Source organism: Panicum virgatum, chromosome 1N, assembly GCF_016808335.1.
Source record: "Panicum virgatum strain AP13 chromosome 1N, P.virgatum_v5, whole genome shotgun sequence".
NCBI classification, from domain to species: domain Eukaryota; kingdom Viridiplantae; phylum Streptophyta; class Magnoliopsida; order Poales; family Poaceae; genus Panicum; species Panicum virgatum.
The window spans coordinates 43,431,497-43,502,777 of NC_053145.1; the positions used below are offsets into that span (position 1 = coordinate 43,431,497).

General features: G+C 46.3%; 4 protein-coding genes and 1 pseudogene across 8 annotated transcripts; 4 read left to right on the forward strand and 1 right to left on the reverse strand.

Annotated features, from left to right (window-relative positions):
- The first annotated feature begins 6,118 nt into the window (after positions 1-6,118).
- LOC120655959 (replication protein A 70 kDa DNA-binding subunit B-like) lies at positions 6,119-15,870 on the forward strand. Of its 4 annotated transcripts, none has more exons than XM_039933948.1 (16): positions 6,119-6,297; positions 6,382-6,447; positions 6,574-6,658; positions 12,294-12,354; positions 12,518-12,667; positions 12,767-13,037; positions 13,129-13,231; positions 13,338-13,468; positions 13,572-13,653; positions 13,752-13,884; positions 13,990-14,144; positions 14,237-14,728; positions 14,831-14,897; positions 14,992-15,086; positions 15,186-15,272; positions 15,570-15,870. In XM_039933948.1, exons 5-15 carry the CDS (start codon positions 12,524-12,526, stop codon positions 15,259-15,261), a joined length of 1,749 nt encoding a protein of 582 aa, XP_039789882.1. In that variant the 5' UTR covers positions 6,119-6,297; positions 6,382-6,447; positions 6,574-6,658; positions 12,294-12,354; positions 12,518-12,523; the 3' UTR covers positions 15,262-15,272; positions 15,570-15,870. The 4 variants fall into 4 exon arrangements, with proteins under 4 accessions (XP_039789882.1, XP_039789884.1, XP_039789881.1 ...); XM_039933950.1 differs by having other exon boundaries at positions 12,535-12,667; XM_039933947.1 differs by lacking the exon at positions 12,294-12,354.
- A 13,269-nt stretch (positions 15,871-29,139) lies between these two features.
- On the forward strand, positions 29,140-31,259 carry LOC120655960. The gene is made up of 3 exons (XM_039933951.1): positions 29,140-29,279; positions 30,289-30,461; positions 30,822-31,259. Exons 2-3 carry the CDS (start codon positions 30,309-30,311, stop codon positions 30,987-30,989), a joined length of 321 nt encoding a protein of 106 aa, XP_039789885.1. The 5' UTR covers positions 29,140-29,279; positions 30,289-30,308; the 3' UTR covers positions 30,990-31,259.
- A 10,408-nt stretch (positions 31,260-41,667) lies between these two features.
- On the forward strand, positions 41,668-46,668 carry LOC120653546 (annotated as a pseudogene).
- Positions 46,669-48,495: 1,827 nt separating this feature from the next.
- Positions 48,496-50,141, forward strand: LOC120655963 (protein GL2-INTERACTING REPRESSOR 1-like). The gene is made up of 2 exons (XM_039933954.1): positions 48,496-49,342; positions 49,442-50,141. The coding sequence occupies exon 2, from the start codon at positions 49,463-49,465 to the stop codon at positions 49,901-49,903; it is 441 nt and encodes a 146-aa protein (XP_039789888.1). The 5' UTR covers positions 48,496-49,342; positions 49,442-49,462; the 3' UTR covers positions 49,904-50,141.
- Positions 50,142-51,729: 1,588 nt separating this feature from the next.
- LOC120655961 (serine/arginine-rich splicing factor 6-like) lies at positions 51,730-55,682 on the reverse strand. 2 transcript variants are annotated; one of them, XM_039933952.1, is made up of 3 exons: positions 55,497-55,676; positions 55,337-55,413; positions 51,730-54,465 (listed from the first exon to the last, which is right to left on the reverse strand). In XM_039933952.1, the coding sequence occupies exons 2-3, from the start codon at positions 55,391-55,393 to the stop codon at positions 52,519-52,521; spliced, it is 2,004 nt and encodes a 667-aa protein (XP_039789886.1). In that variant the 5' UTR covers positions 55,394-55,413; positions 55,497-55,676; the 3' UTR covers positions 51,730-52,518. The 2 variants fall into 2 exon arrangements, with proteins under 2 accessions (XP_039789886.1, XP_039789887.1); XM_039933953.1 differs by lacking the exon at positions 55,337-55,413 and having other exon boundaries at positions 51,784-54,465; positions 55,497-55,682.
- Between the last annotated feature and the right edge of the window lie 15,599 nt (positions 55,683-71,281).

The following is a 71,281-nucleotide window of genomic DNA, read 5'->3' on the forward strand; positions in this document are numbered from 1 at the left end:
GATATAATTCATAGCCGTTTGGTATGTTGCCCCTGCGTTCTTCAAACCAAAGGTCATGACAATCTACTCGAACAAACCAACATGCCCTGGACATCTGAATGCAGTTTTATGAATATCTTCCGCAGCCATGAATATCTGATTGTATCCAGCATTCCCATCCATGAAACTGATCACTTTATGTCCTGCATTGCTTGATGAACTTTGCTTCTATTAACTTTGTGATCTCAACCTTTATATCTGGTAAAATCTTAGGATTGCACTGTCTTGACCCTTGCTGATGTCGCCGATATCTAGGTTTGATAGACAAATGGTGTTCAACAATAGACCGATCCAAACCTGGCATTTCATAATACTCCCAAGCAAAACAATCTTTGTATTCTTTTATCAGCTTTACCAACTCTTGTTTATACTCAGGATCCAACTTAGCACTGATAAACGTCGGCCTTGGCCTATCTCCATCTCCAATATCTACGTCTTCCAATGCATCGGCCAACGTGAACCCATGCCCCAACTTCCCTTCATCTTCTAGGAACTCATCCATTAGGAACGGTTGGGAGAACCGACTGCTTGGATCGGTAGAAGCATGAAGGTTACATTAACAGATGTGGCCGATGATTCTGATTGCTGTCCTCCATCGGCCTTTGGCTTGGCATGCCAAACTTCAGACCTAACTCCCCTCCTAGGAGCCTCTCTTCTTTCTTCTTCTTCTAGGGCTTCTGTCCGATGCAGTCTCTGAACTAGTCTCTTCTGTGACCTGGTCAATCCTCCTGGACACCATCGAGGCCGATCAATGTTGTCATGAATAGGCACTCTTTTTGGATCTTTGCGGTGTGGGTACTCATCAGGAATATAAGCAGCAGCAGCTTGCTCAACTCGCTCATCAGCAGAAATCCTTCCTCCTACAGGATCACGCAGCATGGTCCTGCCCCCAGTCGATCATGCATTGAAACCCTAACCCCAGCTGATCATGTACAGAGACACGCCTATCATTGCTCCTCTCTGTAATGATCAACCCTCGAGGTCTCTGGTCGAATCGTGGCTTCTTGTTCGATCGGTCTTCACGATAGAAGCCGTTGCACTCTGGACAATTATCCACTGTCGGCAAAGTCAACCCTTCTTCCCAACAGTACACAAAGAAAGGACACTTCCAATGCCCTTCACGTCGACGCGCAGACTCTTCCCGGTACTGTCTTCTTTCTTGGTCACACTTGAATTTGTTCAACAGCATCTGAGATGTGACCTTCTTCTTAGGCACCGCTGGTTCTTCTTTCTGTCGCGGCTCTTTGCCTTTAGCTTCATCGGCCGTAATCTGTTCTTTGGGATCAACAGCACCAGACTCCTTGGCCGATTGTGATGTGAGCATCTTGGTTTGTAAAGCATTACCCTTCTTTCCAACATCTACCATGCTTGCTGGAAACAGATGCCCATCAATATTCATCGGCTTTTTGGGCGTTTCAAACTTGAGCCTGCCCTGCTCTATAACCGATTGTATTTGCTAACGGAATACCTTGCACTCATTAGTATCATGTGATGTCGCATTGTGCTATTTGTAGTACTTGATATTCATCAACTCTTGATCTGTCGGGATCTTATGATACGACTTCAGCTTAATCTGACACTCTGACAGCAACAGGTCGAAGATCTTGTCAGCCTTGATAATGTCGAACCCATACTTCTCGGGCTCTTTGTTACCAAAAGGACATGAGATTGGCTTTTTATTGTTCTGAACCCATTCAGCTGATCCCACCATCTGAATTAGAAGAATCTGAGCAGTCAACAAAGTTAACCTTATTCTGGAAGTTGCTCCTCTTCTATTCATATGGTCTTGCCTCCCCTGTCATCCTGTTAGCCATCTGACTGATGCTATAGAACTCCTGAGAAGCATACTTCTCCTTGATGTGTGGCAGGAGTCCTTGGAGGGCAACATCTGCTAGCTGTTGATCAGACAGAACCAGACTAAAGCACCGGTTCTTGACATCCCTAAACCTCTGGATGAAGGCATCGACTAATTCATCGTTTCTTTGTCTCAGGTTGGTCAAATCAGTCAGCTTCATCTCCTCTACACCAGAATAGAAGAACTGGTGGAACTGCTTCTCTAGATCGGCCCCAGCATATGATGGAATTGGCTGGCAATGTAGTGAACCATGTGAAGGCCGATCCAGACAAAGACATGGAAAACAAACACACTTTTAATGTGTCTTGCTGAGCTGCCTCTCCACACTGCACAATGAATCTGTTGATATGTTCCACTGTGGAGACTTCCCCCTGTCCAGAAAATTTGGTGAAATCTGGAAGCTTGTACTTGTGGGGCAATGGTAGTTGATCATAAGCAGATGGATATGGAGTTCTGTACATCAGATTTAGCTGCTTTAGCTTCAAACCAAATTGATCTCTCATCACCTCAACAATCTTAAATGTCCAGTCGACCTGTTGGCCTGCCAGATGATGCTGCTTGTGGTGCTGGTGGAGCCAACGGCAAGGTTGCCGATGCAGGCTGGACGTTAGGTGAAGTCATCGGCTTAGCAGTCGATGTAGCTTGTATAGCTTGCTGAGGAGGTTGATTAGATGGTGATTGGTACAACACCATCTCATTGCTTGGACTGCTCTGTGTTGCCCCCTTACCAAGCTGACGGTGTGCAAAGCTGGGTACATTAGGCATATCCACATGGCGCAACATGCCAGTCGCAAGATCTTGGAAAACACATGTACCTCCATTGGCATGTGGGATTCTGTTTGCCAGAACTTTTGTTGGAGACTTGGGTTGCAACATCATCGCCAGATACTGTTGCTGAGGTGTCAGCCATGGGGTCGACACGTGGCTTGGACTTGCTGGCACAGGCACTGATGTAGGTGTAACCGCTGGTTGTGACACTGGTATGGTGTCTTGAGGCTGAGTCGGCTGTAGAGCCGACGCATTTTCTTGCTAATTCATCGGCTGAGAAGCCGATGTACTTGGCTGCTTGGATGGAGATGGAATCATGAATTATGGAGGCATACCAAGTCTAGTAGTTGGATTCCAACCAACTGGGTATCCTGACATGAAGTTTCCCTGTGCACATGTGGCCATCGGTGTAGAGTTGGTATACACAGGAGGGAATTGAGGTGATGCTATAGTATTGATCAGCTGTGCACCTATGATACCCTCATCGGCCGGAGCTTGAGGATGGATCTATGATGTACCAGGAGCCGATCCAATAGGAGAGAAGACCATCTGACTTCCCTGATAGTAAGCTGGTCCCACAAAGCCAGGTGTCCCTCTATCTTGTAGTGTCTTGATCACAGCGTTGTGGACGTGGTTGGCTATGATTGGAGCATGATTTACAAAAGCATGTCCAATCGCCTGATTCATCTGATGAATCATCCTGTCCTCCTTCTGTGATTCTTCATGTGATACAAAAGTGGGAAAATCAAATTTTTTTTATTACCTCTCCACTTCTGTTGGTGCTGAAGGACAAAAGGCACTTTTGCTCAAAAGCTTCCATGATTGCTTGGAGTTCTACCTTGTGTTCTTCCTTCAACTTCTCTTTATCAATCGGGATATGATTATTTCCCGAGATCTCTACCTTCTCTGACTTCTTGATGTTCTGGGTCCCACCAAGCGTGCCAAAAGATGTGTTGACGCAAAATCAACACACTGGAATCTGAGAGCACCATTCGCCAAGTCTCAGAATGCAAACCAAGCGTGCCAGTCAAATTGACCTGTAAATTGATAAGGAAATAGCAAACCATCAAATTCAAGAGTGTATCGGCTGGATTCCTGAATCACTCTTACGCAGGGTATCGGCAAGCTATACCGATACAGAAGGCGACAAAAGATCGTATAAGATGAGCGTGTAATAAAAGTGATCTACTACGGATCGGCAATGAGCTGCCGATGCCGATGAGCAACTAGACGGCTAGATCTAAAAGACGACACGTGCGAGGTAACAATGTACAAACCCACGAATGTATGGATCTGGACAAAGCTAAGCTTATGATTCAATCTAATCGGCTCGACAGGATTTTTCGTGATAAACAAGGAGCTTACAGCCGATTAAACAAATCACTAAGCCGGGTAATTGGTGAATTAATCTAAATGAGAAAACAGTGATGCGCCCGAGATCAAAGCTTAGATAAATTCGATAAATTTATAGATCTGAACGAAGCGACAGCGATGCGCACGGAAGCTAAAGCTCAGATTTACTCGGTAAACAAAAACTTACCAGCAAACCAAGTTGCTCGAATGTGAGACGTCCTTGATCAGATTGAAAGATCTCGCAGAAAAAAAAAAGATGGTGAAGCCGCCGACGAAAAAGTAAATTGCAAGTAGAGTAAAGTTTGTTTATTGGATGTGTATCAATCTGCTACAATGACCGGGGGTTCATATTTATACCGCACACTAACACAATCCTGACCGATTACGGCAAAACATAATCTATTCTAAGGATTAAAAATGACTTCTAAAAATAAGATAACTCTTGCCAAACCGAAGCCAAAATATCTGGTCAACTTCCTCCCCTTCGGTCAGCAAGATCTTTGACCGTGGCACACGATCGCCCTTCCGAATCCACCAATCGTACAACACAGAACCCTTTTCCTTTGCAACACTCTTCCTTGACACGTGCCAAAATTTGGTGTCAACAGCACGCCACCATGCTAGCTACGCCACGGCCTTGGCAAGCCACGTGCCTGCACACGTGCGCTGCCCTCGTTGTCGTACCTTTGGCCCGAGCACCGCCCGACATCACCCATGCCGAGCTGGCCTAAAGGCCAAGCCTTGGCCTTGGCCTTGCCCTTGCCTGTGCCGCCATAGCTGTGCATTCATTAGACCACGCTACCTCGACCTTGCCACACCATGCCAAGGCCTTGTCGTGCGTGGTCGCCACCCGCCGACGCGGCATCGTCACAGGCGGACCGGTCGGACCATCTGTCAAGCACCTGGGCGCGCACACACACATTATCATACACACCAAACCTGCGTCCACATTTTCTACAGGTGAAAGTTCGTTCCCACGGCGTAAGAGTAGGCCATCCACGTCGTCTAAAAAAAATACACCATTCGATTCTGATCGGACGATCTCTACTACATCAAAGACTTACCTCGATACATGTTTGTGTTCACACGTAAGGCTGACCTCAGCACAACCCCCGCAGCCGTCGCCTTCTCGCGCCTTCCGGTGACGTGGCGCACACGTGGCCCGCCCCGATCGCGCCGCACGCGCCCGCCTGCCCGCCACATCAGGCTTGCCCGCCCGCCACATCAGGCTCTGGATGGTTCCGGCACATGCTGCTGAGGTCAGCCTCAGACCAGTGGCTTCTTCAACACGCTCATGTCAGTGTTCACACATGACGCGTCTGACCTTTACACTATTCAGCGTAGAAAAAATAGACTTCATCCTCTTCCCGGTAATTATTGCTGCTACTGTTGGCCGCCTACAACGGCTCCTTTCCCTAGCCTCCTCGAAACGGGCACAACCATTTCTAGAGCTCCTCTTTGTCTCTGCGCCTTCAGCTCGTCGCCATTGCCGCACAAGCTCATCCGCTCTTCCAAGGTTTCAAATCTTCCCGTCTATAAAAAAAATATACCATTCGATTCTGATCGGACGATCTCTACTACGGCTCCGTTTAGTTCCCAAAAATTTTCACCTCGAAAAACATGCCTTTCCCTTTGGACACATATATGGAGCACTAAATGTAATTAAACAATAAAACTAATTACACAATTTGGATGTACACGTCGAGACGAATCTTTTGAGCCTAATTAGTGTATGATTAGTCATAAATGCTACCGTAACCCACATGTGCAAATGATGTGGTTAAATGCCTCAAACGATTCGCCTCGCGATTTACAAGTGAGTACCGAAATTAATTTTTTAATTAGTATTCGAAACGCCCTCCCGATATCTGTTGACGTGGCACACAAAAAAATATTTCGGGAAGGGAACTAAACGCCCCCTACATCAAACACTTCTGCAATTTCTGTTTGTTCTCACACGTAAGGCCCGTGGCTTCTTCAACACGCTCATGTCAGTGTTCACACATGACGCGTCTGCCCTTTTCACTATTCAGCGTAGAAAAAAGAGTCTTCATCCTCCTCCCGGTAATTATTGCTGCTACTGTTGGCCACCTACGACGGCTCCTTTCCCTAGCCTCCTCGAACCCGGCACAACCATTTTCTTGAGCTCCGCTTCGTCTCTGCGCCTTCAGCTCGTCGCCATTGCCGCATAAGCTCATCTGCTCTTCCAAGGTTTCAAATCTTCCAACTACTAAAGCGCGTCTCCCTTCACTGGAAAGGTTGAGTAGTTCTTCCATCAGAAGGTGAGTATTACTGGAAGAGATCTCAAGACATTTGCGCCCTCTGATTTCTAAACATTTCTATTAAACTCATCTTTGGTTTTCAAGGAGTTTCTGTTCACCCGGCAACTGCATCTCAGACATTCGCTTTGCTCTCCCTCCCGGAAGTCACTGGTACGTGTTACATTCGACTTGCCGTAGGTTTCGACGCATTCCTTATCTCTGACCTGTGAAACTCATACATCTATCAACTCAGTAATTCTCAAACTTATTATAATGCTTCCTACCAAATGCTTACAGAGTTCTTCGCATGATATAAAAAGATCTTGCTCTATCTACAAAAAGTTATTTGCGAGAAACTGATTTGATCCTCTTTACTGCTGAGGTACTATTCTCTTTCCCGTTCACCTCTGTCTAGCTTAATCTTAGTATGCCGTATGGGTTGCACTATATTTTGCTACATTTGTACTTCCTATCAAACGAACTACTTCTTGGTATATGCCTTTTACGGCAAGCTCAAATTATAGTACTTAAAAGAACACTTACAAATAAGTCAAACCAATACTCTCTTATCCTAAAATTACACCTCCTGAACTGTACTCAGATGTGATACATTTAAAGTTGTTAGAATGCTTCACAATAGAGAGAATTATATAGACGAAGACTTACGTAGAGGCACACTTCAAATAAGTATTCTAGGAGCACATATTACCCATATTAATGTGCATTGAAGGTACCGTCAGAGGCGTCCTCCCTCTAATGGAAAACTAATATGTATTTAATGGGGCTGCCTTGCACCCTTCGAATTATCTCCGAATAATTATTATTTTACAAATCCAACATTAAAGAATGTGCTTACTTTTACCTTTACCTACGCGGCCTATCCTTCATATAATATCCCAATGAATACAGCATCTGCAAGCGGAGACTAAAATTGCTGGATTGTATCACTGAAATCTACCATTTTATTTGAGTTACTTATTCCTAAGATGAGTGATCCTCATGAACACTCTGGTACGTAATCATATGACCTGCTGCAGATTATATGCGTTTAATCACACTGAATTAACTAAACGTTGTGTGCATGACAGGATTTTTACAGTCGTCCAGCAATAAACGTTCCTGTTCGCAAATCCAATGTAATGTATCTACTGAAATTTCTTAAAAAGAAAGTACACAGAGTAGCTGTAAGTTAATATAAAAATATTAAGCTCCGAACTAAATGATTCACATTTGATTGATTCTAGGTGGCTCTTCCACATATAATCCTGTTGGTTCAGATCCATATGACAATCGTAACAAACGCCGAAAATATATGGCCCAAAAACGACTTGCTCATGAAGGTAATAACATTAACAAACCTTTTTAAGCTTACCTTTCAATTTAATTTCTAAGGAAAAATGGTTTATTTTCCCCTTCTATCTTCCGCCACCAAAAAAAAAACAGCTGCTCGAGTCGTGACCCAAGAATCAATACACTGCGGTCGGTTCCCACAAGAATATATAGATGCTCTAAAAGGTATAGTATAATTTAAGTATGAATAGGTATTTCTATTTTTTTTTTAAAAAAAACTACACTACTTACAACAACAAATCTTTCCTTTTCTAGCATCCTATAAAGACAGGTCATATTATGGTTCGCCAGATTATGAATGCGCACATTGCCATGCTGTGTTCTGGTTCCGTGAACGGGCTATGTTCAGCTCCAGATCTCATTCTAATAAAATTGAATATCATTTATGCTGCAAACAAGGAAAGATACAAATACCAGCTTTTAGACCTAGACCAGAGCCTCTTGCTTCTTTGACTACGCATAATGGAGGTGCTAGATCCAACAAATTCATGAAGAATATACGTCAATACAACTGTTTGTTTGCTTTCACATCTATGGGTGCAAATATTGACCGATCTGTAAATGATGGAAGGGGTCCTCCGATTTTCAAAATCAATGGACAAGTTCACCATCGTATTGGTTCTTTATTGCCTCCTGATGGTAGCGCTCCAAAATTTCTACAACTTTATATCTATGATACTTCTAATGAAGTTTCCAATCGTCTAAAAGCACTACATCCAGATGATGGGTCCTTAGAAACTCTTGATCCAGCTATTATTCAGAGTCTTACTACTATGTTAGACGATCATAATCCTTTTGCTAAAAAATTTAGAATGGCCCGTGATCGACTTGAGTCTAACAGTGAAGATGAATTTATCATAAGGATTATCGGTGCTCAAGAAGGAGATCCTGTTCAATATAACCTCCCTACAACCGATCATCTTGCCATGCTCATTGTTGGAGACTTTTCTTTAGATACATTCAAAACAGATATTATAATCCAAACCAGGTCAGGACAATTGAGACATATATCATCTCTACATCCTGCTTATATGCCTTTGCAATATCCTTTACTGTTTCCTTATGGTGAACGTGGTTTTCAAGTTGGAATTCTTTACAGTGATGCCACTGAACACAGGAAAAAGAAACGCCTTACTGTAACAATGCATGAATATTATCGATATCATTTCCATTACAGGCGCAACCAGCCAAACCCTTACCTAAATTACGGCCTCTTATCAAGCCAAGCTAAGATAGATGCTCGTGCTGCCATTGATGAGAATAGGTTATGGTTTATTCTTAGGAACCAATCTCGTCTACGCATTGAGAGTCTTCAAGGTATAGCAGATGCTGTTGGAAGAGGATGTGTAGATGGAAGTGAAATAGGCAAATTAACTGTCTTGCCTGCTTCCCATACCGGAGGCCGTCGCTATATGGTCCAGAACTACCATGATGGTATGGCAATTTGCAGAGTATTTGGGCCACCTGATTTTTTCGTCACCTTCACGTGCGATGTCAATTGGCCTGAGATTTCACTTGGAATTCTAGAACATGGACAGAAACCTTCAGATAGAGCAGACATAGTTGTACGTGTTTACAATATGAAACTTGAAGAAATGCTATCCGATATAAAGGATGGAAAAGCTTTTGGGCCTGTTGTTGCAGGTACAAAATCTGTAACCTAATACTCACCATTCTCAGTACATTATACTCAATAAACAATTTCTAATTGTTCTTATTTATGACAGTTTTACATACAGTTGAATTCCAGAAACGTGGCCTTCCTCATGCCCATATAATCTTATGGACTTTAGAGGATACAACAAATCCAAATCCATCTATGATTGACAAATTTATTAGTGCTGAAATTCCTGATCCTAAGGAAGACCCACTATTATATGTCCTTGTTGCTGAACACATGATGCATGGTCCTTGTGGAAAGGACAACCCTAAATGTCCTTGTATGAAAAACGGAAAATGTTCAAAGGGGTATCCAAAAAAATATCAAGAAGAAACCACTATTGACGAAAATGGGTTTGTTGTTTACAAACGGCCAAACAACGGCCGCTTTGTACAGAAAGGAAATGTTCGTCTTGACAATAGATGGGTAGTACCCTATAATCCATACCTTCTGAAAAAATTTCAAGCTCACATAAATGTTGAGTGGTGCAACAAGGGCATCTTTATCAAATATCTATTCAAATATGTTACAAAAGGCCCAGATTGCAGCAAAGCATATCTACAAAAAATTAGAAACGGAGAGGAAGTTCCTATTGACGAGGAAACTCAAACCAGAAATGAAGTTAAAGAGTATTTGGATTGCCGCTATATTTGTGAGCAAGAAGCATGCTGGCGTGTCTTTGGTTTTGACATCCATAGACACTATCCTTCTGTCGAAAGGCTTCCTGTACATCTACCAGATGAAAATAATATCTTATACGATGAAAATGCAAACATGTCTGAAATTGTAACCAATGATTTTTTTCGCCGTACAATGCTAACTGAATGGTTCGAATGTAACAAAAACAATCCTTCAGCTAGGGATTTGACATATTTGGAATTCCCAAGCAAGTGGTGTTGGATAAAGGATAAAAGAATATGGGAACCACGTCATTCTGGAAATAAAATAGGCCGTCTGTACTACGTACATCCATCCGTTGGAGAAAGGTACTATCTTAGAATGCTACTCATGACAGTTAAAGGCGCACAAAGCTATGAAGATGTTAGAACATATAACGGGCATACTTACCACACATTTAAAGAAGCTTGTAATGCACGGGGTCTCCTAGGTAATGACCAAGAATGGTACGAAGCATTTGATGAAGCAGCTGCTTGGGCTACTTCTCCTCAGTTAAGACAATTATTCGTTACGATGCTTCTTTTCTGTGAAGTTACTGATGAGTATGCCTTCTTCGAAAAAGTCTGGAGGGTTCTTGCTGATGATATCCAGTATCGCATACGCGAAACTATTGGAAATCCATGTTTTTTCATACCAGAAAAACAACTTAAAGACCTACTACTTGATGACTTATCTACTTTGTTTGAAAAAAACGGCGGTCGTATTAAAGATCATGATCTACCTTCCAAACAAAATAATTCTGCCACAATCTGCGGCAACCGTTTAATAGAGGAAGAGCTCTCCTATAATGGTCCAGAATTGCTACTTGAAGCAGAATCAGATATGTCAAGCCTGAATGATGAGCAATTAAACGCATTTTTCAGCATCACTGAATGTGTGCTCAATGATAAGCCTGGTTTTTTTTTCTTGTCTGGATATGGGGGAACCGGAAAAACTTACCTATGGAATGTTATAGTAAAGTACATAAGAGCTCATCAAAAGATTGTCCTAACTGTTGCTTCTTCCGGCGTTGCTTCCTTATTGCTGCCCGGGGGTCGTACAGCGCACTCGAGATTTAGAATACCCTGTGATTTAGATGAAGGAACTGTTTGTGACATCAAGAGGGGTTCAATGCTAGCCGAATTAATTGAGAAGACATCGCTTGTGATTTGGGATGAGGCTCTAATGACACATCGTATGGCCCTAGAAAGTCTAGATAGGTCATTTCGAGACCTTCTTTCTGCTCATTCAGAGGAGGCAAAAAATATACCATTTGGTGGGAAAGTGGTTGTTTTAGGTGGTGACCCGCGCCAAATACTTCCTGTTATAGAAGGTGGCAGTAGAGAACAAATAGTTAATGCAGCTATTATAAATTCTCCTTTATGGTCATCTGTGACTTTCCTGGAACTACACACTAATATGCGCCTAAAATCGCCAGACCTAGACAAAACAACACTCGAAGAGTTATCTTCTTTCAGTAAATGGATTCTTGATATAGGTGAAGGTAAAATTGAGGCTCATGCTAAAGAAGGTGAAGTTGAGAAAACATGGATTCGAATTCCAGAAGACCTACTCCTCAAGCCATGCGATGAACCGATAACCTCAATTATTAATTTTGTTTATGCTGACTTACCTACAAGATATCTTGATGCTTCCTATTTGAAAGGGCGCGCAATACTCACACCAACTAATGAGTTAGTCGATGAACTTAATAGGCATATTGTAAGCCTTCTACCAGGGAAGGAAAGGCAATATCTTAGTTGCGACAAAATTGTTAGAGCCCCAGGATCTCATGATTCATTTGATTTGTTATACCCAGTTGAATTTCTGAATTCCTTAAATGGAAATAATTTTCCAACCCATGAACTGACACTAAAAGAAGGTCTACCTATAATGCTTCTTCGAAATTTGAATCAATCTATAGGTCTCTGTAATGGAACTCGGCTTGTCGTAACAGGCTTGGGCAGTAAAGTAATCCAAGCTAACATACTCACAGGCACACATGCTGGTCACACAGTGCTAATACCAAGGATTAGTCTAATACTGAAGAATACAAAGTTACCTTTTGTTATGGAGAGGCGGCAGTTCCCTATAAAAATATGCTTTGCAATGACAATAAATAAGAGCCAAGGTCAAACACTGGACACTGTCGGTATCTATCTTAAAAAACCTGTGTTCAGTCACGGGCAACTATATGTAGCTGTTTCGAGAGTCACATCAAAGAACGGACTTAAGATACTTATTGAGGATGATGATGGCCACATCAGTGATACAACTAAAAATGTCGTCTATAATGAAGTCTTCACTTCAATCAGTTCCAAATGAACATTCTGACAGCTTGTATTGCCAGCTTAATAATCAGTTATTTGCTGCCGAAACAGAGGACAACATATTAAACAAAAGAAACAAAGGTGACGTTCTAAACAATTATTAATTTGCCAATTTCCCATTGTTTCCTTCTTACATTCTTAATTACATGTTACTAGCAGCAACAGCTTCTAGATCTTATTTTCCCCTTCAAGCACTACCATTACACTTGAATTTGCATCTAAACTTTCATTGTCTAATATGCAGGACAAAATGTCTTACAGCCCATTGGTTTCACTAACCCCAAAAGATCGGCTGAAAACAATTTTTGTCCGTGTCATACGCAAATGGGAATTTAGAGGCATAAATGATGATGGTCCCCTGCAGCATATAGACCTCATTCTAGCAGATACTCAGGTTATTCCTATGATCTTATTTGCTGATTTGCCACTTAATACTTCAAATAATTTATGTACCTGTGCCTACATTTTTTTTTGACTAAACAAACATCACCAGGGAAGCGCCATTTATGCTGAGATACCACCTACTGAAGCTGAAAAACATGGTCGTATCATACAACCTTGTCAAAATTATATCATGAGCAGGTTCAGAATATGCAATGCCAAAGACTATTACAAATCTGTTCAAGCTCCCTACATGCTTGAATTAACCTGCCATACACGTGTATCACACACTGAAGAGCCTGGTTCATTTCCCAATTATGTATACAACTTGACACCATTTTCTGAACTGCAACAATTCGTTGGTGACAGAAAGAAATTTCATGGTAAGTTGTAAATACGCCTTAAATGAAAGTAGTCTTGGATTTAATAAATCTTGAGCTATAGTGAATCATGTTAAATTGGTCTTTTTTATAGATGTACTCGGAATACTGATTGAGGCCGCTGAACCTGAATGGATATCTTTCTCCAATCAACCTAAACCAAACCTTCGTAGAAATATTTTGCTGCGAGATGCCACGTAAGTCTCTGCTACTCATATCTTTGTATAAACACCAACACAATTCTTTGCTGCATTCACAATTTCCATTCCATCTACTACACTTAGAAATATTTTTTTCTGACAGCGGTAATGAGGTACGAGTTTCTCTATGGGGCCAAAAAGCTTCCGCATTTAACATTGACAATTTAAACGACTCAAGTGGACCTTCACCAACCACAATTCTGTTAACTGGCTGCCTGGTGAAAACATTCCAAGGTATGCTTGTCATTCATGTTCACATTGCCTACTCTACAGAACTCAAAAGTCTTACCTCCAGCTGCATTTCAACAAATAAAAGTGTGGCTTATTTCTGCTTTAGGCCAACTTTATCTGAGCGGCCACTCTGCTTGTCACTGGTATATAAATCCTGAAATTCCTGAATCTGAGACTCTGCTCCAAAGGTGCGATTACATTAATGCCTGTTTAATAGATATTTATTTTGCCCGAAAACATGTGAATGCTCGTCAGTATTGGAATGACAATAGAAATAAATATGCAGTGTCGGGAGCCAAAATATTACAGTTCGAAAGACAGGAACGCCTCTGGAGGATCTTCCAGTTCCTCAGACTCAACAGAACAAAGAACACCTAACTCTTAGGGAGATGCAAGATATTGATCCTTATGAATTCCCAGTAAGTAGCAACATCTTTTTTGTTTTAAAAAACAATCATGCTATGCCGCTGGTGTTATATAAAAATAACCGCATTTGTACATTCTGTCACTTTGGTCTTATGCAGGAAAAAGGTTGTATGTGTACCGTTACTATAACTCGCTTGATAGACGCCTCAACATGGTGGTTCCCTTCATGCAATTTCTGCAACAAGTCATGTAAGCAAGAAGGTTGTGATTTCATCTGTTATGAATGTGGGACTACTAATAAATTTTCTTACAAGTAAGTAGCCACCCCTTTACATTATACCACCATTAAGTTCATCTAATAACGAAATCTTATATGGCTGTGCTTTTCTTATACTTTCAAAAAAGGTACAAGCTAAACTTTATAACCAGTGACGGTACAGAAGAAGCTGAAATGATATGTTTTGGTGAGATCGGCCGTCGGATTGTAGGAAAGCCAGTCGAAACAGTTATGCGCACCCCAAAAGGAAATGATTTACTACCTCTAGATGTCGCCGGCATTGTCTCTTCCAAATTCACATTTACTGTATTAATGACTGAAAAGAGCTATCGGGTGCCGAAGAAAAGTTATCGAATAACTTCAATTGTTACCGCCTATGGAAAGCAAAAGATCACACCAAGCCTCTCTCAGAATGCTCCACAATCATCTCAGGACATAGGAACATCTGATAAAGAAATTGCCAAAGTAGAAACTATCTCTGCAGCAAGTTGTCCTTCAAGCAGTCAGCTGTATGGTCTCCTTACTCCCACAAAGACGCTCCCTATACAATCCATGCACTTACAGACACCAGAAAAAAGTGTCCTACTATCTTCCAAGGATGCTGATGTACAAGTTGTAGAGTACGTCTCATATACTACTTCATTAATTCTTATGCCGTAAATTTCTTGCCACTAATTAGTTTGTACCACTGCTACCATCTAATTTTTTATCCCTGCACATAGGGATGCTGAAGCAACAAATAAATCTGCAAAAAAACGTCTGTACACGTCTGTTATGGAGGCAGAAAAGGTAAGAAAATCCTCGCCTTGAACATTGTAATACCTATCAGTTCTTTATAACCCATGTATCATGGCCATGATATTTACATTTCTATCATTTGTAGTCCAAAGTTCCAAATAAGTCGTCAGACAAAGACATGCCTGATATACCAACTGAACTTGCCAAAAATGATGCCGCCATTCCAAGTCTATCTACAAAGTGAGCATGCTCTTTTCCAAAGCAAACCATCCAACTTTATTATACATATATCCATCGATTGCATTTCTTCTTCTCTGCTAAAATTACTTAAACATTTAGGATGGCTGAAAAACAAGAGCCAATCAATCAGGAAAAGGCAATTTATGGCAAAGGAACAAAATCCAGCAAGAAATGATGACTGCTGAGGTATTAAATTAAGCCCTCATGTTTTTTCGAAACCAACCCGCGGTCCGCGGTTAAAAAATCGCTCCCCCCTCTCGTCCCGTTTCACGGTGGAAAAAAAAATCTCTCTTCCTGCGCCCTCCTCCCTCCTCGCTTGGCGGCGCTGGCGGAGTCCTCCACGGGGCCACGGCGGCGGCGGCCATGGCGCGTCCGCTGCTCCTTCCCCTTCTCCTCCGCCGCCCGGACGACTCCTCAACAACATTTCTTATCATTCTACAAATTGAATTTGTATACTTATATTATTTTCTCTCGTAAATGCAGCCTTTTGTCAACCTGCTCAGCTACATCAGCCTACAAGGATGCTGCTCACAAAACAGCTCAAACTATCTGATGAAACGTTGTTTACTATAACAACTGAACTTGAGCTGGGTTGCAATAACTGTCTGCATCACTTATGAAGTATGCAAACGACTATTAGAACTACTATTAATATGTATGTGCTGTCCAGTAATAGAAATCAGTAGTTATGTCTGTATGCTCAAGAACTCTATAACTATGTTGCCTAAGTCTATGTATCTTGAACATTTATCCTCTGCGTGAGAAATCTTAGCTTGTGTTCCAATCAAAAATGTCTTGCAACACAAATCCTTGGTGGGAAAAAAATGGATATGCCCAAGTCTACATAAACAACCAAAAAATTGTTTAAAAAGATATCGAACGTAGTATATATTTACAATTCAGGCCCATTTGCTTGGCAAGCCCAATACATAGCACCTCCGTGGGCCGTTTACCAAGTCATACTGTGCATAAAAAAATAACTCTACCGCCTATCGATTATTGTGAGTATAAACAAAAAAACTAACATAAAATTTACAATATCCTTCATCACACTTCCCCGCTAAAAAGAAAATCTGTTTAACAATCTGTTCTATTTCTCTTCTTTTCGATAAAATCGAACACTGTTCATAAGTACAGATCAGGCCTATTCTCTTGCTAAGCCCAATATGTAGCACCTCGGTGGGCCGTTCACCAAAACAGACTCCAAATATATTAAAAAAAAACTCTACCAACTATTGATTATTGTGGGTACAACAACCAATTTAAAAACACAAATATATACGGCTGATATAACATCTACTAAACAAAAAGTTACACAACGTTTACAGGCTCGCGCGCGATAGCGCGCGTCAAGCACTAGTGTAGTAGCATGTTTTGTCCCTTTCCTTGTCACCCTGGCAACTAGTCTCTGCCCAAACTCACGGCTACCATCGAGCCTTGCCTCGCCACGCCGCACCCCACCTGAACCTTGGTCCCGCTCCGAGCATTGCCCTGCCATTGCTATTGCCTGGGCTTCCGCCACCGCCGTGCCACGGCCTCACCACGCTGCGGTGACCATGCACAGCACCTAAGCCCGTGCGCGAGCCCTGCACCACGTGAGGCCATGCCGAGGTCGCTACTGTGGAGATCGTGACTGCCTCAACCTCGTCTGGACCCACGCGGGCCTCGTTCGTGCTGCAGTTGTGGCTTTGCCATGGACTCATGCGTGTGTGCGTTGTCCTACCGCCGAGCCTTCGGCTCTATTGACATCTAAAATTAGCATCAACCGGTCTTACCGAGCGGTCTGACCGGTCGAGGCACTGTGGCCTGTCTGGCAGAGACCGACCAGTCTGACCGGTCTAGGAGGACTCCGAGTCAATTAAGGATTTTTGTAGATCTAGATCTATAATAGGGATTCCTTGCGGGATAAGTCCACCCCACTCTATAAATATAAATGGTCACGGCCGATTGAGAATATCCAATCAAACAAATTAATACAAACTCTATTTTTTATCCTCTTTACTTTTTCTCTAAACCCTAGCTTTTCCAACCCTCATCTGCTGTTCTTCCTTCGTCTCCGCGACGTCTGAAGGCGTTCTAGGTGGCCTGCCGATCCTAGAACAACCCTACGTGCGCCTGCCCTGACGGGGTCCCTCCCGGGCTAGCGTTCGCAGATCGTCGCCGTTTTAACCCGGCGACCGGTCTGACCGGTCCCTTAGACCGGTCTGACCGCTCGACGCAGGAGGTGCTGCATTGAGCTCCTCCTCGCACCGCACAATCTAGCGTGTTCGTGTGTTGACCCGTAAATGGCGTCAACATACTTTTTTGGTGACTCCGCTGGGGAAGAAAGATCTTGGTTAGCAAAACCGATCTAATCTACCCCGAAGAAGATGGGATCTATTACCGATATCAACAAGAACAACAACATCCCTGCGACGTACGAGCATCTTCCTGAGGACGTCCGTCTAGTACTGGAGGAGCGCAAGAAGAAGCGTGATGAAGAAGATCTGTTAGCGGCGCTTGCGAGCATCAAGGTCGATCGATGAGGCAAGGTCACCAAGATCAAGGAGATCGACTTCGCTTCTGCCTCCACGGATGCATCTATTGAGGTAACACCTGCTGCAAGTGCTCCATCTACTGGTGTTACTATGGAACAGATTCAGAAATTGCTAGCTGAGCGTGATGTTTATTGGGTTAAATGCTTAACTCTAAGGAAAGAAAATCGTCTGGTAAGAAACCAAAAACAACCGATGAACCTCCATCTGTTTCTACTTCTGAATTTTATGTTCCTCAACCATCGGCAGCATCTCCTGTGAGTCAACCTCAATATGGGATGCCGATGAATTATTTCAGTGGTCAGACTGTGACACACACATACACTGAACCTATTATGAGTATTCCTGGTTCGGCCAACATTAGCCGAACAAACAAGCTTGTTTCGTGTGTGCCACCAGAACCCCCCAAGAACTCAGTGCCGCATATCGGTCCTATGTCCGATGAGATGTTTGACCGATATGTACATCACTGGCAAAATCGGCAGAGATCGGTCAGACCGAGTTACTAGCCTGGTCAGACCGGTTCCCCCCGACCAGTCTGATCGGTCCATCCGGTCAGCTTGTTCCAAACCAGCGTGACGTATCTACATCCACATAGCCAAATTCTTCGAACAATTTTGACAAAGCGCTTGCTGATTATAAGAATGATTTAGCTAATTTGCTTAGACAAAGTTTTGGAGTGGATGTTAGAAGCAAAACCCGCACATACGAAAAGTTGTATCCTACTTCATTTGATTCGGTTGCATACCCTGCTGGTTTTAGGTTGCCTGGATTTGTTAAATTCAGTAGGAAAGATACTAGGAGCACTTTTGAACATATTAGTCAGTATATTTCCCAATTAGTAGAAGCTGGTTCTATAAATAAGTTGAAAGTACGCTTGTTTTCTTTATCTTTAACTGGAACCACTTTCTCATGGTTTTTTTCTTTGGCACCTAATTCCATTGGCTCATGGGAACAATTAGAGCAAAAGTTCCATGAGCACTTTTTCTGTGGGCATGATGAGTATAAATTGTCTCACTTGACATCGTTTAGACAGTCGCGTGGTGAATCTGTCAATGATTACATAAGACGATTCCGTGATACAAAAAACCGATGCTTCAATGTGAATATTGCAGAAAAAGATTTAGCTGATTTAGCTTTTAGTGGCTTGCACTCTCATATTAAAGAAGATTAGAGGGCTATGATTTCTTTACTGCCATTCAGGTGCATCAGAGAGCTTTGGCTATAGAAAGCCTAAGGAAAGAGTCTCAAGAATCCCATAGGCATCATCATTCTAGTGTGCATGCTTTAGATTGTACTTCATATTGTTCGGACGATGAGTCTAATGATGTATGTGCTGCTGAGTTTGCTTGTTCTGCTCTTAAGCCGATTCACAAAAATCGACAAGATGAAAAATTTACTTTTGATGTATCCAAATGCGAAAGAATATTAGATGAGTTATATAGGATTGGATACATCAAGATGTCACATACTGTACCACCGATTGAGGAGTTGAAGCGGCGAGCATATTGTAAATTTCATAATACTTTCTCACATGCCACCAATGATTGTAATGTATTGCCCATGCAAATTCAATCGGCCATTAATGAAGGACGATTGGTTATTCCTACTATGTAGGTTGATCAAAATTCTTTCCCGGTGCATATGTTGGAATTGAATAATCCTAAAGTACTAGTTCGGCCGAGTCAAGCCGAATCAACCAAGGGGAAGAATGTGGTCATTGGTGATGAAAGACCTGAGAAGAAGCTGACATCGAAGACCCCTCAAGGTGCAAAAACACTCGGGGGGCAAGACAAGAAGAAGAAGGCTGACATCAAGTCGACCGGTCTGACTGGCCACAGTGGCGGTCTAACCGGTGCGCCCAGTGAATCTGAGAATTCCTCCAGAAACAAAACAAGGCCGAGTTTTAAGGAACTCTTGGCCAAATATGAGAAGGAGGGGATTGCTCAGAGACAGAAGGGACGACCAAGCAAGGACAAGGATACAAAGCCCTTATTGAAGCATTAGGAGCAATTGGGTTCTCATCCAAGACAAGGTGATTATACGCCATCCAATGGACCGATTACTCCGTGGTATTGCTGGTTTCCTTACTCTTATATGCCCATAGATTATAGTAGGATTCATATGCAATCATATTATATTCAATATCCTCCTATGTATCCAAATTATGCTTTACCACAAAGATCGGTTGTTTCTAGCAACAATCTGGTCAAAAAGGATATTGATTGTAGCAAAGTGGATGAGAAAGGTGCAAAGCAAGATTCAAAGTATTTACAACCAAGGTGGTGTCCCTCAGGCTTGTCTCATACTCAGAAGCAAAGACTGCAATGTATGCGCAAGAAAGAGGCAATGGAGCAACAAGTGGAGGCCGTGTCAAAGACTTTAGCAATCACGAAGGAAGTGTGGCAGCTGAAACAGGTTGTTTCCACATCAACTTGATTAGAGCAAGTTATGGCCGATAGTTATTTATCGCCCTTAGCACAAATAATGGCCAATGTAATGATAATCATCGCCCTTAGACAATTTTGGCTCAGAAGAATATTTTTTGGCAAGCAAGCTTTACCAAAAAATAGAAAAAATAGGGGGCATATCTTGACAGCCAAAATTGGCATCAACCGATCTGACCGGTCCTACCGAGCGGTCTTACCGGTCGAGGCACTGTGGCCTGTCTGGCAGAGACCGACCGGTCTGACCGGTCTAGGAGGAATCCTAGTCAATTAAGGATTTTTGTAGATCTAGATCTATAATAGAGATTCCTTGCAGGATAATTCCACCCCACCCTATAAATATAAAGGGTCACGGCCGATTGAAAATATCCAATCGAATAAATCAATACAAACTCTACTTTTTATCCTCTTTACCTTTTCTCCAAACCCTAGCTTTTCCAACCCTCATCTGCTGTTTTTTCCTTCGTCTCCGCGACATCTGAAGGCGTTTTAGGTGGCCTGCCGATCCTAGAACAACCCTACGTGCGCCTGCCCTGACGGGCCCCTCTCGGGCTAGCGTTCGCAGGTAGTCGCCGTTTTAACCCAGCGACCGGTCTGATCGGTCCCTTAGACCGGTCTGACCGCTCCACGCAGGAGGCACTGCATCGAGCTCCTCCTCGCACCGCACGATCTAGCACGTTCGTGTGTTGACCCATAAAAGGCGTCAACATATTTTTTGAGTGTTCGTGCGCTGCCTACGCCGTCATCGAGCCTTGTTTCGCCACGACCTTGTCCTACCTGTTGTTGACACCAAATTTTGGCACGTGTCAAGTAGGCATGTTGCGGAGGAGAAATGGTTATGCATTGTATGATCGGTGGATTTGGAGAGGTGATCATGCGCCACGGTCAAAGATCCTGCTGACCGAAGGGGTAGAAGTTGACCAGATATTTTGGCTTCGGTTTGGCAAGAGTTATCTTATTTTTAGAATAGTTTTTATTCCTTAAGATATAATCGTGCTTTGTCGTGATCGGCTAGGATTGTGTTAGCGTGGGGTATAAATATGAGCCCCCGGCTATTGTAAAGATTAATACACATCCAAAAAAAACAAACTTTACTACTTGCAATTTACTTTCTCGTCGACGGCTTTGCCATCTTTTCCTCTTCTCGAGTTCTTTCAAGCTGATCAAGGACGCCTCATATTCGAGCGATTTGGTTTGCTGGTATGTCTTCGTTTACCGAATAAATATGAGCTTTAGCTTCTGGGCGCATCGCTGTGGCTTCGTTCAGATCTATTCAAAATTTATCGAATTTATTTAAGGTTTGATCTCGGGCGCATCACTATTTTCTCATTTAGATTCATTCACAAACCACCCGGCTTAGTGATCTGTTTAATCGGCTATAAGCTCCTTGTTTATCACAATAAACCTTGTAAAGCCGATTAGATTGAATCATAAGCTTAGCTTTGTCCAGATCCATATATTCGTGGGTTTGTACACTGTTACCTGGCATGTGTCGGCTTTAGATCTAGCCGTCTAGTTGCTTATCGACATCGGAAGCTCATTGCCGATCTCTTGTAGATTGTTTTTATTACATGCTCATCATACCCGATCTTTTGTCATCTTCTATATCGGCAGGGCCTTGCCGATACCCCGCGTAAGAGTAATTCAGAAATCCAGCCGATACACTCTTGAATTTGACGGTTTGCTGTTTCCTCGTCAATTTATAGGTCAAATTGACTGGCACGCCTTGGTTCAAATCTAGTACAGTCCGGGCTTGGCGTACGGGGCTCCTGGGCTTGGTGTGTGATCATCTCGCGTCGATACATCTTTTGGCACGCCCGGTGGGACCAGAAACATCAAGATGTCAGCCGACGGGAAAGCAGAGGTTTCCGAGTAGAACCAGATCCCGATCGACAAGGATAAGCTGAAGGAAGAATAAAAGGCAACACTCCAGGTGGTCGTAGAAGCTTCCGAGCGATAGTGCCTCTTATCCTACAGCACCAACAGGAGTGGAGAGGTAATCAAAAAGTATGATTTTCCTACTCTTCCACCCTACAATGAGTCACAGAAGGAGGACAAGATGATACATCAGATGAATTAGGCGATCGGACACGCTTTTGTGAATTATGCTTCGATCATAGCCAACTATGTCCACAATGCTGTGCACAAGACGCTACAAGATAGGGGAACACCTGACTTTGTGGGACCGGCTTATCATCAGGCCAGTCTGATGGTCTTTTCTCCTACTGGATTGGCTACTAGTAATTCACAGATTCATCCTCAAGCTCGAGCAGATAAGGGTGTTATAGATGCATAGCCGAATAGTACTGTAGCGTCAACTCAGTTTACTCCTGTGTACACCAATTCTATGCCAATGGCTACATATGCACAGGGAAGCTTCATGTCAGGATACCCAGCTGGTTGGGATCCTACTACTGGACTTGGTATGCCTCCAGAATACATGATTCCATTTCCAACAGGGCAGCCAAGTACATTGGCTTCTCAGCCGATGAATCAGCAAGTCAATGCGTCGGTTCCACAGCCGACCCAGCCTCAAGATACCGCACCAGCTTCACAACCAGTGGTTATACCTACGTCAGTACATTCGCCAGCGAGCCCAAGCAACATGTCGGCCCATGGCCCACGCCTCAACAACAAAATCTGGCAATGATACTGCAGCCCAAGTCACCTACAGAAGTTCTAGCAAACAGGATTCCCCATGCCAATGGAGTCACCTGGGTTTTCCATGATCTTGCAACTGGTTTTGTGCATCAAATGAACGTGCCTCCTGTAGCACAGCAATAGCCTAGTCAGAGGACAACGCAGAGCAATCATGGTAATGAGATGGTGCTCTACCAATCACCATCCAATCAACCCCCTCAGCAAGTCACACAGACTGCATCGGCTGCTCAGCCGATGACCACACCAAATGTCCAGCCAGCATCGACAGCCTTGCCGTTGACTCCACCAGCACCACAGGTAGCATCAGCTGGTTGAAGCGTGCCCTCATAAGAGGTGACACAAATGTGATACAAATATCAGTACCAGGAGGCTGATAACACATTTATTACATCAGATGGCACATCATCGTACAACTCTACGCGGTAATGGGCAATGAAGCGCCACTATCGCGAGGATAACAACTACAACCCAAACAAGAATGTCAACTACGAAGAGGTTATCAGAGTCTTGCGCCATACGAAGCTTCCTGCGGGTGACCCTATCCACAGGCAAGGTTGGGTGCAGAGCGGAACCCCTACTCAACGTTCTCGGGCCTGATTCTATGATTCAATCTAAGGCTCGGGGGCTACTCCATATGGAGCGCGAGTACTTCGCGCACCATATATGATCAAGATTTCAGGGCATGAGCACCTCACAGCCTTGAAGCAAACGGAAGTACTTGAAGGACTACTCGACGTATCTGGAGGAAGAATCAGGAGCAACCAGAAGGATGTTCTGACTACTCAAAGTACTCGAAGACGCCCAGCCAAGTACTCGACGCCTACAGGACTCGGCTACGAAGAGCTCGGGGCTTGTCAGACCCGGGGCAGCGGGACTGCTTACAGACATAGAATGTTCTAGAGTAAGGGATAGCTCATGGATGTCCCTTACCTCTTTTGTAACTACCCGAATAGGCGTAGAACTAGCTGCAGTGCAAGGAGACTACCCGATCGTGTTGTAGAGGGACTCCGACTGTACTCAGCTAGGACTTTCCATGTAAACTCTGTCCCCACGGATATATAAGGGCGGGCAGGGACCCCCTCCAAACAATCATCTACACCTAAGGCAAGACAAACCACCACACAGGACGTAGGGTATTACGCAACTCGCGTCCCGAACCTGTCTAAATTTTTGTGTTCCTTGCACCATTGAGTTCCAGAACCGCCGATCCCTACCTACAAACCCTACTGCTAAGGGTATCCCTGAGCAGGCTTGGCGGTAAACACCGACAAGATGTTTGCATCTCTGTTGGGCTCAAAGGTTGAACGGTGGACGGTCTACCCCTGGGCCGCGGACAGTCCGCTGGTCATTGCTGAAAAACGTCTCCTCTCTGGTGGTCAGAAAAGTTGTACTGCGGACGGTCCGCCCCTAGGGTGCAGACGGTCCGCCAGGGCTCCAAAGGTCACTTCTGGCACACAATCATTGCACTCTGACTCATTGGTTTTGAACGGCGGACAGTCCGGTTTTTAAAAAACCGCGGACGGTCCGCGATTACGCAGAGTAGAGTGTAATGACTAGTTTTTTAGGGGAATTCTATATATATCCCATGCCCGGCCATGGGAGGGCTCTCTTGGCCACTTTGAAAGCTTTCTTGACACATTTGGGCTGGTCTTCCGCTCTCTCACATGTTATTTGCTTAGGGATTGCATTCTTGTGAGTGTGAAAGCTTCCTAGTGCATTGCATCAAGAGTTTGAGCTTTGTGGCACTAGGAAAACTTCAAGCAAGCATCATCGATTTGTTACTCTTGGGAGTTGCCGCTCCCTAGATGGCTTGGAGGAGTTGATTTTGTGGAGCCTTCCAAGGAGATTGTTGAGGAGCCCCAAAATTGGTTGTGAGAGTTTCTTGTGCTTACCTCGCCGGAGCGGTGAAGCGCAACTCTAGTAAAATCGAGGTTTGGAGAGGTTCATTGATTCAAGCCGGCTCAAGCTCTTGATATAGGAGCTAGGGTGCCGCTGACCCGTAGCCCGGCCTGTCAACCTTAGAGAGAGGGAGCCAATTTGGACCATAGCCCAAGTCAAGAAACCCGAAAACTTCGAACCAAACCCCAAGCCGAGCCTGCGTGCCAAGCCAAGCCTCTTAGGTTGAACAAGCCGATCTGGCGAGTTTCAGCCAATAACCAAACCACCATTTTCCTTTTGTCATCCCTAGTCTGATGAGTGGGACCCACCTATCGGTGGCATAGTGCCACTGACATGTGGACCCATCACTGGCCTGCGAACCCCACGTTAACCCTTGATCGTTGATCAAGTCAATGCTGACGTCAGCACGACACACAGGTAACGTCATCCGTGGACTAACCACACGCTGGCGTTACGATGACATTAGCATGACACATGGCATGCCCACAGGCTGCCACATGGCTAACTTTGTGATTTTCTTTTTTTATTATCATTTATTAATTTCAAAAATGATTTAATCTTAGAAAATTTATAATAAATTAACAAAACCTCTGAAAATTATGAAACTAGTTTCATAATTCTTCTAAAATCATGGTCTACCCACTAGAATAGGTGTTGCCTTGATATGGATCTTATTTAGGCTGATTTGTGCATTTTTGCACTTTGGTCCCTATGTTTCTACATAATTATGATTGGCCCCCATCAGAACGATCCAGATGCCTAGAGGACTCAAGAGGACTTCTCAGACACCCAGAAGACCCAGGAGGACTTCTCCGATGTCGAGGAGATCTAGAAGGATGTCCCAAACGACCAGAGGTCCTTGAAAGCTCAGGAAGACTACGAGGACTTGCCAGGTTTACGCCCATCTCTAATCTTGGATACCCATATACATCACATGCTAGTTACGCTACCGCTTTATTTACTAGTATAATGGGTTGAACCTGCATGGCCTACTTTACTGCATATTCCTTGATTACCTACTCTACCATTTATGAATGGTTGAGCTATCTTGCCTTCCTTTGCATGTGTATTTGCGGGACACCATGATATATTCTTGGTGTGAGTGAAGATACTTTGAGGAGTTGGTGACTAGGGCATTTAGTGGGAGCGAGCAACTTAACCTGATCGTTCGATTGGGGGCTTGGGCGTGTGTTGGGCACGCCCTATGGAGTACCTGTTGCAGGTACATGTTTCCTTCAAGAAACCGATCCTTCGGGATCTTTGAGGGACTGGAGGAGGTTTGGAGGGGTGATACATGTGATGGGTGCCAATCGCGGACCATTGCGGTGGAGACGCATAGGAGCCGAAGACGCTCACTTCGGCAAGTAAGGATTGAGTTAGCTGGACCTGGTGAAGGAACTTTATCAAACTTGCACACCACTTATCCTATATGTGGAGGGATCCGGTCCGAGCTAGCTACGCGCGGCACCAAGCCTGCAAGAGGATAGAGTATCAGTGGAGGGGGAGGTCCAGTATTGGCATGAAGTGGTACTAGTTCTCACGAGCCCCGACACAACAAGGAGAGGATTCATAGTCTCTGGGCAACCTCTCGCGGGAGGACGCGCCCAGACCCGGGAAAGTAGGATGGTGGCCGGAGCCGCTAGTTTCGTGACAGTAGACCGGTGCCTCGGAGTTAGTTGGTTGATCCCTGGCTAGCCTCGGGGCGAGTCGATACAGGTGTACAACCCCTGCAGGGTGAAAACTATACGTATAGCCGCGTACTCGGTCATGTACAACTCTTGAACCGGCTTCACTAACTAGTGTTACTTGATTTCTACCTCCCCCTTCGTGATGTTTTCCCTACCGATGCGCAGTTGAGGTGCGAAAACTGCGCCTGGCAGTTTCAGCCGTGGTCCGACTTGGTGGTTTATGGATATTAGAAGATGTGTGTAGACCGAGAGTTCGGGGGTGCCGGAATAGCTCAAGTCTGGATGACTAGATGATATATTTGTGTTGCTGCTTGCGCATATAAAAACCCATACCTTTCGTTGAATTATTTTATATCCATAGTATAGTCCACTTAAAGCCGCATACAGATAGTGACGTGAACCTATCCCGTCCTTGGAGATAGCTTGGTAGATGCATGATCCGATTTGGAGATCAAGTCTAAAGATGATGAGGAATGAAGCTAAGGATGTTTCGTACTACACGCAAGACTTGCCTTTGAAGGAGAATTATTCGTGAATGATGACCCCGAACCTTAGCTACCGCTTCCACTTTTCGATTGTTTTTGTTTAGCTTAAGGGGCTTGCTTGTATCCAGAAACTCGTATCACAATTCTTTAGATTATGTAATAAAGAAAATCTTGTAATGACTTTATCTAGAAGTATGATTGTGATATGTAATTGTAATGAATTCTGTATGTAATAGATACTGATCTAGGGACTATCACGACAATACAAAAAATCGGGTTCTCCTTTCAAAAACCTAGTTCGTTTAACCCGTCTCCACCGTGGCTAGTGTTGTAGCCTCCCATAGTGCCCCCGCCGAGTCTTCCCATCACCCGCGCGTGTTGGCGACCTCGCCAGCAACCGAGTCGCCTACCAACCGCCAGCACCGCCTTCTTCATGTCCTTTTGGACTCCGGTGTCCTCCACCCTCGCCACCGGCTCAAATCCTCTGCCACCACCCCCCCCCCCCCCCCCCACCCCCACACCGGCACGGGCCACTGGTTATCCTGCCCCACCCCGGCCGCCAGTACGGGCCATCAGCGGTGAGGGCCACCACCGCCCCAAACCTTCCTCTAAAGTCGCTGGCCTCGGATCCACCCAGCAACCCTCCAACTTCTTTGTTTTCGAGGTTACCCAGCAACCCTCCAACTATAACCTCTAACCCGACAGCGACTGCGGCTCGATTCCGGCAGGCTCCAGCGGTGAAGGCAGTACCGCGCGCCCTCCAAGAAATTTGGAAGACGGCCGGCCAGATCAAGAGAGCCTCTAGGCCACATACAAGCAGGCCATTAATAGGCCATTCTTGTGGGCCTTTAGCCAGATTTGTGGCGCTTCTCATGCTGGGAGGATATCAACATCCAGCGTGGGCCTTCTTTTTCATTGCGTGGGCTACGTTATTATAGACCTATATTTGTAGCGTCCAATTGGTTTTGTTAAATTTACCATGAAACATGCCGCATTTATTTAATAATTTGTAGGTTACCATATTTTTAGATTTATTGAAACATCCATAAGCTGGATTGTACAAGTGCGTGGGTAAACAAACAGGCACTTTATGCTGTTACCTCCTATTTTTATATATACGGTAATCTCTTAGTTCATAAGAATTCCGCAATACAAAGTTCATTCCAAATCAGAGGGTTCTCCTAGAGATAGCAATGAGTACCCAAAATTTGATGCGTCTTTACTCTATTAGAGCACGAGTTTGGATTACCTTTTAGAATATAGATTTATTAATGAGTATAAAGTCATACCTATTGAGTTTATAGGCACAAATATTTGTTCCCACAATATCCGAATTCATAAATCCATAAATTTTTTAAACTCGATCCAACCTAGTGCAATTGTCATTTTATTTTATGAATTTATAATAAACTAACATCCTTTTTCCTTCACTTTTTATTTTGGTAAACCCTGAATGTTCTGATGGCAAGTAAGAGTATTGTTACTTTGCAGTTGTAGTTTTTATTATATATATGCATACGATGGATTTGTAACATTTTATGGTGTTACCTCATTTGAATATATAGCTTGTTATTCATATTTTTATTTTCTCTGGTATTTTTTAGTGAACAATGAACTTATTACTCATCATGTATTTCTATATGCTATAAATTTGATGCTTATTTTATTATACTTGTTCACTATGATAAAAACTAGTATAGTAAAGTATGTATTTCCATCGTGGGTAACCCGATGGGTACAAGTTTAGGCAAAATTCTAAATCCATCATAAGTATAATAGATATCTTTCATAGGTTTAGGTTTGAAACAACAAAATCAGATGGGTATGTAACTGTTGCTATAATCCGCATCCCAATCAAGATTTAAGACCATTCACCTCACCAACCTCTGAAAGAATTGGGTACTCCCTCTGTTTCAAAATACAAGACATTTCTAGGTCTGGTCAAAGTCAAATTTATTCAGCATTGATCATCAATATTCTTATGATCATCAATATAAACACTTATATATTATATATTATGATAATTGTTTTCATAATAAAGCTGGCAATATTATTTTATCTCATAAATATTTATAAATTATTTATTGTTTATAGTTAAAATTAAATGAATTGACTTTAATTAAATTTAGAAATATTTAGATTTCAGAATGGAGGGAAATCTAGAAATGCTTATATTTCGGAACAGAGGAAGTACAATTTATGGACCATGCTCAAACAAAAATGAAAAAGAAAAAACTTGCGAAAGCACCAAGACCACGGAACAGACCTGCTGTGGGTCCCCCGCCGCGCTCCTCCCCCCATTCCCCGCAATTTCTTCACGTTTTCTCTTTCCTCTCCTCACTCGTCTTCCTCGCAAGCAACCGCTTCTCGCCGGCCGGGCCGCCGTCTCGCGCCCTCTCCGTGCTAGTCCTCGTAGAGGCTTCTGCGGTCGCTGCGGAGGCGTCGCCCGCTGCTTCCTCGGCCGATGAACCGCTGCCCTGTGAGCTATCCTCTCCCATCCCCTCCCCTGCCCTCCGCTCGTCTCGTCTCCTTCCCCCACCCGCTCCGCCCGCCCTTGCAGTTCGCCGCTTCAGTCCCGGCGCTGGTGATCGTAATCGTAGTGACACTAGCGGCTTCTAAGCCATCAGAGTGCTCCATGTACGGTAGCGTCTGGTAAATTGCTCGTGTACCATCCGGAGGCCCCAAAATTTCCTCGAGTTTTTTTTTCCCTTTTAGCGGATTTTAGGTCTCTCCCTTTAATCGAGCGCGGTTTTGGTTTTCTTTTTCGGTATCGTGCCCCTGCGTGATCCGAAAATTGAATTTCACGGCGATGTGCTAATCACGCGAGGCTTCTTAGTTATGTCAACTCCTGAATTTGGACTTGTCCTGAAATTTGCTCCACGGTTAACGGCGACCTGGGCTGCCAGTGTTGATATGGCTTATTGAGTTGCTTACTGCAGCTGTTAATCGTCAGTCTTACCAATTGCTACAACAGTTCTTGTCATGACCATGGGGCATACACTTCCACTAAAGTCATTCAGTGGTTTATGGAGTTGGGATAGGGAACCCTTTCCCTAACTGAATGACTGCGAAAACTTTGGGATGGATTAGTTTACTGGTTCAGATAGCTTCCAAGTGACTTATCTCTTCCAAACTGCGTGATGAACAAAGTGAACAGCCTTCTGGCTGCCTTTCATTTTTTATCCTTTTGTAGCTACTGTCTCTGATTCGGAAATTGGAAATTCGTTGGTTATTGGCACCTAGAGTTAGTCGGTCATTGTAATATGCTCTATCTCTATTACGCTTTCTATAAAGCCGGGCAAGTTGCCTTTGGTTGAAAAAGGTGGCTTATCACATATGTAGCTATTGGGAAAAGAAAATGAGAAATCATGATTTTGACTTGCGACTTTTCTGTTTAATTTTTTAGATTCAATTTAAAAGTGCTTTGCAATATCCAGATGAATGATGATGTCAGGGGAGTAATATGTTCATTTGTGCACATGTTTTAGGTTTCCTCTCATACAATACAATGGTGTCGAGGCCTGTAATTCTTGTCTTTCTGTTGGTGATTCTCATAGTTACGTCCCAGTTTGAATGGAAGCAACAGCTTGTCAATGAGTTGGAATCTACGACTCGCAACCAGAAACATATTTCAAGTAGAGAGGAGTTTGTCAAGGATAAGGTGACTCACTTTGTGTAACTCAATGCTTCTTAAGCGAGACTTTTTTGAGTTTTAGATATCGATTTTTTCCTCATAAATTGATCTGAGATGAATTGGATCTACTTAAATAACAACATGCTGCTTATATGCTATAACTTATTTTCGTGGTAAATATACCACCAGTGGAGAGATGAGCTCATTAACATTTTATGATATATTTTTTGTTGTTGTCCCTGCACAGAGCAAAGATTATTGTTTTACTTAGAAAGAACATTATTTTATATAAGACGATGGGAAATTTTACTGGCACCCATAGGAAAGTTGCTTGAGGTTCTTGCAGGCGCCTGTACAAATTTGGCTATAACCTTATACTTGTTTCAGATAATCTTATCTCAAGAAAAGATGATTCAGAAATTGAATGACTTCATCCAGAATCTTCAGCAACAGTTGCTGCAATGCCGTGAAAATAATAAGACAGTCAATTCTTCTCGGACTTCTTTGACATCTTATATTAGTGAGATCCAGAGGCAGCAAATGATGGATGATTGATAATGCCGTGAGCTATATGGATTAAAAAAATGGGATATTAATAGAGTCATGCTGGTAGAGAATTTCTCCCAGTAAAAGCAGTTATAATGTAGTATTAGCCTGCACAGAATAGCATTAGATTAATTGCAAAGCGAAAAAGAATACTGATTCTTCGAGAATCTATGTAATTGTATTTTCCCTTACCTCAAAAAACCTTTATACTATTCTTTTTGTTTTGTTTGACATCTACATATATTCATAACTTAAACTTTATGTTCCATCAATTTTTCATCTGAGTGTTTCTTAAAGTGTACCAAATTGCTCTTTAACGCGTCCTCTAGCATTAGCTGAATCAGTGTTAGGAGTGATGTGGCAGGACAGAGCTCATCAATAGGAGAGGACTCTGGTTTGGTATGTTACAGTATCTGTTTCTCCCCATTTCGCTGCATGCTGCTACTTTTTTTTAACAATATTGGACCTGTAGTAATGTCGACAGATTTTCATGGTACGATTTTCACATATATGCACCTTCAATCTTTCAGCACTAGTATTTCATTGTTTCAATTTCAGCATTTCTAGCATATGCTGTTTTTCATGAGAGTCTTATTGTAGTAGTGTTCCTTGCCATGGAGGGTCAGGGCTGATAGATTAAATCTGCAGATACCGTGGCCCGTGGGCATAATGTGGAGGTTATAATCTATTTCATTGTTATAGTAAAGGATCCAATGCCACATTTTTTCTGGTAATAACTTATCACTACATCATTAACAATATCTGGATACAATCGCCAATATTGAATACTGTGCCAATACTTCTCTTGTCAGTCCTGGGGTTATGACATATGTCTGCCTTATATATTTTAACTGAACAAGAAGGGTGCTGATTACTAGATAGGTTCTGTTTGGAATTCATTTGGCTGATACTACACAATGATTGTTTCTGTGCTTTGAGATTATCTGATAACTTTTGTGGCATTTATCTATATATGTCATATATCACTCGAGGGTAAATGGTGTTGAGGGTAAGTCTTATTTAGTTCACGGACATTACTGTCAGTTTATCAATGCTAAGCTGAAATGTGTCAATGCCCTTTACTTGGTCCACATCTCTTGCTTAGCCACTTCCCTTTTGCTGAGCAGCAATGTTTGAAAAGGAGCTGTCGGCATGCCACTCTCAAGTGGTGGGCCATAACTGTAAACCCTAACTGCCTCATTCTTAGCTTTCGAGCATCCGAGGGTGATTAATACTCTTCATGATGCTCACTTGGGGACAATTTTCTTCGATTTTTGCTAGTATTAATCTCTTGCTGTTGAAGCAGGTTGTACTATTAAGGCATTCATGTTGATGAGTATGCCTGCTCCACGGTTAATGCATCCATGCAGGTGGCGTTGAAGGGCTGGAATGCTATCCTTGGAGGAAATGAAGGTAATAACACTGTTGACGAATTTGTAGCATCAAGCTACTCCTTAAGTTTGACACTTAGACTCGAGCAATGATTACGTAACACTTTATCAGTGATACTGATGTCTGCATGGTGCTTGAATTCATCTGTTTACAAGGTTTACCGGCACAGTTATCTTAGCTCATCTGTGCAGTCACGTATCTTCTCTTTTACAGTTCGTGTGGAATGGACCGGGAACCATTTTGCTGTTTTTTGCAGTTGTTTTAACAAGGCTATCTGCTAGAATTGTTTGGGCACTGGTATAACAGCGCCCATTAGATGTTTGGATGCTAATTATTAGTATTAAATATAAACTAATGATAAAATAAATTCCATAACCTATAGGCTTATTCGCGAGATGAATCTATTAAGCCTAATTAGCTCATGATTAGCCCATGTGATGCTACAGTAATTATATGCTCTACAGTACTTATATGCTATCATGGATTAATTAATCTTAACAGATTCATCCCGTGAATAAACCCTAGACTTATACAATTAGTTTTATAATTAACTTATTTTTGTTCTTTCTAATTGGTATCTGGTATACAGAGCTTAAAATAATCATCAGGGAACCAAACATCCCCTAAATCTGACCTGATCTGACATGGCATAAGCCTAAATCTGACCTGATCTGACATGGCATAAGCCTAAATCTGACCTGACCTGCATATGATATGGCCACTTGCATATGAGATGCAATGGATGCTTCTGTGGTCCATTATGTTGATTTGGATATGAGACGCAGGAGTCCCAATCTACCTGCAGTAGTTTGATGCCTCTGCCCTGTTTACCGTTACCGTGTATATTAGGCTATGTTTGTTTAAGCTGCAGCTTTTGAGCTTTTTTCTAAAGCTGCTGCTAGTTTTTTTTTTCTTCTGAAAATCGAACACTAGCTGTTTAGAAGATGAGTTTAGCTTTTTAAGCCAAGAAAGCTCATAAAACTGACTTTCTAGCTTTTCATATAAACTTACCTTTTTTGAGTTTCCAGCTTTCCATGAATTGTACTAGAAGTTCGTTGTTTATTTGAGCTTCTGACTTTTCACGCTGAAAAGCTACCAGGAAGATCAAACAAACACGCCTTTAGTATCTTGCATCGGTTGAGCAGCGGTGTCATCTAGGGCATGCTTAAACCCGAAGGTTTAATATAGTTAAAAACCAATCAATTCTTAAATAAGTTTTAGTTCATTAGCCGTCCAAAATCAGCTAATTAGGGTTAATTCCTGATCTATTGTAAAATATCAAAATAGTCTCCCCAAACATTATCCTTTCGTAGTGCGTGTTTTGTCCAGGTATTAGCGATTTAGTATTGCAACTAAATTTTAACTCGGGTATCCAAACACGAGCTTTAAAGTTTAGATGTGGCTAAATTTTAATTTTAGCCCATCCAATCAGCTAATTAGGCCCCTACTCATAAGGTTAACTGTCAGCTCATAAGGCTTCGTTATCATACTCTGGGTTTGTTTAGATTCAAAAATTTTACACCCAAAGAAATCACATCGAATATTTAGACACATGCATGGAGTACTAAATGAAGTCTATTTATAAAACTTTTTGCAAGGATAGGTTGTAAATCGCGATACGAATCTAATGAGCCTACTTAATCCATGATTTGCAACAGTAATGCTACAGTACCAGCTGCGGATTAATAGCCATCATTAGATTCGTCTCGCGATTTACAACTCATTTGTGCAAAAAGTTCAATAAATAGACTTCATTTAATACTTCAAATTAGTAAGCTTTCGTTCCCAAAAAATTTTGGTCACGCAATTTTCATCCTCTAAAAGAAATATTTTATCTTGATCGAGATTCTCTTCTCTATACCCTTCATACACTAATCTCATCTTTTATACCAACTAATTTTCATCCGTTCTGGAGGGAGCGGAAGCAGACGCAAGTGCAGACAGCCTACGCAGAGTCGGTGGTGTAAAGCCATGCTTCTGTATGCACCAGATTCTGCTCTTCCGAGTCATGTAGCTGTATACGCTTTGATCAAAAAGTATTAGTATCTGTATCTCACACATCAACAGCAATAATCAACTTAGAGCCCACATCAACGTTACTTGCATGGTGGTGCTGATCTGATTCCCCGATGGATCCACCGCAACCATATCCGTTCAGCGGGATGCGCGGCGCAGGCAGACGCGCTCGTGCGAGAGCACTCGTGCGCACGAGTGCTTGCTTGGATTGCAAGTTCGGACGCGGCATGTCGCCGCACATGTCCAACACCACCCAAGCACCCATCCAAACATTTGTCTTAGATTTTGGAATCGCAAAGGAAGGTCATTTGTCTTAGATTAAGGGATCGCAAAGGAAGGTAAGGATGCAAATTGCTAATATTTAAGTGTACCTCTAATTCTCTTTACTTTAATCATTTGTGTTGCTAATGGGATTATATTTTTAAAAAGTAATATAAATATTTGAACTAAAGAGAATTGGAGGTATACCTAAGAATCACCAATTTACACCTCTAAAGCCTGTGATGGGGATTCCGCACGCAACTCCAGCGGATCCAGAAAGTAGACGGAATTGATTGTGTATTTAGCGTAGGAGTTGACATTAGGTTTGTGTACCAGTAATGACGCATTAGACGTAGTACTAGCCGCATTCAAAGTGTATGGACTTAACTTATGGAAGGTTTAATTGCGGTGTCTGCGCATTGAGTCCACCATCCTCTTAAGATTAATGCGCCGTTTGCGCCCCATGCATCGGCGAGCATTTGAGTCCACAATCCTTTTTTTAAGGAAGAGTCCACAATCTTTGATGAAGCAAGACTAGAAACAAAGCTAGGTGATAAAGACGTGGACTCCGTCCGCGTCCTTGAAATATGCTTAACAATCTCTAACCACGTTCTTCGACCGAAAGACATTTGTATGTGCACAGCCTAGTGCTTGAATTATTTTTTTCTTGGCAAACCAGAATTACATTCTCTCATCCCAACCAAAATGTACGTTGGAGTATCGTTCGCTAAGCCTGATTTATGCATACGGCCTGATACGTGAGTTACAAAATCGCGACCTTGGATTTCCCCCTTTTTTATATAAAAAACTCAATATAGACGTAAAACGTTTACTATGGGAACATGAGTTAATGAAAATAAAACCCGGTGCTCAAGCTAATGAAGAGGACGTACTAGGGTTTAGCTAGCACTAACTTTCAACACTTACTTAGGCCTCCTCCAGTGGTTGCCGCTGGCACCGGAGATCTCGCTAGCCGGCACAATTGCAGCAGCATCTCGGGAATGCGTGTGTGTGAGGAGGAGAGCCCTCTCGCCAGGCGACGGAACCGACGCTAGCGAAAGCGAGCCCTCTCGCCAGGCGACGGAACCGACGCTAGCGAAAGCGAGCCCTCTCGCCAGGCGATGGAACCGACGCTAGCGAAAGCGAAATTGTGATTTCTCTCTCCGCCACGTCCTTCAAAGCTAGCTCTAAGCTAAATCGTTGGAGGCCTTATCACAATTTCACTTATCACTAGTTGACAAGCCCTGTAAAATCGTGGATAATGGTGGCAAAATTACCTGCATCCTTATTCGATCCCGAGGCTGATAGCATAGGCGTCCCCTTGTGCCGATAGGGATCCTAACACTTTTTTGACACTTTGGCAGGAACTTAGTGTTTTTCTTTTTTTTTAAAGAAAATCTCAAACAACACATTCGCCCCTATTTTAGCTAGCAGATTGATATAAGATGACTTAATAGTTGGTTTGTTTAGATCAGTACACGCAGAAGAAAATCCTGTTAATAGCTGCTCTGCTGACAAGTGGAGGAGTTTATTTAGGACATGTAATCTGCAGTCAAGGCACTGTCAGCGTTTAAAAAGATCCACACGTGTTCGGTACGGTATTCCTCTGTTCCTAGACTAGTTAAGATCACAGGACCAAACAGTGTCCAAACCCAGGTCCACGTGGAAGATGATTATAGGGAACATATTGGGAGACTGTAACGAGCCATCCAATCGGGCCTGTGTCAAACACCACCAGTCAAGTTAGCAAAGAAGGCACTAAATCTAAAATATTAGAGTCTTTTTAAGACATCTTCGTACCAGATTTTAAAACTAAATTTTGATGTGAACTACTAAAAAAACTTAACTGAGGCGGACAAAAGGGATTAACAAAGGCGGTTTTCGCAACCGACTCTAATCAAAGGTCATAGTAAATAATCTATTTTCCGAGACAGTTGTGTTGTCCGCCTCAGTTAATCAAATAAAAAATTAAAAAAGAGAGAAGCCCGCCAAGCCCATCACAGGCCTGTCGAGCCCATCGGCCGTGTTCGCCGCCCTGCCGTGCTACTCCGCCGCCACCGCCGAGCCCGCCGGATCCGACCTCCCCCATTCCGCTCCTGCGCACAACGGTGCTGGTGGCCGCTGGAGGAGATGGAGGGCGATTGTGGCCATCGGATTCGCCACCAGGAGAGGAAGGGGTGGCGCACGCTAGAGGAGAGGGAGTGCGTTGGTGGCCGCCAGATCCGCCGCCAGGAGAGGGAGGGGCGGCGCGCGTGGAGGAGAGGAGGGGCTGCACTTGAGGGAGAGGGAGAAGAGGAATGGAATGAAAGAATGCATGCTAAGTGTAGTATATATACTTTTCTTAGCAACCAGACTCATGTGAGCTTTCATTAGGCTTGGTCTATTAATCTAGGCGAGTTGTTATAAGTGGTCTGTCTCCGGAAATATGAGTATTAATAGAGGCGGTCATTTTAATGGTGACCGCCTCGGTTAATTGATTTTGCAAAGCGGTTTTTTAACTGTTTTGATTAATAAGCTATGACCGCCTCTATTAATTCAGGGCATAACCGAGGCGGTTATTTTTTCTTCCTGTCTCAGAGGTACTAAAAGTCACAGTAAATTATTATTTTTTGTAGGAGATGTTCATCTCCTACTCGTATAATTTCCTGGGCAAACGAGGTAGAAGTAAAAATGTTGTATAGCCTACCTGTTCCCTTCCAATATCCAATATGAAGATTCTGAACATTTGTGTTCAAACCAAAGTAGAGTGCTTCCTTTCATGCATTCGATTTGTGCATTGAGGGGGTGTTTTGAATAGAGACTTAAAAAAAGTCCCAGGGACTTTTTAGTATTTAGAAGCATTAAATAAATGTTAATTATAAAACTAACTGCAGAATCCTGGGGCTAAACTGCGAGACGAATCTAATGAGGTATCTTAATCCATGATTAGCGAATGGTTACCGTAGCATCACTGTAGCAAATTATGAATTAATTAGGCTCATTAAATTCGTCTCGCGAAAAGCACTCAGCTGTCAAAAAATATTTATAAACAGATTTTATTTAATACTATAAAATAGTAAGATTCTTTTTAATGTGATAGGGACTTCTGAAAAAAAAATTGGGATCCAAACAGAGCCTGAAATGAACCAAGGGATTCGTTGACCATGGCCGAAACTTCTCACGAGAACCGAGGCACCCTTTAAGGTGCCTTGTGTGCCTTGGCCATCTCTCCTTTAAGTTGAGACTGTCAAGCAAGCAATCTTTTAATTTTTGGTTGGGCTTCGCATAAAAAAAAAAGTAACAGCTCCAGACTAAAGAGCCCTGAGAACCAAACCATCGTCCATCTCCCTTGTTCTTCTTAAGGGTGTGTTTAGTTGGTGAAAAAATTTAGGTTTTGGTACTGTAACATATTTCGTTGTTACTTGACAAATAATATCTAATTATGGACTAATTAGACTTAAAAGATTCAGCTCGTGATAATCAGTTAGACTGTGTAATTAGTTATTTTTTCAATTGCATTTAATGTTTCATGCATGTGTCAAAAAATTTAATGTGACGGATACTGTAGAAACTTTTTTTGAACTAAACACCCCCAAAATGTTTTGAGGTTAGGCGAGCACATGCGTGCCGGATGCAACGTCTGCTACGGCTACTCCTGCAGAAAAGATGTAACAAGTCAACCATGGAATTCAATGGCTGGTGCCAAGCATTGCCTTTGTTTGGTTTGTTGCGTATTAGTGAATAGTAATATTTTGATCGGTAATTATAGTGTCAAACAAAGTCAGTTTACAAAACCAACTTCAGAACTCCTGCGCTAATGACCCTGAATAATCTGATGAGGCATTTGACCGCACGATTAGAGGATGATACTGTAGCATCACTGTAGCAAATCATCGATTAATTACCATCATTAGATTCGTCGCGAAAAGTTACATCCATCTCTGAAAAGATTTTGTATATAGACTTTATTTAGTATACCATGCATGCGAGATTCTTTTCTCGGCTTGCGTGCGCTAAGGAAAGACCTTGTTTGGTTAGGCGCGCTAGGATTCTAGCATGCCTCTTCTAGTCTCCGCATGAAAGACTAAATAAAGTCTATTTGCAAAATCTTTTCAGAGATGGGTGTAACTTTTCGCGACGAATCTAATGATGGTAATTAATCGATGATTTGCTACAGTGATTCTACAGTAACCATCCTCTAATCGCGCGGTCAAAGGCTTCATTAGATTCTTCAGGGTCACTAACGCGGGGTTCTGAAGTTGGTTTTATAAACTGGCTTTATTTGGTACCGTATTTAGCGGTCAAACGTTCACTATTCACTAGCACGTTGCAAACCAAACGAGACCAAGACGATTGATAAGCATCGCCACTGCAAGCTGGAAAAAGAAAGGGGGAGATTAGACGGGGGCTTAATCAAGAAGTGACACTGCTCTTAATGTGCGTCGCAACGAAGACGCATCACTGGGTACTGCTACTTTTTTAAGTGGGTAGTAGTTTGTAACTGTGTGTTGATGGGATGCTATGTTTTAATAAATGGTTGCTTGATTCATGGTCTTCAAATGGCATAACTAGTAAAACGAAAAATCTTATTCCACAAATCCACCAATGTGTATCAAATGCCGAGTGATAGAGTATCCCTATCAGTTCTTGAGGAAAACAGGCACAAATATTCACTCATCAAAAAGCCCTGCGCTAATAACTTACTGTTTTCGTCTTTCCTCAAATATTCTATTCCAAATTCTAGATCGTTTTGGCAAATTTAAATATATAAATTTTACTATGCATCTAGATAAACACTATATCTAAATATATGACAAAAATTATATATCTCAATTTACCAAAACGATATGTAATTTGGAATGGATGGAGTACTAAACAAAGGGGCAATATGCAACACATGCTGAACCTGCCACCAATTTCTCTCTCATCCTCGTTTCTTCTCTTTCCTTCCATCTCTCTCCATAGAGGGACGTGAGATTCATCATTCATGGAGGCAGCTAACACCCATGACAATGATCCATGAAGCAAGATCCACGGTGGGACAATATTAGTGATTGTGCTGGGAGAATGCGAGCCTGTCCGCGGCGACCAATAAACCTTTCTTCGTTGTTCTTGTTCAATGTTCATAACACCTTCTGAAGTGTTTTTGATTGAGCTACCACCCTCCTTCCAGGAATAACTATCATCCCTCAATGGTTGCATTGGGCGCCACTAAATCTGTTGTCCCTATGTCTCAATTATATGCTTCCTCCTCGTCACCATTTACCTTTGTCACTATCAACTTTTCAAGTTTATGATTGGCAAAGCTAATTGTGTTGTTATATATGACAAATTCTATAGTTGGAGTCATCGAAACCTTCATCCTTCCCCAATTCCACCCCTCATGTATGTGTCGCGACTATATTCTTTAGTGAAGAAATCACTACTACGACCTACAGTACTATTCATAAAGAACGATAAAATGTGACAAAAATCGAGTGATAGTCTTAGAATTTTCAAAACAAGGACGCGTTTTGGTTAGAATCAAACGTTATGATTACCAAAATCTAGAGCCCCCTCAGCTCCCGTACTGGCTCCGCCCCTGCGAGGAGGAAGCATATAATTGAGTGATTGGAGCCGTCGAAACCTTCATCCTTCCTTGATTCCACCCCTCATGGGCCCCGACTATATCATTAATAAAGAAACCACCACCACGACATAAAGTACTAATCATAAAGAAAGATGAAATGTGACAAAATCGATTCACGTTCTTAGAAATTTCAAAACAAGGGTGCCTTTTGGTTTGAGATCAAAGGTCATGGTTACCAAAATCTGGTAATCAATTTAGTCGCCCATGGTTCTGCAAACTTTTGCAAGAAAAATGTATGAACTAGCACTAGCATTGACAGAAGAGAAACATTATCAATCAAGATAAACATAAGAAAATTAAAGATTGCCCGGGTTGTCAACCAAAAACACCCTACAACCGTTGTTTGGAGCAAAACTGAAAGAAGTCTGAAACAGCATGCAGCAATAGCATCAGGTCTTGTACCATAGGTTGCGGTGCACGATCACGCAGGCTTTGTGTCGCGCCGCCATTTAGGGGCTTTGTGTCGCGCCGCCATTTAGGGTCTGTTTAGATCACTTTAGATTTTAGATTTTTAGATTTTTAGAAGGAAATAGGGAATCTTTAACATTTGAAGTATTAAAAGTAGACTAATCACAAAACTAATTATAGATCTCGTCTGTAAACTACGAGCGAATTTAATGAGCCTAATTAATTCATCATTAGCACATATTTATTGAAGATTTACTATAATAATTTAGTGTCTAATCATGTCCTAATTAGACTCATTAGATTCGTCTCGCAATTTACAGTCCATTTGTGTAATGCGATTTATTTTCCGACTATATTTAATACACCATGCAGACGATTTACAAAAATTTTACATTTTGAGTTTTTAATCTAAACAGAGCCTTATTTAAAAGAAACTGCACCGCATCCACATGAATGAGAATTAGGGCAGTCCCTATGGTAGAAACTAACACGATTTCCATAGCAAAAGAAATCATCTATAGAAACCATTCTTCACAGTAGTAGTGTCTTCGAGTAATAATTGTTTTCTCTTTCTCTCTCCCAATTCCACCAATAGGCAGCGTTGCATTAACCCTATAGAAATTAGTGGTTTCTCCTCAATGGCAAATTCATGGTTTCTTGTGCATTGGGTCAAGAGTAGACATGATTTCTTTATGAGAAAACCATTTCTATGATTTGTGCGCTCTTTCCTCATTAACTAACCTGCCACATCACCAATTTACTTATTTGACAAGCTATTTAATAAAAATAAAAACTATCATTAATACTCCATTGGAAGTGCCCTCGGCGGAGCGGCAGGCGATCGAGCGGAGTATTCAATCGGAGAGCTATAATATACTTGGGGTGCTTGGCCGTCCCGTCCCATCCCGCCCCTCCGGGGCGCAAATAACAGTAGCTCCGTCGACCATTCAAGTACATTTACTCTGGTGCTTTGGGGAACACTGTAGCCAATAAATCCCATTGATGGCCCTCATTCAAGTTGTGGAAGCGATCGAAGCAAGCCAGACCCTGCTTTGAAGCCATCAAAAGGAGAGCTGGCGGAGTCGTATCAGCAACCACTGCTATTACTCCGTGATTTAACAAAAAGAAAAGGTTTTTTTTGCGTGGTACACCCTTAAAACATGAATTTGTGCGCAGCACACTCTACTCTTCGAATTTGTCTCTGGCACACCATCAAAATGTGATTTGGTACGAAGCACACTACCTCCAATAAACTATCGTTTTTCATCCCAAGATGTGAGAGAAGAATTGCAGAAGGACAAAAATACCCCTGGATACTGGATTCACCAGCTCCGTTCGCTCAGCAGCACCGGGACCTTATCCGTTCGTTGCGTCCTTCCCTTCCATCACCAAATCAGATCCCCGAGGGTCCTAGCAGGCGGCGGCGGCAGAAGCAGGCGGTAGCCGGCGGGAGCAGGCGTGCGGTGGCAAGCGCAGCCAGGCGGGTGCGGGCGCGTGGCAGATCTGGCTGGCGTGCGACTGGAGCGGTCGCGTGGCGGGAGCGAGCGGGTGCTGGCGCGCGGCTCCGGCTCCGGCCCCGTCCGGCTCTGGCGATCCCGTCGAGCTCGCGGGCGGGGACCTCGCCGTCGTCCGCCTCGCCAAGGACGACGTGGAGCTGGCCGCTGGCGCGGGACGCAATGAGCCCGTCGCCAGGCTCGACCGCCTGCACTACCTCTTCACGCTGCCCGACAGGGACGACACGTTCCTCGACTACGGCATCTCCTTCGACGCCGCCGCCAACGCCAACTCCGCCGTGCTGGCGGCGCTCGACGGCTTCCTCCGTCCAACGCCTGCTTCTCCGCGGTCGCCCCGTGGTCAAAGAGCTACAGGCCGCCGCCGCCGCCGCAGCAGCAGCAGACAGCTGCGCCGGACGCGTACTGGAACGACTTCGCGCGCGAGGATCGACGGGTACAACAACGTGCTCGCCAAGGCCATTGCTGTTGTGGCAGAACCGCCCGAATTAATACTGCTCAAGTACGCTAACCATCACCCTAAAGGTAATGCCGGCTATCACGCACTTCAAACGGAGTAATCCGGCAGTGCTGTCGGGTAAAATTCCGAAGAATCCACTTATGTTGTAATCGAAACCCAAAGTTTACATGCAACTCACACGAAGGCGAGTCCAGAGAGTACAATATTTCACAAATATATTATATTACAGAGTATTAACTTAAATATTACAAACCAAGTTCGAAAACTTATAAAGGTACTTGAACGTCAATTTTAAAGTGGTTCAGAGTTCAACTGCAGCGAAAAAAACGAGTTCAAAAAACGACGATACAAGATGTCACGATGAAGCCCGTACATGACATCACTCATTGTTATCACCATCGGCCTGAGTCGGTGTCCCACTCCACCGACCAACCAGGAGGCAGAGTACACGGCCAAGTCAAACTAGCAATCATGTCTTCAAAAGTATCACCTGAAACAAATTGATCCACAAGCAAGGTTGAGTATACTAATACTCAGCAAGGCTTATCCGACTAGGATATACTTAGCCTTCTAACTAGACATGCAAGACTTTTGGCTTGAGGGGTTTATTTTTGCCGAAAAGCAACAAAGAGTAAGTCCTTATTTTCAGATTTTAGCTTTCAAGTTCTAGTTCAATTAACCATTCTACATTAACATCTATCCAATAGCATACATGGTGGAAACAATTATCTTTCATCTTCCAACAAGATTCATCATCATATATTCCACTTGTTACTCTATGTGGCAAAAGGGTTAAGCAGTCCCAATATCCGTATGAGGCGGACGATTCGAATCGGATTTGTTAACCTTGTAAGGCAGACCTAACACACACGCATGGGGAACCAGTCACCCACGCGACTTTTCCCCTTTCTTTCCGGCTTATGGATCAGGGTCATCCCCATCGACTACAAGAGCCCCACGCCACGGTCGACACCGGGTCGTGACCACGCTTGCACCCGCATGTGGCCTCATGAGAAACAACGTTCATGAGAAACAACGTTCGAGTATTAACTAACATGATTTGGTTCATAAAGGAACCGGGGTGGTTTTCCAAAACGTTACCAAACCAGGCAACTCCAAAATCTTGATTTTCACTTAACAAACATGCATAAATCAAAATCCATAGTTTCCTACACCCTCTGGTCATGAAATTTTTACACAGAAGTAAATTCATGACAAACAATCTACGGTAAACATTTCAGTCCAATCCATGCTGCAAAAATACCATGAAAAATCTTTTACTTAGCCTCTAATGAAAATAAGATGAATTTGTACAGATCAAAAGATGCAATTTCTAGTAATAAAAATTTAACTGGAGATTATATTCCTTAAGATGAGATTGTGGTAAACTTTTCAGAATTAAATGAGCTACACAGCAAGCATGAGAATTAAGATTCCTTTTCTAGGCATATATCAAATTAATATTCCACAGAGCAAAATACTCACTTTCAAATTCTTAAAATTTACAATATTGGTCAAATATTCAAAACCAAGCTTTAGTAAAAATATCAAATTTTTCTAGGCAGTGGAACTGAGGTTCTTGATTTAGCATTTTATTTAAGCTATTAATTGGTTGGACCAGTTGGGCTTAATAAAAATTCCTCAAACTTTTTATACAGTATCTTGGTAATGAATGAGATGCACACAATAATTTGTAGTCTCAGTAACTAAGTACAACAACATGGAGAAAAGGGTTTATTTATCTTAGTCCTAAAACAAAACAAAAGTAAAACAGTAGCTACAGATGTCAACAGGACTCCAAATGTTTACAGAAGCCTACAATTGCATCCTACATCATACTGTCCAAAAGTCAACTACAACTCAAGGCTAGAACTTGAGATCTAAATAAATGGAAATTAAATTTGCAATTAATCTAGAGCAAAAACTAGTGACTAAAACAAAAAGTGATAGTAATGAAAAGTGTAGATCTAGTTACTAGGAACTCAAAACATTTAGGTTTGCATTTTTCCAATTTTTCTATGATTTTTAAACGAATTTACAAGTTTGCTATTTGAAACTAAAAACAGGAAAGACAAATTTGCGAAAGGGCCCTTGCATCTTGCGCAGAACCCCCTGGGAACTTAAAACAAATTACAACGAGGCCCTTGGCCGGAGGTAGGAGAAGGGGCGGGTGGGGCCGGCCGGTTTCCGGCGGTTTCTCTCGCCGGCGGCGAGGGGAATGGGGTGGAGGAGCAAGAGAGGACCGAGCTCTACCCGATGGTGGTCTTCTTGGGGCTCGGGGTGGCCGGGAGATGGGGGCGCGGCGGTACAGGGGTGCCGGCGCGCGGGGGTCGACGGCGACGGGGGTCGTCCGGCGAGGTAGGAACGGCGTGGAGTGGTCGGGGAGCTTCACTACGGCGAGGGGAAGCTCGCTGCGGTGTCCATTGGGGGCGAAGAAGGGCTGAGGAGGGGGCTCCGCGTGGAGCTATGGGGAGACGGCGGCCATGGCGGCGGCGGTGGTGCATTGGCGGTCCTAGGCAATGGGGATTGGGTCGGCGAGGACCAGGAGGCCGAGGGGGAGCGGTTTGGGGTGTCGGTTTGGGTGGGGGACGGGCGGACGGAGGAGGTCGACGGCGAGCTGGCAGCGACGCTAATGGCGTGCGGCGTTCTGTCCGTGCGCGAGCAGGGGTCTGTGCCCTGTTATAGCGAGCCAAGGGAGGGGATGGAGCTACTAGAGGGGCTGGGGGTGTCGGTGGCGCGCGGCATTGAAGGCCGGCCGCGGGCAGCGGCTCGGGCAGGCGCGTGCGCCATTGCGTGCTCGTTTGTCGCCACGGCGGCGTCGCGGAGCGCCATCGAAGCCGAGCAGGGGCGCAGCGAGGAGGAGGCGTGCTGCAGCGATGACGGGATGGGAGGGAAGGTCAGCGGGGCGTGCAAGCGAGGCACTCATGGCCAGGCAGTACTCGCCAGGATGGCGCAGCGAGCTGCGGCAGGCCTAGCGCCGCTAGCTCTGCCGTAGGCAGGGAAAACAGAGGAGGGAGAGAGAAGAGGATAGAGAGAGAGTAGAGAGAAGAGAGGTCAACATGTTTGACTCGCGATTTCCTCAAAATTTTCACTGGAAGCTCGAAAAAATTTGAATACGAAAGTTGTTTAAAATTTTAAACCCTACAACTTTCATTTCAGGCAAATTTTCATTTGAATAATGATTTGAAAGTTATTTAAATTTTCAAAAACTATGATTCAAATTATTTGTCATTTCATGTGGAGTCATTATTATTTTGATCATGATGTCAACTTGGCTTTTGTAGACCCTGTTAATAGCCAATTTTGAGTTGTTTTATGAAAAGTTACAAAGTCACACTATACTTGCACACATACACATGTACACATACATATATACACATGCATTTGTAGACAATACAAGAAATGCATTATTTACTCTTGATGATTATGCATGATGACATGGTTAATGACCTTACTAATTTTTTTTTAACACCTGAGGTGTTACAGCTGCGGGCACCGGCCAGCTCGTCAGGGGCATCTTCATGTGCAGCGAGGCCTACGCCAGCCAGGTGCCCGTCCAGTCCATTCTGCCAAGCTCGGAAGCGATTGGAGAATTTCTACGCATGACGGACAGCCTGACACTTCTGCTCCTTGCAGGTTCAGCGGGAGCTGATCTCTTCCGTCTCCAGGCTGCCGGCGCCGCGAGCAACCGAGTCGGCGGAGCTGGCCGGAGCAGCCAGGCGAGCACGAAGCGCGGAGCGGTGAACATGAGCCTCAAGAGGTAGTACTAGCTCCCGTCCTCGCTCTGGTCGGTCTGAAATCTGAATTGCTAGTCCTCTGCCTGACGATTGTGCCGGTCGATCTCTGCTGTTCTTCAGGGTGAGGAAGCTGTCGGAGGTGACCGAGCAGATGAGCCCGTCCTTGCTCGACACAGTCATCTCGGTGACCGGGTCCATGGCATGTTCCATGCACTTTTAAACAGCCACGATGGCATGTTCCAGGCTCTTTTAAACAGCCAGGGGTATTTTTGTCTTTTTACCCCTCATTCTCTCACCTCTCAGGCTGCAAACGATTTGTTTATTGTAGGCAATGTGCCACGCACAAAAGGAAGTATTCAGGGTGTGGTGCAGACTATATCAAGGATTGGGGTGTGCAGCACAAAAAGAGATTTTCGGAGTGTCCTGGAGACAAAAAAAACAAAAGAAAATTGATGACGACCATCCCATTAGTTTGAGATTTTGAGAAGCTCTTGGCTCTAATCATGAATTCCTCAATTCTAAATTACATAACTTTAATTATATAATTTTATTATATTAGATTTGTTAAAATAACTTATAATTTGGAACAGATGGTACTATCTAACTCGTTCCATTCTTTAAAATTCAAACATGACAAGATGAAGTTGAGTCAGAAGGTAAGGGAAGACGATCCAATTTTATCCTACTCCCCCCCCCCCCCCGACTATACTGGCCAGCTTGCTCAAAAGAGCCGTACGTCCCGTCGCTGCATCAGGGGCACCTGGCTTCCAACCTGAGACAGATCTTGGTTCTCCGCCACGACTGCAACACCCATGGCCGGCGACCAACCTACCTGTGTCCGTCCCTCTCATGGCCACCGCCGCCACCTGTTGGAACCGAGGATCGACGAACAATCACAGGAACACGAGACATGGCGACGAACGCCCCGGCCACCGAACGGCCTGTACTTATTCCACTCGGCTCAAACCGAACAGATAAGATTACATCACGCTTTATAGCTGCAGCGCCTAGCTAGCAACTGCCCCTGCGGTACTGGCGCACGCACGCACTACTAACTCATGAAGGCCCGGTCTCCACTCGTACATGGACCACACACTCATACGCACGAAGCGGCCGTCCTCCGAGCTGATTGCAAGCCGCCAGTTGCTCCACTATCTACGCATGCAACTAACACAACCTGAACACCGTGACCCACACACTTACACGGACTGGACCTACAAGCCATGGACACACCACGGAACAACACAAGCTAACGGGCAGCCGGAACGTGAACACATCAACGATCTGGACACCCACACACCAATGCACACGCCACGGAACACACCATGTCGTGTTTAACTCTAACTATCTCCCCCTAAACACGACATGCCGTTGCCGGAGTTGCTGCAATTGTCTTCGTCTTCATCGCCACCGGCCGCCGCTACGGCCTCCCGACCTGACGCGCCCACCTCTGCATGCCCCATCTCCACGTGAACACCGCGTGCTTGCCATCGCAGGGGTTGATGCCGCTGCTCCCATCGTCGTCGCTGCCACGGCCGCCACTACGGCCTCCACGCTCGACGCGAACCACGCAGCGCATGCATCTCGGCGTGAACGCCACGGTCTTCTTCTTCCTTTGGTGCCACACGCCATTGATGCCGTCGTGCCCGAACACGAACTGGGTTGACGCAACCCATCACTGCAAGAATCGCCACACGATCCCTTGCGGTGGAGCCACGCCACCACTGCCGGCACACTTGTGAACTTCGGGCGCCGAACGCCCTCCGGCGACACACGCCGCTGAGGCACCACGCCCGAACATGGAGTCTTCATGACGCCTCCGCCTCACCAAGGCAGGATCGTCACACGATCCATTTCCACAGCGCCGCCACTGGCGACCACACACAGGCCGACACACGGCCCGACGACCTCGCCTCACCATGGCAATCGCAGCGCTGCGCACCTCCACGAGCCGACACACGGCGCGGAGCTTCATCATGATGCAGCCGCCGGTGAACGCCGGCACACCTCCGGCGAGCGGGACGACGCCCAAGATGACCAAGCTCTGATAGCAAATGTTGGAACCGAGGATCGACGAACAATCACAGGAACACGAGACATGGCGACGAACGCCCCGGCCGCCGAACAGCCTGTATGTTGGCTTCTCTTATTCCACTCGGCTCAAACCGAACAGATAAGATTACATCACGCTTTATAGCTGCAGCACCTAGCTAGCAACTGCCCTGCGGTACTGGCGCACGCACGCACTACTAGCTCCTGAAGACCCGGTCTCCACTCGTACATGGGCCACACACTCATACGCACGAAGCGGCCGTCCTCCGAGCTGATCGTAAGCCGCCAGTTGCTCCATTATCTACTCATGCAACTAACACAACCTAAACACCATGACGCACACACTTACAGGGACTGGACCTACAAGCCATGGACACACCACAGCACAACACAAGCTAACGGGCAGCCGGAACGTGAACGCATCAACGATCTGGACACCCACACACCAATGCACACGCCACAGATGCACACGCCACGGAACACACCATGTCGTGTTTAACTCTAACACCACCTTCCTCCGGTCGTTTTCCACCACCAATCCCCCTCCCATCACCGCCGTCCTCCTCCTATCTCATTGCTTCCTGGATCGGCCTCGTCGCCTCTGCCACTGCCAGGCTGCCCGCCACCACCACCTCTGACCTCTCCGTCCCATAAAACAGAAACTTGAATGTGGGCAGTGAAGTGACGAGTGAGTGTGTTTAGTGTGGAGTATAATATGGCCGATTAACCATGATGCAAGTACTCATCAACAGTGTGGCATTTATGAAAACCAATTGACCTCCATGGCTTGGCTATAAATACTTGCTGCCAAGCTCTTCTTCTTCCCCCACCAAGAGCCCTTCTCAGAGTCAAGAGGAAGCAAGGAAGCTTCCTCAGAGCAGAGGAGCACACCTGCAGCTGCAGACCATCACAAGACAGTAAGCTGCCGCAAGCCTCTCTTAGTAGTTAGTACTATCATTAGCAGTACTAGTATCGATCAGTGATTAACCTTGCTCATGTGCTCCGTGGATGTGCAGAGGCAGCAGCGACAGGGCGTGATGAGCCGGGGCGGCCTGGACCTGAAGCTGCACCTGTCGCCCCCGGCGCCGGCGCGGGGAGGAGCGGAGAGGAGGGCGTCGCCGCTGTCCTCGTCGGACGAGGAGTGGTCGTCGTCGTCGCCGAGCTCGTGCCTGTCGTCGGAGGGCGAGCGGGAGCCGCAGCCGCACCGCCAGGGGCACGGGCTGCAGTGGTCCGACAGCCCGGAGGCGACGTCCATGGTGCTGGCGGCCTGCCCCCGCTGCCTCATGTACGTGATGCTCTCCGAGGCCGACCCGCGCTGCCCGCGGTGCCGCAGCCCCGTCCTCCTCGACTTCCTGCACCACGCCGCCGGCGCCGGCCGCGGCAGCGCCAGCGGCGGCCGGGAGGGCGACGGCCACAGCCGCAATGGCACCCGCGGCGGCGGCGGCGGCGGCGGCAGCTGGAGGAACAGGTGGGCATGATCGTCCGCACGCGGAGCCGCGTCAAGAAACCAGAAGTTTTTTCCCCCCAAATTAGCCCGATTATTAGCAGTATTTTAGCACCAGTAGCGCTCCCATGAATCTGTCGTCACAAGAAAACAAGAACTGCTTCAGTGTAACCATGATATGTCATCTCCGGCGCCGGCGAGGTGGTAACCGTGGTATATCACGGATACACTGGAGAGGAATGGAACAAGAAGAGATCTTCCCTGCTTTCCAAGATTCCCTTGTTTGCCTTTCTGTTTGTTCTTCCCCGCCACCCGGGACACAGCATAAAAACTGAAGCAAAAAAAACGAAGCTTTCCATGGCGATCGACGCGATAAACTCTAGTAGCATAGTAATCATCATTTGAGCTCCAAATCAAACGACTCGAGGCGAGCAGAACATGAAAGGGAAGGCCGAAGAACAGTACGCAGAGCCGTGTGCTGCTACATCTCACTATCTCAGGGCTTCAGAATTCAAGCGCGTGAGGTCGAGTTTTCACGTCAGATTAAAATAAAGGGGACGATGGGGAGCCGGGGCAGTTGAGCCGAACGGAGGGGGAAGAAGAGGCATCGCATCGCATGACGCGACGCAATGAATACGCCAATTAAATCCCCCCGTCGTCAGGCTCCATGAACCAACGCAGCACGGCTTCCCTTCCTTCCCTCCCATCTGAAATTCTGATGAATCCCGCGTGCGTGCATCGCGACGCGGCGACCTTTAATTGCCGCGGCACCCTTGGTCAACTTGGCCACCACCACCACCACACCACGCCCCAGCCGATCCCCATCATCAGACGCGAATACGCGATGCGCCTCGCGTCTCCCCCCTTGTCCTCTCCTCTAGTCTACCACTACTATTAAAGGCTAATCACGCCATCTTTGACGTAATAGCAGCTACAAACATCAAGCTGCAGCTGGAGAGGAACTTTAGAAAAAGGGGAAACAAACAAACCGTGAGCCAAACGTTTCTTGATCTGGAAGACGGCTTCACTCCTTGCTAAGTGCCACACATTGATTCTGTGCTTGCTTCTTCTGGTTGCAGTAACACGCTCCTCACGAAGCAACATCTACCAACCTGATGCCACCCGCCATTGATGAGTGCGCGCGTTCAGGCCAGGGTCGGCGTCTCTGATGCAAGATCGGGAAAATCCTTGTGCGTTTTCGCCTGCGCTGTCGCGTGACCAACAACAGATGGCCAGGAGCACCGTTTACAGAGATGCAGACAAGAGGGCACACGACGACCGGACGACGAGCTGTTAGGGCGTCACCACTCGCAATGCACCCAAAAAGGCAGCGTCAACATTGCACGTAAGGCCGGCCGCCCGTCGGGCTGATGCGGCCAGCAGCGCGTGATTTGCATCCATGGGCACGAGACAAATAAGGTAGCATAGCTGAGTTCATCAACGCCCCCAGAAGAATAAAGCTTAGCAGAAAGAATCCTCGCAGTAACACTAAGATTAGCAGCAAGAGAACCATTAAGGCAAGAAAAAAAGGAAAGCAATCCAGTCAACAAAGAAGACGCAAACTTTCTCTGCGTACCTTTGTAACAGGGCCTCACTGACCTTCCAAACTCCAAAAAGGAACAAGGAAATGAGCAAATATATAGTTCGACCTATCCAAATGTTGCGTTATGTGGGGGAAGAACTCCCTGCATATCAATGAAATGCATCACCCTGAGTAGCACCCGCTGTGGTAATGCAGCAAGAAGCTAGATCACAAGCTGCTAATTATACAGAGAATACCATAGGTGGAGTTCCTTGCAGGTGCAGATTATACCGAACAATGATCATTCTCAACCCACAGGACGCACCAAACAGCGACGCTTCCACACTAACAACTTGATACTAGATAACAATCATAAATAGAGAAGCCACAAGAAGAAGCAAGAAAGCCTCGGGAAGGACCATATATCTCTCATTAATGTGCTCTTGATGACAAATGTAAGCCTAATGTCATACATAAAGCCAAGGTAGCCGCTTCCAAATATTACTTGTGATATAATATCCTTACATATCCAGACCTTGATGGAGAGGGAACTTTTTCAGCTTCATCATGGATTTGCTAAACACGAGGCTGTTCCTTGATGTCTGTTGCCCACCAAAATGAACCTACTGGGATCGAACCCGCGACTCAAAAGACACATGAGATGGACAAAAGATACCAACATCTACATGTGCCGTGATGATTGTATAACACTGACAAAAAGATTGTATTGCCATTTTCCAACATGAAGCCTTTAGGCATAAACTTTACCCAAGAGAATCATAGCAATGAAAGGACCTATCACTTTTGGTTCTAGTTTTAATGGCTCTATTCATGTAGGTATGGAAACACCAATCACTTGTGGTTCACAGAACACTAATACTGGGAATGAAAATAGCATGCTTGTTTGGTAGGTTTCACACTTGATCCCCACAGGTTGGCAGGAAAATTAGATTATTTTCCCTCCAAGTCTGAAGGGATTGGGTCTAATCCGCACATCCAAACATGCCCTAAAACAAGCCAGAATGAAACCTAGAAAGAGCACACAAACCTTGTCATCCTTAAAATGCATCATGAGTGCAAAGGACATATTCATGTAAAGCCTTGGAACCAAGTAGACACCTGACACTTCAATCGCACTCCCACCAACCACTGCTGCTTCTGACATACTGATCCACAATACCAAATTCTTTGTTCTGCTCAAGTCGCTTAACATAATTCTCTGTAGATATTGGACCTTTCTTACGTCTGCGATAGTAAATGATTTCCCAAGGCCACAGGCGTGCAGCACCAAAGTACTTCTCCACAGGTTGATCTGATGAATCCTCTTGTGCCTCCACCCCATAGTGCTTCAGAGCTGTGATCACTTCATTAGTTGTTAGCTTCAATGACTTGTTTCTCCCATTTTTGACCGCAACATCCTGCTTTGACTTCATTGATGAAGAGTCATCAAAGTTGGCATTCTGGCTTTGCATTCCATTGGCAGCATTATCATCAATCAAGTTCTTATCAAAGTTAACTCCTGTGCAACCAGCAGCATTAGCATCCTTAGCAGGAGCAAGCGCTTTCCTATTCAGGACTGTGCTGTTCAGTACTGAACCCTTTCCTTCTTGCTTGTTACCATCCATATTTTTTTCTTCAGATCTTGTCCTGAACTCCAAATTGTCCTCCAAGGGAGAATTTGTCATGCCATCTAGATTTTTGTTCTCTACATCAGATGATGACTTATGCTGTGGTGAAGCAGATACTGAAAATGGAACAGGATGATTGATATTTGATCTTGATCCTTCCTGCTCAGTTGGTTGAGCTGATTTTGCACTAGAATGTGCAGAATATGATGGAGAATGTGCTCTGAATCGAGACCGGGATCGAGACCTAGATCTTGAATCTGAGGAAATCCTGTTGGAATGTGATCCCTTAACATTATCATGGTGAGAGTGCCTTGAAGGTTCGGAAGAGGGGGATGATCCACGTGATCTTTCAGATCTGCTTCTCTTGCGTGCTTCCTTATTGGTTTGTGGCATGTTTTCACTGCAGTGGGCATGTCTTCTGCTGTCTCTGGGTGCAGTACTCAACCCAGGCACTCTCATATTCCTATCAGAAAATGGTTTCCTATCATCTTGAACTCTATAATTTGTTTGATCCAAAGGATCAACATGAAATTCTGGCCGCCTCCTTGAGGGAGACCCAAATCTTCTCTGTCTCAGCTGCCATTTCTCCCTGAAGTTCAATCCATCTCTCCTTGCTTTGAAGTTATCATCTACTCCCTGAGGACAATTATGTGCAATATGGCCGGTAATGCCACAACTGTAACAGGTTGGAGGAGATCTTGATTTATCATGGCTTATGTTAACACGCCTATCCGAGTGCTCTTGCCACTTGTCTGAAGAACGCCTTTGTTCACGAGAATCATAAGAGCTTGCTTTAGTCACATTTTCTGTTTCTTCTTGCTTATCATATCCATGATAAGGCTCATAGCGATCAAAATCATCACCATCGCCACCAGGGGTACCTTTTCCAGTCTCAGCCCATCTGTCATGTTCAATTGCATTTGCATCATTTTTTCCACCTTCTTCCGTCTTCATTTCTCCTGGATCTTCATCAATTGTACCACCTTCATCCCTCTTTACCTCCTCTAGATCACCACCATCATTTTCTCCAGCATCATTGACAATCTCCGCAAACTTATCAGATTCCTTTTCTGGTACAGCATCAGGATTATGACCCTGATCGTGATCTGCTGGGTGATTCTTCCGAGCTACAGAATCCCTGAACCTAATATTGTTCCGAGCATCTCTAAAGTTCCTTCCACGAAATGGTTCAACGAATCTTGAACTCCTCCTCAAACCCTGAGAAAATCTGGGCTGCTGTTTTGACCAATTGACAGTGATGCGCTCCCCACAAACATATTTCCCATGCAGGGCCCGCAGGGCCCGAGTTGCATCATCATCAGAATCATACACTGCAAACCCATATCCATCTTTCAGGTTCACAGTGCAATGGCCAAACCTCTGGAAAAGATGTTCCAGATAACTTTGCCGCACATCTTGGGAAAGCCGACCAATATGTAATGACATCTATGACAGAAAAATATTCCATGAGAATTCCACTCAGTAATTTAATATGACACAATTAAAGAGAGCAAGATAATAGCAGTGCTAAACTAAATTCTTAACAACTACTCATGATGACATGAGTACAACTTTATAGCCATCCAAGGGTACATAACAGAATTGAACTCCAGTGATTAGCACCTACTTCTTTCGCAAAACCAACACTACTAAATTGATCAAACTCCAAATCGCATTACTGAAGTGATGCATGGATCATTATAGTAAATTAATGATAACGAGCGCATACTTCAACCTCTTTCTAGTAACAATGCAATCACTAAAACTATTTTCTCTCAAAAATTAGAATCAGATAGAACAAAGAAGCTTCAAGGACAAGAGCAAGATAAAAAAAAAACTAATAGAGCAGACATCATTAGGTAAATTCAAGTTGATCTTGAGCTGAACCAAGCCTGCATAAATGTATGGTTTTTACACTACGTTCCACCGATACGCGATATGGGTAGCCCGATACGGCAAATCTCCAAAAACCAGGATACACTGATACGTCTAATTTTACACTACGTTCCACCGATACGCGATACGGGTAGCCCGATACGGCAAATCTGCAAAAACCAGGATACACTGATACGTCTAATATATATAAATAAATTATTTTTTCTATTTTTCTCAATAAACATAACAAAATATTCAAGACAGGGAAGACAATTACCAAGTAGTCCTGAAGAGGCAAGATAAATAAACAGGCACGGTCGTAGCAAGTAGTTCAAGTTGGAGAGGCAAACAGACAAACAACCAAACACAAAGACATAGTGCATTACATAACATAGAGATACAACATACAAGTCACAAGGCCAAATTATAGGATTATGCAGACCATCTCTTGATTAGGTGGTGGAGAAGGTGAACTTCCACTTGCACATGCACTAGCCATGCTTGTTAAGTATTACGTATCTACAACGAAATGCAAGGCATGGAAACATCTTAAATCCATTTATTATCTACCTCTCGCACAGGGAGTTCAGAAGGCAAGTTACCTGGGATTCCAGCGGCCGGCGGCCGGCGGCTGTAGATCCAGGCGGAGGTGCTCGCTGGAAGCCGCCAGCGAAAGGGCCGGAGGCCGGAGGCGCTTGCTCCCAACCGCCGGCGAAAGGGGCGGCGGCGCAGGGCAGGAGTCCACGAGGGGGAGAGAGAGAGAGAGAGAGAGAGAGAGAGAGAGAGAGAGCAGGCAGTAGTGGGTATGCTGTGTAAAGTTTCAAAAAAAAAAAGGTATGCTGTGTGACAGCGTGAGATCGAGACCGGTTGACTGTGACATCTCATTTGGAAGCCCAGTTGAAGCTGAAGCCCAACAAGACAAAGACCGGCCCATGTCACAGTCAAACGTATCGGATGGACATTTCACTAAGTATGGGACACGTATCGCGAATTAAATTATTTATTTTTAAATCAAATTAATCCGATACGCTTATCTGGACGCATCAGGCTGTATCGACGTATCAGACCGTGTTAGATTGCAGGGTCGAGATGACGAAGCAGAGAGGCAAATAATTTTTTCTAAAATTTAAAATACTAGTAAAGCGCACGTACGGCACGCACATGTTTAATTAGTTGCAATCATATGGATATTTAACTGCATACACCAACCTATCTTGCATTCATTTTTTGTTATGTTGTTTTTTGCATTGTGAGAAGGTTGGACCTGGTGCAAGCAAAAATGTGATCTTGTTCCTAATTTTTCAAAAGTATTTGCACTCTTTTTGTTGTTTCTTATTTGATATCTGATGCGGCAATTTATTTACGCCCCCGCCTCACCCGGCGGCGTCTGCGGCTCAGGCCGTGGAGGTTCGGTCCTAGGCCTACCGTGCGACAGTGGCGGTCGATCCAGGACTACCGACTAAATTTAGTTTAGGGTCTAAAAAATTTAGTGAATCTTGTTTTACCGAATCTGGTCCATCTCACTTCAACTTCAACCAGCCTGTCCGACACTCACGTACTCGCGGCACGTGCACACATCGACCTAGTGCACTGCCCTCTTCTCCCGATCCCGACTGCTCCGCACGACCTGGCGCCGCCCATCACCCGCATCTGGCCTCCCGCATTTTTCGACCTAGGTGCTGGCCCACCTGGTATTCAAGTGTATTAACTGAATACCCATTATTTTAAAAAAATAGTATTTATAATTATATACATGTATAAATATTTGAAAAAAAAATGAAAAATTGATATCCAGCCCACATTCCTAGAAAGGAATGGGCGGAATATCCCAAAATCCCGAATAGCCCAAAATCAGTCCACTAATTGGGTCTACTCCCCCCAACCAAGGTTCTAAATAGCCGGCTATAACTTCCGCTATAGACGGCTATAGCTTCCAGGAAAGACAATCGCTATGGTATTTAGCCCGCTAAAGCCAGCTATAACCCGCTAAATGCCGGCTATAGCCCGCTAAATACCGTAACGGTAGCCTTGCCGCTAAATGTCTTAGCCGGCGATTTAAAACCATGCCCCCGACCCCCAACCCAATCACACACATCACTCTCCCGTGCTCCAACCCGACCCCCGCCGGCGGCAGCAACAGGGGGGAGGGGGTGCGGGGGCTGGCAGCCGAGGCCGGCGACTGAGGGCTGCTTCGGCAAGTGCGGCGCCGACACGGGTGTAGGGTGCTGGGCGCAGGCATGTATGGGTGGGCAAAATACCCGAAACCCGAAAACCGAACCCGAAAAACCCGAGCCCGAACCCGAAAAACCCGAACTCGAAAAACCCGAACCTTAATTCGGGTTCTAACCCACGGTACCCGAAATTATTACGGGTAATTCGGGTATTGGGCCACGGTACCCGAACTACCCGAACTACCCGAAAAACAGCCCAACTCAAATATGTTTGTTCATTTTTGCAGGCAGCCCAGCCCAACAGGCCACCAGCCCACCACGGCCACAGCACCAGCCCACCAGGCTACTAACCCTAGCGCCCCAAGCCCAAGACCCCGGCCCCCGCACCGCACGCACACAGCACGACACCCCCCGACCCCAGTGCCCCGCCGCCGCCCCCACACCACGGCGCGTCGCCCAGCTGGCCCCGCGCCACCGCCCGCCACCGAGCGACCGAGCGTGCAGGTGCAGCCGTGCAGGCCCCCGAGCTCGAGGCGGCGAGGTCCTTTCTCCCCGGTGTCGCCCAGGGCCCGCCGGCCGCCGCCACCGCCCAGGGCCCGCCGGCCGCCGCCACCGCCCAAGGCCCGCCGGCCGCCGCCACCGCGCCCCAGCCCAAGCGCCTGCCGGCCGCCTCCATCACGCCCCCCGCCCGGGCGCACGCCGGCCGCCGCCACCGCGCCCACCGCCCAGGCGCATCTTGAAGCTCCTCCGCCTCTCCAATCTCCTCCTCCTCGCCCTCGCGTCCTTCTCCGATTCCCTCGCCAGATCTGCCTCCTCCACGCCCCCTCAGCTTTTGCTCCTGCAGTCCCGCGAGCTGGTGGGGCTTCGGCGGCGGCAACAGCCCGAGTACGCGCCCCCCCTCCGCGAGTGCCAATCGGCCGCAACGCACGCAGGGAGGGACGGCGTCGAGCCGGCCGCGCGGGCTGCCTGCCTGCTTGGTCAACCGCGAGCGAGGAGCCGCGGTGTATTGCAGGGTCTAGGATAGTTCGGGTTGTTCGGGTAAAACCCGAACCCGAACCCGAATTATCGGGTACCCGAAATGTCGGGTTTCGATTATTTTTAGCAAATTTCGGGTTGTAGTTTTCAAAACCCGAAATTTTTCAAACCCGAAAAACCCAACCCGAATTTTTCGGGTAACCCGAACGCCCAGCCATACAGGCATGGGCACCAGGCGGCAGGCTGCTAGGTGGCCGTGCGCGCGACAGCCCTGCCGTTGACATGCATCCCAACAAACTTTGTTCAGCCTAGATCAACGTGCCCCCACTAAACAATCGTTTTCAGAGACTCCATCCAGGATTTAGGATCGGCAGGCACAAGGATGCAGCCGGCTGTCGGCTCTGGGTGGCCTGCGGCGTCACGCGGTAGTGCGGGATTCAGTGAATCATGGCCGCGATTTGGTAATTGCTAAGATAAATTCTTTCGGTGATTCGATGATTCCACGATTCGGAAAGGCGCGGACGATGGAGGACCTCGAAGATGGCAGCGCAAGTAGCGGAGGACCATCGAGGATGGCGCAGGTGAGCTGGGAGGAGCGGATTCCCGCACGTGTGCAGGAAGGAGCTCGCAGGAGGGAGTTTGATCCGCGGTCGAGCGCGAGGAGGCGGTGGCGCGGCAAGCGGGAGGAGAGGAGGAGACGGCATGCGCGCGGGCGGTGAGCGAGGAGGCGGTGGCGCGGGAGGAGGGGAGGAGGCGGTGGCGCGCGGCGAGCGGGTACGCGGGTGGGTAGGATCACAGGGGAGTGAAAAAAATAGTTTTGGGCAGAACATCATCTAACATCCGATTTCTATAGATATGTACCTCCTCCCACCTCCTCGGCCGCGACATGCGGGTCCAACATGAGAGGTACAGTGGGCCCAATATGGATAACAAAAGTTTTCAATTGTTTTCGATCTTTATAGTATAAATAGATAGAGTACCCGGTATCTGAAACTAAGGCGAAATTAAACTAATCAATCTAGCTAAGACTACACCCTTTTATTTATTACCTGCACCTTAAAAAAATTCTAATTGAGCAACTAAGGTGCAGAGCTAGGTAGAACTCACCTAAAAAAACTAGGTTGCAAGGTGACACAAATACTCAAGTAAAGAAGGAGCTTCTACTCATATTAGTAAGCAAAAGCGCACAAAGCTTAAGCACAGCTACAGGTTCTCAACTAGCAAAGCTATCCAAACTAAACTTGAGAGCTTAGCAACTCCAAGAGTTCCCAATCTCACTTACTCATCCTTTGTTTATTGAAAAAAGAGAAAAAAAACTATCTTCAATAGTTCTCTATTATAATTCCACATCCCCTAACAATTGCCAAATCCTCCTCTCCTGTGCTTAAAAATAGGCGCGACTTGCTACCTCCAAAACCCCTTCTTGTGGTTGCTGGCGGGCCCGCACCTGCCATCGCAGCACCTTGACGCACAGCGGCAGGTCGAGGATCCGCCGCTCACTCTCCTCGTTGGTGGCCACCACGGCTCCGCCGCAGCACGGGCACTCTCCGGGCGCCTTGTACGTGGCCACCACCTGCTCATTCTCCATGCCGCAAAGCGCCCGCACTGTGCCCATCGCCATTGTTTTGAACGGGATCGATCAAGCAGAGCTAGAGGCCAGATCGGACGACGAGGATGCTGTTGGGGTTGGCCTGGAACGTCGTCTGAGAACTTTTGGTGGTGGCAATTGGCATTCAGGGCTGGATATATAGTGGGCAAGGGCGTAACCGGTGGTGGGGAGAAATCGGGACGCGGCCTCGCTCCGGCCTGCTGCTGGTTGCCGCGGCAGACAGGGTCGGAACTGGAGGACGCCGTCAACCTCTACTTCCGCAAGCTCTACGTTGTGCTCTTACGCACCGACCTTTTCGTCTCCTACGTCGCCTCCGACGGCCGGTCTAGGACGGCATTGTTGCCAAGCTTGCCATGACTGCCTGCGGAAGGGACTGTAGGTCCACAATTTTTTATTGTTGGGGAGAAAGAAATGGAGAACTATTGCAGATGGGCACTTTTTTCCCTCCCCCATACCGATTTGGGGAGTTTGCAAATATCAAATTTTAGGGAAATATATAAGCAACTATTGGAGATGCTCAACTACTTAGCTACATAAACTAAGCAAGGCTACGTAGCTACACAAGCTAACTAGCACAAGAGAGAAAAACTAGCTAATTACACAAGTAAACTAGTTATACAAGAGCAACCATAACACACTAGCACAAGTATATGAGCAAGAAAATGCAAGCTAGTGAAAAAAATTGTGTCGGTATTTTATCGGCAAGTCTACCTAGGGATACTGTTAGATAGTACTTTGTTGCATAGGGGATCACTGAGATCAGGAACACGATAGTGCAAGCAACACGAGAGTTTAGACAGGTTCGGGCCGCGAGTTGCATAATACTCTACATCCTGTATGGTAGTTTGTATTGCTTGATAAATGATCTGTTAGGCTATGCCTTGGAGGGGTCCCTGCCCGTCTTTATATAGGCTGGGGGAGCAGAGTTACATGGAACCCTAGGTCGGTGCAGCGCCTAGAGTCCTTTTCAAGTACTACTGTCGGGTGGTTTCTGTCTAAACCGACTATTACAAGATTGATACGAGTAGTTACATGAACATGCCCTACCCTACATCTCGTACAAGATCATGTGGCCCCGGAGCTTCATTGAAGAGTTGCTCAAGTGGCACATGCAAAAGATTTTTGACTTTGCTCCAGATACTATCGAATACTTGCAGGATCACCACAACAGGATCTTGTATAGATGTGGCTTCTCAAAGCTCAGTAAGTGCGACTATCTGTAACGACCCGAAAAATTCACCAAATAAATCACACGCTAATTTTTTTTATTTCAAAACTCTTTTTCGTCGTTGAGCTCGAGAACCTCCTAAAACATGAACCCTAAATTCTGAAAATCTTTTCTCTGCCCCGAACACCCGATTCCCGATTCCCGATGCCATTCAGCGATGTCACCTTTCCTTTTTCGCTGGTCGTACCTCGCTCTCTCTCTTCTCCCTCGCCACCGTCTCATCGCGCGACCGCCGACCGCAATTAGCGCCGGCCGCACGCGCCACTGCCCCCTGGCCCGCGCACCCGGCCGCGCATGCCTTCCCTGGCCCGCGCACCCCGCAATCACCGCCGGCGCATACCCAATCTCCATCTCCCTCTTCATTTTTTCTTCTTTCCCATTTTACTTTTCTTTCCTCCATTCCCATTTCCTTTCTTTTTTTCTTTCTCCTTTCTTTTCTCTCTTTTCTTTTTCCTCTCTCCTTTCTCTCTCCCTCCCCGCACGCTGCAGAGCAGCTGCTCACCGCGCGCGCCGCCACGCTCTCCCCTCTGAGCCCTGCGTCCCGCCGCGCCACGCGCCCCCTGGGCCGTGCGCGCGCACGTGCCTCGCCTCCCTTGCCGCCCACGCGCCGAGCGCGCCCGGACGGCCACCGCCTTCCCCGCTAGCACTCGGCTCATCGCTTGCCCCGCGCGCCACACCTCGGCCACGCTCCGCAGCCATCTCCACCCGCCCACGCGCCCACACGCTACAGCTCGCGCTGCGTCGCTCGCTGCTTCCCTCCGCGCGCATGCGCGCACGCGCGCTCGGTGCACCGCCCGCCGCGACGCCGCCAAGCACGCCGCTGCGTGAGCACTGCCGCGCTCGCGCACAACCGCACGCGCCCGCTCCCCGCCCTGTACACACGCCCCACCCCGGCCTGCCCTGCGCTCGCGCCCCGCTCGGTCTGCACTGCGTGCGCGCCCGCTCGGCCTGCCCACGCACACGTGCACGCGAGCGTGCACACGCGCCGCGCCACGCCACGGCACCAGCACGCCGCCCGCCTCGCCGTGCCACGAGCACGCATGCTCCACATGGCCAAGCCACCTGCCCGCGTTGACGGCCGCACAGCACCACCTGCAGCGTGTCGCCGCCTGCCCGACACATCACGTCCCGCCTCGCCGCGCGCGCCGTCGCCCTGGGCACGTACGATGCCGGCGACCTTGGCACAGCACCACCGTTGACGCCGGCCACCGCGTCCTCCCCTCCACCGCCTCTCCTTGCCTATAAATCGTGCCCCGAGTTGCTCTCCACGCCACGGTGCTCACCAAGCTGCGCAGCCCGCCGCTCATCTTCCTCCTCGCTCTAATCCCGCCTCCTCTGTTTTTCCCCAAAAACAGGGCACCCCGTCGATCTCCTGGCCTGGGCCATCTTGGTCCGATTCCGCTCGAGGTGAGCACGCCCAAATCCTCCTCAACCTGCCCCAAGCCGTGCCTTTCCCTCTCCATGCCACCAGTGAGCTCCCCACGAGCTCCCATGGCCGCGGCCGTAGCTGCTCGGGGCGGACCCCCTTCCGCTCGCTTTCCCCTTCCCGGAGTCATAGGAATGAAACCCCCTCACCTTCCTCTCTCTCCCCATGCCCTCGGATTTGAAAACGGTGGGCCGTAGCTCGATTCCGGCGACGCTCCGGCGAGCTGCCACCGTGAGTGCCGGTGGCGCCGCCGCTGGACGTCGTACTCCTCCCGTCCTCTTTTCCGTGAGCTGATGAGAGCTTATGGGTCTTGCGGGCCCGTACAGCACTTCTGGCCCAACAAAAACAATAACCCAACCAGCCCAGTAGCAACACGCAGAGAATAAAACCCATCACGTGCAAGCCTGAATCCAAATTCTTTTATTTTCGAAATTAATTAAGCCATCAATATTGTAATTTTATTATCTCGATCATCCAAGCTCCGATTGAGCTGATTCTTCTTTCTAAATTCCTATAAAATCATATACTATCTATTCATTCTATTTTCATCTCTTTTTGAACTCCGATGTACCCCTGAAACACCTCTTTTACCTATCATTTCATGCGCCAAAAATCCTCCGATTACTCCGAAACTTTACCACGCCATTTCTAGCATAATTTTGGTCATGCCATTAGAAAACCGCCCGAAAATATTACTCCTATCCCCATAACTTAATTGTTTCCAATTCGAGCTCAACGATAAAACCTTTATTTCTTTTTCTTAATTGTGTGCCTGTTTGTGTGCGTCGTAGATCACGAAGTGAATGAAGGAGAGCCCGTCAACGAGCATTACTGTGAGCAGGTGAACGAGGACCCATTCCACGACCCCGAGCCCGAAGGACAGGACCTCCCCGAAGGCTACGAAGACGGCAAGTTCAATCCCATCCTTTGATGCATGTTTCTGTCCTAGTTTTTATAAATACAACCCAAAGGCCTGTTTTATAAAATTGCATATGTTTTGCTTGCATGAAAACATGGTTGGATAGCCACCCCTTGATTTGTGATGACCATTCCTTGACCACCTAGATTAATGTCTGATTTTGCTTGGACGTTAATCGATATTAGAACGCTCAGGACTTTACTCATAATATGCTTTATTTTTTATAAAGAAAATGTGTGTGTGGGAAGGGATAAAAGTGGATTTTTAAAAAGATGAGTCTAGACGGGATGGATGGCATTTCAGTGTGATTTGCTGTTGGTGTGCTCGTGCCGGTGTGGCAGAGCAAGGAAGGGAGATATCCATCTTGTCACCCCTAAGGACCGAGTTGGTGTTACATCTCACTTAACTCCACTATCGTGCAAACCACTCGACTGTTGAATGGGCAACGGCTTAGCATAAATCCCACTAGTTAATTTGATAGCCATCAGGAGAGCTGAGAGCAACGGGTGACTAAGGAAAAGGGATAAGCCCAGAGTGACTTATGCCCGGTTATACCTAAGTGAACGGTCGATGACCCCTTGGTGCATCCCGTGATGGCTAGTCAGGTTTAGCTAAGGTGGGTAATGGCTATGTTGGGATCTACACCGACACGACGGTGTTCGAGTTGTGGTATCCTACTTGTGGGTAAAGTTGCACACCTCTGCAGAGTTGAAACCTATTCGAATAGTCCGTGCCCACGGAACTGGGCGAGTTACGGTGTGGTCTCACCACTAGTGTTTACTTTGGGATGGGTTATCGTGAGTTGTTTTGGAAATGTGTCCGGCAGTTGTGCCGTGTGCTACGACGGACGGGGAGTCCGGTGGCAGTTTAAAACTTGAACTCCGGGTTACTACAAAATCTGATTTTCAAAAAGGTTTTCTGTTAAAATAAAACCCTGCATAAAATATCGATTTTCTGCAAATTAAACCGTAACCTTATCCTTGATTTACCTATGCATATTATTCTGTTATAACCCCCTCCGTGGGTGTGGTTGGACTTGCTGAGTACGTTTGTACTCACCCCACTCTTACTTTTTACAGAAGAAGATCCAGACTTCGTGCCAAGCGACGCCGAGTAGGGTTACCGTTCTACACCCAACCTTGCCTGTGGAACCGGCCCTGTCGAGATGCCTCCGCTGTCGCGGTACTCTGAGCCCGTGGTAGACCCTATGTGGTTTGCGGTTTGGTGTTATGTCGTAGCTTGGTTAGTTATTATCATTATCTGTATCGAGTGTCCTCCAAGGTTTGTACGGTTTTGAACCATCTGATGTAATAAATGTGGCATCAGCCTCCTGGGACTGATATTTTGTATCACATTTAAGTCTTCTCTTTTGAGGGGACGCTTCAGGTGGTATCAGAGCCGTAGGTTGGCCGTAGGACGTGACCCTAGGAGCGAAACCCGTTTTCAGGACCTTTCACCTTAGGACTTTTCTATCCTTAATCCTTTCCTCACACAAATACTTACCTTGGGTTCTTGCCCTGTTCCAGATGGCTGACGATGGATGGATCGGCAGAATCTGTTTTGCAGAGCCCGGCCTTCCTAAGTTGTTGATACTCAGCCTGGAACGCATTGGAGTTGTGGATCCGCCAGAGTTTCTTTACCGGGAGTACGACTCCAAGGGCACTCTTCGGTGTGACCTGATGATCTTCATAGCAAGGAGCACCCGCTACCCTGATGTGGACCCTTGGTTTATCTCCACCACTGGATTCCGTTTCCCGGATACCTATCGGAAAGCCGCCCGCAAAGCCCTGCGGCGTCTGCGTGTGATCTACAGGCATCACCTCCAGCGGACTCCTATGGGATTTTTCCCGCCGACTGAAGGAAGAGGACGCACATGGATTGCTAGGATGAGAGGACTTGGAAGAGAAGAAGACCTAGAAGACACGGTCTCTCACCTATCCATCTATCTCACCGGCCTGGATGAGCTCTATCGCGAGCAAGCAGCACAACTGAAGCAGCAAGTCCACAGAGCAGAAAAGGCAACTCAGGAGCTGGATGAACAACGGTCGAGGACCGTACATGCCGAGTATTCCCTAGCCGCCCTCCAAGTCCACATGGATGAAAAAGAGGAAGAACTGGAAGAACAGCGAGCAAGAGCCACACGCGCTGAGGACTCGCTAGCCGCTCTCCAAGCTCGGATGCGGAGGTACGAGGCTCGCTAGGGAATAGGAGGATGGATAGAGGAAGACGCTGAAGAAGAACCCGAAGAGGCTCAATGGGATGTAAACACCCAGACCGAAGAGGAAGAGCCCATGGAAACCCATTGGGATGTTGGAACTCAAACTGAAGAAGAAGAACCTGAAGAAACCCATTGGGACAAAGGTACTCAGACCGAGGATGACTTGATGGATCAGTATCTTCCACTGAAGAAGCGCTCTCTCAAGATTGAGGAAGAATCCCCATGATAGGAGTTGTCTCCAAGCTAGAACCTTTGCTCTAATAATAATCATGTACCCATGAAGTTGTACCCCACCATGTTGCCATAAATAAAAATCATCTACCCCTTTGTGTACCTCAAATAATTGTGCAAGTTTTTCACCATATCTTTATTTTCAGATGGCTGAGGAAGGATGGACCCAGGGCGACTGCCAAGCTGCACCTGGTTTCCCCAGCCTCTTGATCAATGCCCTGGAAAGCCTTGGAGTCACGGAACGCCCAAGGTACTACAGCAGAGAGTACGAGCATCATGGCACTCTCCGCTGTAGGGTGATCCTAGTCGTCGCCAGAAGTGACCGCTACCCCGACATCCTGTCATGGCGAGTGACCGCTACAGGATTTAGGCACCAGGACACCTATCCCCTAGCCGCCAGGAAAGCACTTCGTTACCTATGCCGGATTTTCGAAGGACACCTCACCCCCACACCAATGAGGTTCTTTCCACCAGCCATCAGAACTCCAGTTTGGGAAGCTCGAATGAGAAGCCTGGAACGGCGCCACCATGAAGAAGTCCTCCTGTACCAAGTAGCTACCTACCTAGCCGCCTTGGATCAGCTCTTTGACGAGCAAGCCAACTTGCTGAGGGAACAGACCCATCGAGCCGAGCAAGCAGAGCTCGCGCTAAGATTGCAGCAGATCCGAGCAGTCCAAGCCGAGGCAAGAGCCGCAGCAGCGGTCAGCAGTGAAGCAGTTGCTCAGGAGAACCTCAGGCAAGCCCGGGACCAGCGTATGCAAGATTGGGCTAGCAGTGGAACCCCAGTCCCGGCAATAGGAGAAGACCATGTTCTGCTCGGAACGCCTGTCATTGGATGGGGACCACTCGTTGGAAACCCACTAGCCCCACCCGAGAACCCTGGAAGGTCTATGGCCGCCGCTGCAAGAGAAGCCACGATACAACCCCGGGAAAACGGAGGTCTAGAGGACGGCGAGCCAGGACCACTCATTTCCCCGGAGGACGTGAGTTCCCTTCCGAGGGGGGAACCCACTCAAGCTGATGAGTCTGCCTAAAGTGCTAGCGACCGTCCAGGGATGAAGCCGCGTGGTCCGAAGAAGATCTGTGCCCCTTTACTTTTGAAGCGGTGTACCCAGACGTGTAGTACGCGTTTGGCCTTACCCGTGTTGTACCCCCCTTGCAGTAATAAAGTTGTTGTGCCTGTTGTTTGGTTTTGTGTGCTTGTTAGTTATGTGCTTTTCGGCAGTAGTTAGATACTGCCTTTTCAAAAATGCGAAATAAACAACTTAAACATCACCTAATCCCAATCTCACAAAACCCTACCCAATTTATAGATGGCCTCCCAAAGCATTACGAGGGCTTCCCGCAATCGGAACCCTGCAGCCGCTGGTACGGGAGCCCCAGTCCTATTTGTCAAGAAGAAGGATGGGAGTATGAGACTGCGTATAGACTACCGTGCACTGAATGAGGTTACCATCAAGAATAAGTACAATCTTCCCAGAATTGACGATCTTTTTGACCAGCTAAAAGGAGCCAGGCACTTCTCCAAGATCGATCTGAGGTACGGATTTGCAGAAGTTCAATGGAGCAGAGACGAAGTAGAAGAAGCTACGTAGGAACGCGAAGACACTCTGGAGGAGTTTCCCCATCTGCAAAGGAGCCAGCCGAATCTCGAGGACGAGATTCATTTTAAGTGGGGTAGGTTTGTAACGACCCGAAAAATTCACCAAATAAATCACACGCTAATTTTTTTTCAAAACTCTTTTTCGTCGTTGAGCTCGAGAACCTCCTAAAACCTGAACCCTAAATTCTGAAAATCTTTTCTCTGCCCCGAACACCCGATTCCCGATTCCCGATGCCATTCAGCGATGTCACCTTTCCTTTTTCGCTGGTCGTACCTCGCTCTCTCTCTTCTCCCTCGCCACCGTCTCATCGCGCGACCGCCGACCGCAATTAGCGCCGGCCGCACGCGCCACTGCCCCCTGGCCCGCGCACCCGGCCGCGCATGCCTTCCCTGGCCCGCGCACCCCGCAATCACCGCCGGCGCATACCCAATCTCCATCTCCCTCTTCATTTTTTCTTCTTTCCCATTTTACTTTTCTTTCCTCCATTCCCATTTCCTTTCTTTTTTTCTTTCTCCTTTCTTTTCTCTCTTTTCTTTTTCCTCTCTCCTTTCTCTCTCCCTCCCCGCACGCTGCAGAGCAGCTGCTCACCGCGCGCGCCGCCACGCTCTCCCCTCTGAGCCCTGCGTCCCGCCGCGCCACGCGCCCCCTGGGCCGTGCGCGCGCACGTGCCTCGCCTCCCTTGCCGCCCACGCGCCGAGCGCGCCCGGACGGCCACCGCCTTCCCCGCTAGCACTCGGCTCATCGCTTGCCCCGCGCGCCACACCTCGGCCACGCTCCGCAGCCATCTCCACCCGCCCACGCGCCCACACGCTACAGCTCGCGCTGCGTCGCTCGCTGCTTCCCTCCGCGCGCATGCGCGCACGCGCGCTCGGTGCACCGCCCGCCGCGACGCCGCCAAGCACGCCGCTGCGTGAGCACTGCCGCGCTCGCGCACAACCGCACGCGCCCGCTCCCCGCCCTGTACGCACGCCCCACCCCGGCCTGCCCTGCGCTCGCGCCCCGCTCGGTCTGCACTGCGTGCGCGCCCGCTCGGCCTGCCCACGCACACGTGCACGCGAGCGTGCACACGCGCCGCGCCACGCCACGGCACCAGCACGCCGCCCGCCTCGCCGTGCCACGAGCACGCATGCTCCACATGGCCAAGCCACCTGCCCGCGTTGACGGCCGCACAGCACCACCTGCAGCGTGTCGCCGCCTGCCCGACACATCACGTCCCGCCTCGCCGCGCGCGCCGTCGCCCTGGGCACGTACGATGCCGGCGACCTTGGCACAGCACCACCGTTGACGCCGGCCACCGCGTCCTCCCCTCCACCGCCTCTCCTTGCCTATAAATCGTGCCCCGAGTTGCTCTCCACGCCACGGTGCTCACCAAGCTGCGCAGCCCGCCGCTCATCTTCCTCCTCGCTCTAATCCCGCCTCCTCTGTTTTTCCCCAAAAACAGGGCACCCCGTCGATCTCCTGGCCTGGGCCATCTTGGTCCGATTCCGCTCGAGGTGAGCACGCCCAAATCCTCCTCAACCTGCCCCAAGCCGTGCCTTTCCCTCTCCATGCCACCAGTGAGCTCCCCACGAGCTCCCATGGCCGCGGCCGTAGCTGCTCGGGGCGGACCCCCTTCCGCTCGCTTTCCCCTTCCCGGAGTCATAGGAATGAAACCCCCTCACCTTCCTCTCTCTCCCCATGCCCTCGGATTTGAAAACGGTGGGCCGTAGCTCGATTCCGGCGACGCTCCGGCGAGCTGCCACCGTGAGTGCCGGTGGCGCCGCCGCTGGACGTCGTACTCCTCCCGTCCTCTTTTCCGTGAGCTGATGAGAGCTTATGGGTCTTGCGGGCCCGTACAGCACTTCTGGCCCAACAAAAACAATAACCCAACCAGCCCAGTAGCAACACGCAGAGAATAAAACCCATCACGTGCAAGCCTGAATCCAAATTCTTTTATTTTCGAAATTAATTAAGCCATCAATATTGTAATTTTATTATCTCGATCATCCAAGCTCCGATTGAGCTGATTCTTCTTTCTAAATTCCTATAAAATCATATACTATCTATTCATTCTATTTTCATCTCTTTTTGAACTCCGATGTACCCCTGAAACACCTCTTTTACCTATCATTTCATGCGCCAAAAATCCTCCGATTACTCCGAAACTTTACCACGCCATTTCTAGCATAATTTTGGTCATGCCATTAGAAAACCGCCCGAAAATATTACTCCTATCCCCATAACTTAATTGTTTCCAATTCGAGCTCAACGATAAAACCTTTATTTCTTTTTCTTAATTGTGTGCCTGTTTGTGTGCGTCGTAGATCACGAAGTGAATGAAGGAGAGCCCGTCAACGAGCATTACTGTGAGCAGGTGAACGAGGACCCATTCCACGACCCCGAGCCCGAAGGACAGGACCTCCCCGAAGGCTACGAAGACGGCAAGTTCAATCCCATCCTTTGATGCATGTTTCTGTCCTAGTTTTTATAAATACAACCCAAAGGCCTGTTTTATAAAATTGCATATGTTTTGCTTGCATGAAAACATGGTTGGATAGCCACCCCTTGATTTGTGATGACCATTCCTTGACCACCTAGATTAATGTCTGATTTTGCTTGGACGTTAATCGATATTAGAACGCTCAGGACTTTACTCATAATATGCTTTATTTTTTATAAAGAAAATGTGTGTGTGGGAAGGGATAAAAGTGGATTTTTAAAAAGATGAGTCTAGACGGGATGGATGGCATTTCAGTGTGATTTGCTGTTGGTGTGCTCGTGCCGGTGTGGCAGAGCAAGGAAGGGAGATATCCATCTTGTCACCCCTAAGGACCGAGTTGGTGTTACATCTCACTTAACTCCACTATCGTGCAAACCACTCGACTGTTGAATGGGCAACGGCTTAGCATAAATCCCACTAGTTAATTTGATAGCCATCAGGAGAGCTGAGAGCAACGGGTGACTAAGGAAAAGGGATAAGCCCAGAGTGACTTATGCCCGGTTATACCTAAGTGAACGGTCGATGACCCCTTGGTGCATCCCGTGATGGCTAGTCAGGTTTAGCTAAGGTGGGTAATGGCTATGTTGGGATCTACACCGACACGACGATGTTCGAGTTGTGGTATCCTACTTGTGGGTAAAGTTGCACACCTCTGCAGAGTTGAAACCTATTCGAATAGTCCGTGCCCACGGAACTGGGCGAGTTACGGTGTGGTCTCACCACTAGTGTTTACTTTGGGATGGGTTAGCGTGAGTTGTTTTGGAAATGTGTCCGGCAGTTGTGCCGTGTGCTACGACGGACGGGGAGTCCGGTGGCAGTTTAAAACTTGAACTCCGGGTTACTACAAAATCTGATTTTCAAAAAGGTTTTCTATTAAAATAAAACCCTGCATAAAATATCGATTTTCTGCAAATTAAACCGTAACCTTATCCTTGATTTACCTATGCATATTATTCTGTTATAACCCCCTCCGTGGGTGTGGTTGGACTTGCTGAGTACGTTTGTACTCACCCCACTCTTACTTTTTACAGAAGAAGATCCAGACTTCGTGCCAAGCGACGCCGAGTAGGGTTACCGTTCTACACCCAACCTTGCCTGTGGAACCGGCCCTGTCGAGATGCCTCCGCTGTCGCAGTACTCTGAGCCCTTGGTAGATCCTATGTGGTTTGCGGTTTGGTGTTATGTCGTAGCTTGGTTAGTTATTATCATTATCTGTATCGAGTGTCCTCCAAGGTTTGTACGGTTTTGAACCATCTGCTGTAATAAATATGGCATCAGCCTCCTGGGACTGATGTTTTGTATCACATTTAAGTCTTCTCTTTTGAGGGGACGCTTCACTATCCCACTAACAATGTATCAAAGAGCTTCAACAGTCAGGTGAAAGACATGAAAGTGCTATTGATTCATAAGTTAGTGGATGGGCTCAGGGAGATGGCGATGCAGAAGAGGTATCATAGGAGAAAGATTGGAAGGGAAATGATGATGACATTTTGCCAAATGTAATCAAGGATCTGAACCTTATCACTA

Excerpts from the sequence above, each read along its gene's own strand:
- LOC120655959 (XM_039933948.1), top strand. The coding sequence starts at position 12,524 with ATGTCTTACAGCCCATTGGTTTCACTAACCCCAAAAGATCGGCTGAAA. Across the intron at positions 13,232-13,337 it reads ATTTTGCTGCGAGATGCCAC|CGGTAATGAGGTACGAGTTT; the intron begins GTAAGTCTCTGC and ends TTTTTCTGACAG. Across the intron at positions 14,898-14,991 it reads CTGTTATGGAGGCAGAAAAG|TCCAAAGTTCCAAATAAGTC; the intron begins GTAAGAAAATCC and ends TATCATTTGTAG.
- LOC120655960 (XM_039933951.1), top strand. The coding sequence starts at position 30,309 with ATGGTGTCGAGGCCTGTAATTCTTGTCTTTCTGTTGGTGATTCTCATA. Across the intron at positions 30,462-30,821 it reads AGGAGTTTGTCAAGGATAAG|ATAATCTTATCTCAAGAAAA; the intron begins GTGACTCACTTT and ends TACTTGTTTCAG.
- LOC120655963 (XM_039933954.1), top strand. The coding sequence starts at position 49,463 with ATGAGCCGGGGCGGCCTGGACCTGAAGCTGCACCTGTCGCCCCCGGCG.
- LOC120655961 (XM_039933952.1), bottom strand. The coding sequence starts at position 55,393 with ATGGCTAGTGCATGTGCAAGTGGAAGTTCACCTTCTCCACCACCTAAT. Across the intron at positions 54,466-55,336 it reads CACCACCTAATCAAGAGATG|ATGTCATTACATATTGGTCG; the intron begins GTCTGCATAATC and ends TTTCTGTCATAG.